Source organism: Pinus tabuliformis, chromosome 4_2, assembly GCF_031772625.1.
Source record: "Pinus tabuliformis cultivar Carrire ecotype Pingquan chromosome 4_2, CPIR1, whole genome shotgun sequence".
Classification (NCBI taxonomy): Eukaryota; Viridiplantae; Streptophyta; class Pinopsida; order Pinales; family Pinaceae; genus Pinus; species Pinus tabuliformis.
In genome coordinates, this window is record NC_142304.1 from 923,724,176 (window position 1) to 923,796,264 (window position 72,089).

At 36.2% G+C, this 72,089-nt stretch overlaps 1 protein-coding gene across 3 annotated transcripts; it reads left to right on the forward strand.

The window, feature by feature from the left end:
* The first annotated feature begins 33,179 nt into the window (after positions 1–33,179).
* Positions 33,180–50,197, forward strand: LOC149172710 (uncharacterized). Of its 3 annotated transcripts, XM_089424421.1 has the most exons (7): positions 33,180–33,541; positions 46,756–46,840; positions 47,262–47,333; positions 47,840–48,091; positions 48,209–48,407; positions 48,595–48,864; positions 48,967–50,197. In XM_089424421.1, exons 4-7 carry the CDS (start codon positions 47,890–47,892, stop codon positions 49,832–49,834), a joined length of 1,539 nt encoding a protein of 512 aa, XP_089280547.1. In that variant the 5' UTR covers positions 33,180–33,541; positions 46,756–46,840; positions 47,262–47,333; positions 47,840–47,889; the 3' UTR covers positions 49,835–50,197. The 3 variants fall into 3 exon arrangements, with proteins under 3 accessions (XP_089280547.1, XP_089280546.1, XP_089280545.1); XM_089424420.1 differs by lacking the exon at positions 46,756–46,840; XM_089424419.1 differs by lacking the exons at positions 46,756–46,840; positions 47,262–47,333 and having other exon boundaries at positions 33,181–33,541.
* The last annotated feature ends 21,892 nt before the right edge of the window (positions 50,198–72,089 follow it).

The window sequence follows — 72,089 nt, forward strand, 5'->3', positions numbered from 1 at the left end:
GAAAACTGCATAGATGTCACTGGGAGATAAATTTGCACATTTCGGGGCTGCAGTGACAACTGCAAGTTCGAACCCATCTGGGAGGCAGAATTGTGCAGTTCTAGGGAGGAAGACAAGGCAGGGTTTCTGGGGGAACTTCTCGACAGTTCTGTGCATTTTTCAAGGTGAGGATTGGGCAGGTCACTCAGGTTCCATCTGAGAATCTACACAGATTCTCTCAGAGAGATAGAGCTGAGTAGAAAGGGACACTGGTAGGAAATTTTGTGAGATTCTTCAGAGCAGGGCATTACGGGATGCGGGAAGCTGCTGGTGAGAACTACGCAATTCTTGGAGATAGTCCCAGATAGGCAGCAGGGGCTCCTGGACATAACTGGACAATATTTGGGTTGAGTTCAGAGTGAGGCAGCAAGGTAGTGCCAGTCAAAACTGTACAATTTTCTGAGGGAGAGCAGAGCAGGCCAGCAGGGTTTCCTACCTGTCAGAACTGCATAATTTCTCAGGACAATGCAATGACAGGAAACAAAGACTTGTCCCATAGTTCTGCATAGTTTCTACAGGCAATGCAAGGCAGGCAAATGGACAAGTTCTGCATAGTTTTTTGGATCAGTGCAACCCTGGGTCACAACTCAGTTCGGTTTTTTTGGCTTACTAGAGGGAGGCTTGATGGATGATATTGTGGGAAGCACATACTCGATTGGATTCTAGGACAACTTCTGCACTATTCTAGGAGACAGTTAGCTGGCTCATTTCTAGAATTTCGTAGTTCAAGCTGCCTGGAGGATAGCCTTATGCTCTGTGCAGTTTTGGGCAGCAGTGCAGGGTCACCATGGAAAATTTTCGGGGCTAATATTCGCAGGTGAGCTAACTTTCCATGATTTTTCCACAAAAAAAATATTTGCCAATTTCCATTTTTTATAAAAATAATTTGCCCAAATTTTACAATATAAAATTATTTTACATTAAAAATCACCAACTTTATATAGAGACTATATATAATTATTATAATTTTGAATAATTTTACAAATATATCAATAAACATTGTATAGTTTGCATATTAGGAACTAGTGAGATTTGCCAATGTTTTTAAACTTCAAGACAATTTTCCATCCTTAAAATTTTCTCTGAGGGGCACTGAGAGCTGAGACTACGCAGTGCAACTCAGTCAAGGTCCAGTTGAAGGAGCGTTGTATGGTCAACAGATTTTGAGGAAAAATTGCTAAGTGTGAGAGCAAGTGAACTCGGGCATACATGACATTGTGATCGCACACTTAGCATAACTTGACGACATACACCTCAAACCAACAAGACAAACATGGCAAAGAATGACCCTCTCTGGAACTGTCTAATGGTGAAAGCGACAAGTGCGAAACTTGGGATAGACCTTTGGACAACCGTGATGACTTTCTCGATGATGCTTACAACTTTGTGTGTGAGTGCGATGGGTGTTCACATAGCTAAGACAACCCAAACACACAAAGACAAACCTTCGAAAACACCAGAACCAGATCACAAGCATGACATAGAAATCAACATGCCAAAGACGACAGTTGGTTCAACAAGTGAAAATGAAGCAAGAAATGTAGGGGAAACACATGGAATGACTTTCAGTTTTTGAAAACATGCATTTTATTGAAGACATAATGATATGACAACGATAGGAAGTCCTTCAAACTATGCTAATAGATGTACTTCAAAATATATACTTTACTTACCATACTTACCCTCGAGATGATACGCATCTGGGGGAGTTTGCATGAGGTCCTGATATTTTATCATAACTTGGTTTCTTAGTCCTTCTCAAATCCTTGACAATGATGTAGCATGTCACTTTTTCTTGTAGTCACTGAGAGATAGATCAACACAGTTTTAGTGGACAGTGACTGCTGCTGAGATGATCTGTTGCTGGGATGAGAGCAGTGTTGGCTGGGCAACTGAGGGAAAACACTGTGAAGTTTATGAAGACAGTGGGTTCTGGTTGGGGAAGGACACTGGAGGAAACCACTGCGCAGTTTTGGATTCCAAGGTAGGCTGGTGTCTCTACACATTGCGTAGTTTCAACGGGAAATGGAAAAATCTTGAGGGTTGCAGAAGCAAAGTGTGCAGTTCCGGAAAGTTGGATGAGGCTAGGTTGCTCAGGAAACTAGCTAAGCGTGAGATTAGTGAAACTGATGTAAACAGTGATAGGACTTGACTATGATCACACACTTGAACACTTAGTGATACAACATAGACCATCCAGAGCATAAAGGACATACTCTACTTCATGCAACAACCTTTGTGACAAGAGTGCGTGAAGTGAGTGTGAAACATGTCTATGTAATGAGAACAACCCATATGCACAAGATTTACCCTTGAAGCAAAAAAAAATTCCCTTTGCATGAAAAACAATAGTCCCAATGCCCAAAGATGAAACATACTGCATAAAGGTGAGAGTGTGAACAAATCTTAAGATTAATGAGGGGGCTTGAGATCATCAACTTACCAATAAGTGACCAAGGAATGATCGATCACAGGATCCAAGGTAGGCTCTAATATTTGCATGTGAGCCAAATTTGTTGAGGGTGATTGTAGTTGCTACAACATTGGTGACACACTGGTAGAACTCCACGTCTCTTTATGGACCTTGTTTCGTGAAAATCGAGTCTAACCCTTCTAAAAGTATTCTTCGATTCTTTGATCATCATGGCTTCCTCACTAGCTTGAGTGAAAGATGTAGTCCCTACCATTCTCTTGATCGGTCAATGCACATACCAAGCCAAGTCAATTGAGTTGTTTTGATTGGGGTTGAGGGGTATATGGGTGCACAAGTAATATAACTTTCAGAGTTTTAGTTTCATCTTTGGTTTTGCTCCACTACCAGCAAACTTGGACAGTACCCTCTCAGAGTCATGTAGGAACACAAGCATCACTCCGCTGCCAACGAGCCTAGTCAATACCTCGACAAAGTTAATTGCATCACCTCTTTGCACAGGAAGCCTTTCTGTTCTTTCGCCTTATTTAGTTTTCATTTTTTAAAGAACTATGCATAGGCACTTATTTATTTCGATGGTGGAAGATGGATCGCGACTTATTGAGAGCATAAGAGGTTGTCCCTTTAAATAAGTATGTTATATATGCCTTTGACATACTTGTTAAGGTTTTCCCCCTCACCTTGCTCTACTTGACTTAGATGACAAGGGTTAACCCAAAAAAACCAATTAGAGTAGGTCGTACTAGTTAACAATGCAATAGTTGTGTTTTCTCCAAGACTCACTCTAAATAGAACGTATTTTCCATCAGGGTATCATCGAATGAAGACAAAAATATCTCCATAAGGAGAGAGGACAACAAATGACCAAGTGTTGATGGTTTTACAAGTCCTCTTATATTTTCCCGGATTGTCTCGAGAGCCAAACATGGTTTCACGTGAGACTAAAGCTATGAGTACAAACAAGAAAATAGACAAGCAAGCAAAGAGAAAAAGTAAAGATAAAGTAAAACAAGTAAGAAAAGAAAGTAAGAAAACAAACCAAACCAAGTAAGCAAGCAAACAAACATGCAAACAAAGAAAAATAAGAAAGAAAACACTACTCCTAAACTAAATAGTGCATGGGCCTACTCACGTAAAGTGATATTTCCAATGCAGTCATCAGCGCACTGGTTGTCCCATGTTGGTGAAGGCATGGTTCACAAGAAAGATAAGTGTGTAAACCAAAAAACAAGAAAGATAAATTAGTCAAGACCAACACACTTCGAGTTTTAAAGCGTCCATAGAAAAGAAAAGAGTAAATGCATAAGACAAACATTTTGCAGATGCACCATGGTATTGTGACACACTGTACACAGATGATAAGAACATACACTCTTTGGACTGAGACAAACAAGCAAACATGAGAAAGAAAGACAATTTGCGCTTCGCAAGAGTGGTTTTTGTGTAAGATTCATCCAATGCGTGATCACATGATTTCGGTGAAGGATGTGAAATCTGTGAGCTAGAGTGATCTTCAATGCACGCAGGAGAGTGATGAGGAGCCTTAGGTGTTTATCCATATTTCTGACCAGGAGTGGAATTGAACTCATAACAATGAGGGCTTGACATAACCATCATCGCAGGCTGAAGTGCCTCGAAAACTTGAGGGGTTTCCACTTCATCAACGGGTAGATAATCAAATACCAGTGGCTTAGAAAGATTATTAACAAGTGAATCATCATCGTGATCGAATGAAGGAGTGGAGAGATCACGACAGCCATGATTATAAAATTCAAGATGTTGATCGAAATCCTCATGATCTGATGAAGCATGTAGAGGGGTTAATGAGGGATAAGAATGTTCAACCTCTGCATTTCCAGAAATGACAGATGAAAGATTGAGTGGATTTTAAGAGAAATATGTGTCCTCACCACAATAAAATGACAGACTGACATCCGGTGTGTCCTATGAATGATTGGAAGTAGAACCATCCGGTGATAATTTTTCATAGGGAAAATCACAAATCGTAGAATCACAAGGGATGTCAGGATGGAGTGGATGAGGCGTGAATAAAATGAGGTCATCCTTCACCGCGGGTTCTTCTTCAAATTCCCACACACACTCATCATGAATGATAGTGTAGGCTAGCTGCACAACACCAACTCCATCAACAACTTGATCCTTGTGAACAAAAAGTGTGGAGTCCAGAATGGGAGAACACAACACAGTACAATCCAGAGGATCAATAGAATGTGGGGACAAAGACTGAGGAAACAGGTCCACGTGCCAACCAACATTTGTTTTAGCCAAATATCTACAGAAATCAAGTGCAGGTGGGGTGGGAGGATGTGACAATTCAACAAATGGGCACGCACCTTTTCCCACCTGGCACTGCAGAGCTAGAGCTATTTAATGAGAAGAGGATGGATAGTCACTTCTGAGAGCGACCTTGTCTATCTTGGATTTGGAAGCTCTAACACTGAGGTATGCTGAGAGGGGTTCACATGATTCTAAGATTTGTGGATTTTCAGATATGTGAAGAAGATACTGAAATCTTCGATCAAGAAATTCACAATCAATTTCATCTTCAAGAAATTGAAATGCAAGATTACAAAAACGTGTGTGAAATTTCTCAATGGATTCATCATGTCCTTTTCGTACTTCAGGAATTTTTTTTATTAAGTGATTTGCAGTCATAACAATAGAAAGCACGTGTTAACTCTCCAACCAAGTGATAGAGGGAGTGAATAGATGTTGCGGGCAATGTGACACACCATTGTAGTGCGTGCCCTCGAAGCGTGGATGCGAACAATGAGCAAGCAATGTAATCCTCTTGGATTTCATGCCTTTCACAGAAGCCTGTGAAGGAAACTACATGTCTAAGCAAGGTTGCTTTTCCTTCACCATCATATGTGTTACGTGACAAGTCATTCCAGAGATCCTCTGATACTTGAAAATCTTCTCCATAAGAAAGACATGTCGGAGGATAAATTGTAACATAAATCATGGAATATTGTGGAGATTCAAAACAAACTTTGAGGACTTAGCCATCTGTCTCTACTTCTAACACCAAAAATGTGGACAGTGCTGGAGCTGCCAACATGTCAGGGGATCTCCCTGGTAAGAAGTCCCAACCAGACCTCAGGCCGTTTGGAGTAGGAGTCCTAGCAATGGGTAGTAAATCTATGCTTTGACTACAATAGCGCACAGAGGTAAGCAAGATATCCTTGTGGGAATCAAGTGTGTGACCTTGCAACGAGTCAAGAGAGATGCATGGGGAGGTTAACACATGGAGGGGGAAAGAAGTGTGTCCCTTAGAAGCCTGTAATAGTACGTTGCCTGAAAAAAACACATGAGCTAAAAGACATCACAAATTGGAAAGCAGAATAGTCGACAATCCAAAGTGATGAATTAAACCAACACCATGCTTCAATAAGATTCATACAATCACATACGGAATAGTCCATACATAAATTCGTAAGTTAAAACTACATACATTTTTAAAGTAACCATAATAGTCAAACTACAATAATAGCACATGCCTGAAATGTGTTGGCTTTGTTATATTATATAAATTGAAAGCTCCATCCATACTTACAACCATGATAACCACTAGCCCCAATAGTGGAACGTTACTGTCAACACTACTTGCTCCTTGAAAGAGACATACTCGCTTTGCACTTTGGAGAAGCCAAGGGTCATCACAATACTCTCCAAGCCCTCTCTAAGTAATGCCTAGAAAAATATTGGCTCCCAAAAGCCTATTCTATGAGTTATGAGGTTCTATGTATTGCAAAGGGTGGGGTGACCCTTAACATTTCCCTTTGACTCTTGGACTGCCCTCATGACTCTTCAACTTCGTTACACATAAGTCTTTACATTACATATGACTGTTTTCATTCCGCTAATGACACTTGGAATTTCACTTTACATTACATTTGATTAGAACTGTTATAGCTCACAGTAGTGAGGTGACCGAGACAACGCATAACACAACTCAATATGACACTATTGACATGTACTGGCTAACTGTGGTGTCCACGTCAAGCTATTGTGCTGTTAAGTGATGGATGTGTCTTTGGACGTACTTTGTCTTCATCTCCACATAGCTTGGTATTACGAGGTCTTCAATGGTCTTGCTCTTCGCAAGATGGTTCCATGCATGTGTTTCTTTCACTTGTCGCTTGATGTGCTTCGTTCATTCGTTCAACTACAAGCAAGTCTTCTAGAATGTGCTCCTTCTTCATCCCGTTCATCATCGCGCCATGTTCCATCAATGTACCTATTCCTGAAATCACTCCTGACGAGACGGTATCAAATCCAAAACCTCCTAGTCTAGCCTAATACATTGTTCTCGCGTTTCGGGTTGAGGTGACCAAGAGGGAGGAAAAGACACTAAAACTACACAAAGCACAACTCAAGCCGGTATGCGAGGCTCCGTAACACTATTGGGGAAAATTGTGTATATTTCACTGGGATACAAATTTGTACAATTTGGGACAACAGTGATAGCTACGAGGTAAAACCCAACTGGGAGGCAGAATTGTGTATTTCTAGGGAGGAAGACAAGGCAGTGTGTTCGGGGGAACTGCTCGAAAGTTCTCCACATTTTTCAAGGTGACGACTAGGCAGGTCACTCAGGGTCTAGCTAAGAATCTGCACATATTATCTGAGAGAGATAAAGTTGAGAAGCAAGGGACATTGGCAGGAAATTTTGCACAATTCTCTAGAGCAGGGCATGTAGGGCTGTGGGGAGGAGCTAGTCAAAACTACGCAATTCTAGGAGACAGTTTGGGACAGGCAACAGGTGCTCCCGGGCATAACTGCGCAGTTTCTAGTCTGAGTGCAGAGTGAAGCACTAGGGTAGGTGTTAGTCAAAATTGTGTAATTTTATGAGGGAGAGCAGAGCAGGCCAATAGGGGACCTGCCTATCAGATCTGCGTAATTTCTCTGGACAATGCAATGACAAGAATTAAAGACCTGTTCCACAGTTCTACGCAGTTTCTATAGGCAGTGCAAGGCAAGCAGCTGGACAAGTTTTGCGATTTTGGGTATCAGTGCAACCCTGGGTCACAAATCAGTTCAATTTTTCTAGCTCACCAGAGGTAGGCTTGATGGAGGATCTTGTGGGAACCGCAGATTGGATTGGATTCTGGGACAACTTCTGCGCTGTTCTGGGAGACAATCGGTTGGATTATTTCTAGAATTGCGCAGTGCAGGCTACCCGGAGAAAAACCTTAATATCTGCACAGTTCTGGGCAGCAGTGGAGGGTTACTAAGAGTTGATACTGCACAGTGCAACTCAGTTGAGGTCCGACTGAAGGAGGGTTGTCAGTCGACAGATTTTGAGGAAAAATGGCTAAGTGTGAGAGCAGATGAAATCATGCATACATGAAATTTTTGTCACACACTTATAATAACTCGATGATAAGACACCTCAAAACAACAAGACAAACTGGCAAAGCATGACCCTTTGCGGGACTATCTAATGGTGAAAGCGATAAGTGCGACACTTGGGATAGACCGTCAGACGACTGTGACGACACTTGTGTGACTGTGTTTATAACTTTGTGTGTGAGTGCGATGGGTGTTCACATGGCTAAGACAAGCCAAAAACATGAAGACAAACCTTCAAAAGCACTAGAACCAGATCACAGAAATGACATAGAAATCAACATGCCAAAGACGACAATTGGTTCAACAAGTGAAAATTGAGCAACATACGTAGGGGAAACACATGGAATGACTTTCAGTGCTTGTAAACATGCATGTTATTAAAGACATAATGATATGACAATGGCAAGAACTCCTTCAAGCTACGCTAAGAGATGTACTTCAAAATATGTACTTTAATTACCATTTTTACCCTCGAGATGATATGCATCAGACGGAGTTTGCATGAGGTCCTGATATTTTATCATAAATTGGATTCTTGGTGCTTCTCCTCAACTCCTTGACAAAGATGTAGCATGTCACTTTTTCCTATATTCACTGAGAGATAGATCAACATAGTTTTACAGGACAATGATTGCTACTAGGATGATCTTAACAATTTTTCAAAGCAAGGTTGGGTTGCCTGCTCTCCACAATTTCTGGGAGCAAGGCTGCTAAATAGTTAGGAAAGCTCTGCACAGTTTTGAGATGCAAGACATTGTTGTGGGATGGGTCATGGGAGGACACCTCTGCGTAGTTTCTGATTGCAGCACGGCCTAAACACCTGAGGGACAATACTATGCATTTTTTGATGATCGTACTTTGTTGCGGGATGGGGTCCTGGGAGAACAACTCTACACAGTTTCTGAATGCAGGGCAGTCGGAATTCTCTGCACATTTTTGGAGAATAGTGTTGGTTTTCTAACTACTCTGTGAATTTTTGGAGAGAAATTTTGGCTACCTGACTGCTCTGCACATTTCTGAAGAGTAGTGCTGGTTGCTTGACTGCTTTGCACATTTCTGGAGAGAAGTGTTGGCTGGGTAGCTGAGGGACAACACTGTGAAGTTTATGAAGACAGTGGGTTCCGACTGGGAAGGACAATGGAGGAAGCAACTGCGCAGTTTTGGATTCCAAGGAAGGTTGGGGTCTCTGCACATTGCGTAGTTCCAACAGGCAAGCGAAAAATCTTGAGGGTTGCAGAAGCAAAGTTTGCAGTTTCAGAAAGTTAGATGAGGCTAGGTTGCTCGAGAAATTGGCTAAGCGTGAGATCAGTGAAACTGATGTAAACAGTGATAGGACTTGACTATGATCACACACTTGAACACTTAGTGATACAACATAGACCATCCAGAACATAAAGGACATACTCTGCTTGATGCAACAACCTTTGTGACAAGAGTGCGTGAAGTGAGTGTGAAACATGTCTATGTAATGAGAACAACCCATACGCACAAGATTTCCCCTTGAAGCAGAACAACATTCCCTTTGCATGAAAAACAATAATCTCGATGCCCAAAGATGACACATACTGCATGAAGATGAGAACTTAAACAAATCTTAAGATCAAGGAGGGGGCTTGAGATCATCAACTTACCAATAAGTGACCAAGGAACAATCGATCACAAGATCCAAGGTAGGCTCTGAAATTTGCATGCGAGCCAAAATTTTGGAGGGTGGTTGTAGCCGCTACAACAATATGTCAAAAGCTTGATCGAGGGTTTGTTAAACCCTCCATTGACCTATTTAAAATTTTATTTTATGTGCTCGATCGAGTTGTTGAGGGCCTAAAAAAGAGTTTTGGCTCCCCTCCTACAGATTTCTTTGCAACACCAACTTGTAACATGGTGAACTTTTGGAAATATTTGTCCTTAGGTGGCAGAGTTGATCACGTTGGATTCGTGAAGGAATCCTTTATCCAATGGCATATGAGTTTTACATTTTTGAATTCATATGATATTTTTCATCTAATTTCTTTTAAATGTTATGCTTGATATTTTTTTGGACCATTTCAAAGGGGCTAAATAAAAAAATCAATAACATAAAAATATACAAAACTAAAAAATTACGAAAAATACCACCATCTTAATTTAAGAGTCTTCTTCAAAAGGGTACTCTTGGTTTTCAAATTTATTTAAATAGTAGAAAAAATTCATACGTGAACATGTGTATGAAAAATGCAATTCCAATAATTTGCCAACTTTGAAAAATAATAAAAAAATATAATTTTGCATTAAAAAATAAAGTTTCAATATGCATAACTTATTTATCTTTGTGTGTGTGTGTGTGTGTGTGTGTGTGTGTGTATATATAGACACACACACACACTAAGTTATTGCACGTGAACACATGCATACTTGTTAAGATGTGCAAAAAATTGCAAGGACAAGCATTTAATTTAATGGAAAATTTATAGATTATATGACACTAATATTTTTTGCAAAAAGTATCATTAGGACAACAACATAATAATCCAAAAATGGTAATTTTCTCCAAATAAAAATTCACAGAGCTTATATGAATTTTGAGGGCTTCAATTCGATAAGAGTACAATTTTGAAATTTCGTTGCCACATTTGGCCCAAAAGTGTAACCCATCTTCACGCATTCACACGTGAGCGTTGTATATACTCAAGCAAGAAATATTCAAGGATAAAGATTTGATGGTCTAGATATATTGAAGTTGATAATGTGTCCTCTCATGATTTGCTTCTCTGATAGTGAATCATAAGAAGGAAAATATTTTTTTAGTTTGAAAAACTGAGATGTTAGTTTAGATTATGAATGTTAGCCAATAGAATCTCAGGTTGTTAGAGTTGAAACTCTATATAAATGCTTCGTTTGGAAGTGCATAGACAGTCTTAAATTTGATTTGAAGTTCTGAATTATTGTGATTTTGCAAACTCTCAGTATGCACTTTATTGATAAAATTCCAGTTATGGCATCCCATTAAACTCTGGTGGTCAATCGAGTTATGTGATCTGAAGTCTACATTATCTCGTGCATCTCAAGAGGTCCCCCCGCAAAAGTGGGAGTTAGTTTAACCTACTTTTCTCATCGCAATTTATCATACTCTATTTTGTTTAAGTTTTAGATTAATGCTTTGTTTTGTCTCGAGATTAGATGCTTTGTTTCCTATCTAGATTTGTTATGTTTTTCAATCATTTGTTTCTTTTACTTTCCATAGTTAAAGCACTTGAGTAAAACATAAAAATAATAAAAACATTTTCCTTGTTTCAGTATTTCATAAGGATGCATTAAATGTTAGACTACATGCATGAATTCTAGTTGATGTATACATGCACAAGAGTTACTTAGCTCGTCTTTTCAATCATTATTAGAATAAGAATTTTATTGCTTTTAGAATAGATTTTATTTCTTGTTCACTCGATTAGAAGATCAATGCTTCTCAGTAGAATATAACTTTACTACTTTCTTAGAAGTAGGAGTCTCATTGCTTTATTAGAACAAAGTTTTACTACTTTCTAGATTTAATGGATTTTCATAGATCAAATTTTCTTTCATGTTCAGTGGAATAGATTTACTTTTGTGATTAATATAATACACTTCAAAACTAATATAGAATAACATTGTCAATTTAGTAAGATTAAAGAATTCCTATACTCTCTAGTTTAGATTTTATTTCTTATCTTAGATTAATATTTTATTGAAGCCTTATCTTGCTTTATTAAGTGTTGTGTGTACTGATCTTAGATATCATTTTATAGATAGAATCTCATTTTGAAGTTTTTCAAATTCATTTCAATAGATTATATCATTTTCTATCAAAATTTAATTGCCTAACATATATAGTGCAAGTGTGCTTTATAAAAACACGAACCCTAGATTGATAATTTAGTGCATGTAATTTAAGAGACAATAAAATTACCCAACACTTGTTTAAACATTTAAGAATAACAATCAAATAATCTCACATATGGAACATAATAAATAAATGAAAAAACATTTATAGCATATTTTTGTATGCACTACCCTATTGATACAAACTTTGTAGCAACTAACATATTGTTAAAAATTTGTAGGCACCAACCTACAAGAGATACCAATCCCCCTACTGCAAGATGTGTAGCCACCAATCCCATCTACTACAAGATTTGTTGGAACCAACCTAGAGGGGACACTAGTACCATTTGCTGCAAGATTTTCAAGCACCAATGTATAAGAGAAACCAATCCTCTTTGTTGCAATATTAATAGGCATCAACCTACAAGAGACACTAATCCCCTCTATTGCAAGTATTCATAGGCACCAACCTACTGGAGACATCAATCCCCACCTCTACAAATATTTTTTGTTACCAACCTAATGGAGACATTAATCTCCACTACTAAAAACTATTCATAGGCACCAAATTACTGGAGACACCAATCCCTGCCATTGCAAATATTTGTAGGAACCAACCTACTAGGGAGTTTGATACTCACTGTTACAGATATTCATAGGAACCAACCTACTTCAAAGAGTTTGCTTGTTATTTATTCCTTCACCAAGTGGGTTAGTTGCTTCTTCCTTCACTAATTCTTCTTGTTTATTTTTCCTTCACTAGGTATGTTAACTTTCCTTTCCTTCACCGAGTTTGCTTGCTACTTCTACCTTCACCAAGCCTGTGTGCTTCTTTTTCCTTCACTATTTCCACTTCTCCCAAAAGTTTTAGTTTTTTGCCCCTTCTCAAGAACAAAATTGTACAACATGAAAAATATCGAACTTTGCAAATTTGATTTTGATATGTTCTCCTAAGGCACTTCTATATGTATCCTTGAATCTAAAAAAAATCACAAAGTGAAAAATCCTAGAAAATAAGTTATAGCAAAAATGTCAAACTGACCTGTTTGAAGCCAATCTCAAGACTATGCGGTAACTTTAAATTCCAGAGAGAATAAATCTAAAATTATAGTGAACAAAAGTCCGAAAATTCTATAATGGGTATCTAGAGATCTCATTTCTGTCTCCCAAAAATCTCACAATCTGAAACATCACACAGGAAAAATTACATTGAAATTTCCAAGCTGACATGTTTGAAGAAGCTTTCAATATAATTCAAGAACCTATCTTCTTCATAGCATATGTCTGGAAAAATATATATATATATATATATATATATATATATATATATATATATATATATATATATATATATATATATATATATATATATATATATATATATCTAATAATAATAATAATAAATACAAATAAATAAGTAAAATAAAATCTCAAATTTCTACCAAATGAACATGAAGGTCTCCCCTTATCTTCTTCAAATTTAACATCATGAAACATCCTAGAGGAAAATTTATAGGAACAATTCCAAGAGAACATGTTTCAAGAAGATTTCAAGAGCATTCAAAAACCAAATCTTCCTCATATAATATTGTAGAGATGCAGCCCCAAGGGTTAGCTCAGTTGGTCAAAAACTGTGCCTCGCCATCGGGAGGTCACAGGGTCGAATCCACCCGAAGCCCTTGGGGTCAGGTCTTGTAGTAGGCCAAGGGGCGATTTAGCCCAGCTATTGCCTAGATTTTTCCGTGGACGTAGCGATCACTCACTGACCAGGGTGCTCGTGAACCACATGCAAATATATATATATATATATATATATCTATATATATATAGATATATATATATATATATATATATATATATATATATATATATATATCTATATATATATAGATATATATATATATATATATATATATATATATATATATATATATATATATATATATATATTGTAGAGATGAAGATTTCAAGAGCATTCAAGAACCAAAACTTCCTCATATAATATTGTAGAGATTAAAGTGAACCACAGTTTGAAATTTCTAAAAGGTATAGGAATATTTCCTCTTTATATCCTCCAAGTTTCATATTCAAAAATATCTCAAAAGAAAAGTTATAGTGAAAAATCCAAGCTAGACTATTTGAAGTAGATATCATGAGCAGTAAGAACCCCAACTTCCTCATGGCACATATCTAAAATTATAGAAAACCTAAGTAATTTTGTAGCACATTTACATTAATATATGCCATCTATTTCCTTCAAGATTCATAGTCCAAAACATCCTAGAAGAATAGTTATACAAAAAATGCCAAGATGACTTGTTCACTCCATAAATCACATCTTTGTGGCACCTTTAAGACCCCAAGAGTATTCCCTAGAATTTTTTGCACACTTCATATCTCTTCTTTCTTCGAAGGTCTTTAAATGCATTCATCTATCCTTTTATTTATATTGTTTCTATGTTCACTTATGGTGCTTGTAACAACCCTGGTGAAAAATTCATGTAATAAAAGTTAATAAAGGAGAAATAAGACAACGGTTAAGGGACACTTATTCCAAGCTGAATGTTGGGCAAAGATATCCTAGTGGCCATCACTGGATGTGTTTTTGGATAAGGAAATTGGCAAAGGAAAAGGCATTAAAAGGCAAAAGGGCATTTTTGGCACATTTATTTATGAAAATAAAGGAAATTAGGAGAAAAGTAAGGTCAAAGGTCAAAGGTTGCATGTGAGGAGGAAATTGAAGGAAAATAATGGAAAATGAAGAAAATAGATGCCTCATTAATAAAAAGGCTTTTGAGGATCACTTGGTAACCTTTTGTCAGTTCATGTTTGGAGCTCTCTCGTTATTCTCTCTCTCTCTCTCTCTCTCCCCCACTCTTGGTCACTTAGAGTTTTCTTGGAAGCACTCTAGCAAGGATCAAGGAAGGAAAGCAAGGATCAAGGAAGGAAAAGTAGGATCAAGAAACTTCAACAAGAATACTTGCAGGCAACCTTTTACATGTGTGATTTCCTAGCTGGTTTGGACATGCGTGGATTTGCATGTTGGTGTATGGTTCTCAAGCTGTTGATGGCATGGTTTTGCCGGGTTGTGACAGTGGTTTTCATCCTAGCCTTCTTTTTTCTGGATGTTATGTTGTTGGGGTGTTTACTTTGGTTTTTCACCTTTGGTTTGTCGGATGGATTTCAAAATCCAAGGCAAAGGTGGTCTCAAGGTTCATTCCCAAAGGCCTAGGAATCCCTTGACCGATTTTGGCGGGATACACAGTAAATCCTTATGGAGAAGTCTCGATTTAGGGCCTACTGATCTAGGTTTGGATTGCAGTAAATCCTGAGAGTCTAGTCTTGGTCTAGGGCCTAGCGATCTAGGATTGGATTGCGGTAAAGCCTGAGAGACAAGGAGAAGGAAAATTACTAAAGGATAGTGATTGATTTCAGATGGCATTCCAAGTTCAGTTCGGTTGTGATTAGAGCACCAGTTTTGGTGTGATCATGGTTTGATGAGGGTGGAGGTGGTTTAACCTCTGGGTTCCCTTGGTTATTTTTGGATTGATTGTTCTATGAGATCCCACATTCATTCTTGGAATATGGCACGGGGGTGACTGGCTAAAAGAGAGATTTGGTTCAGCCATGTCCACAATCGGGTGGTTCGTGGAAAACCCAAACCTGGTGAGATTTTCCTATGATTAATAAAAGCTAAGTTCTCTTACTTTTGCATTGGTTTATATGTAGATTTAATGGCTACCATATCTATTATATTTATATGGTTTTATGTTGGTTATAAGCATGGTTAAATGATTGGTTCATGTCATGGTTATTTCATGTATTTACTTGTAATTTTTAAATGGATGGATGCAAGACCTAATTGATGATATAATAGTTCAATGGAGAAGGGGATGATCCTTTTGGTTATGTTTCATAAGTTCTTTCAGTTATTTATGCTTTGTCTTGTATCCTAGACTTATAGGTTGCATTGATGCTAAGTGTTTGACAAAATGTCAGTTCTAGTTGAGGATGCTCAGACCTAGTCCTCAGGTTAACTTTTTATTTTCTTATAATGGCATCATGTATTTGATGCATTCTGAAGGTTATAACAAGATCTGGGTAGAGGCTGGGATTCTGGGCTAAAAAAGGGGCTCAAATCTCGTGGATGCTGGCACATGTCTACTAGAGAAAGTCTTGGGACGCTAGCACACATGCCTCTGAGAGCGACTTTGGCTTTCAGTCATTGTCTTGCCTATAACATGAGAGTGACTAGGGGTTAAAAGGCTTAAATCATCAGTGGGACTCACGGACAACATGTCTCAGTGGTTGACATGTCTCCTGAGGCTGTTGTTACTAATGTGGATGGGTTTGTTTAATATGTTTCGTCGATTACATTTCCTTAAGGTCACCAAGGAAGTCGAATCCCTTATAGTAGCATCCCTCATCACATGTTTACCCTGGCTAATCGGTTTCTTGGGTGGACCTTGGAGGAGGGGGTGTTACAAATTGGTATCAGAACATGGTTGCGATATCCTTGAGTGAAAGTGTTGGTCATGCATGCATGTCAGTTGCATGTGTGTCTCTTAAACTTCCATTTTATGTGCTTGTTTCATTGCATCATGTTGATCATGATGGTAGTAAGGTTGTCATGAGGAACTTGATGCGATTTTGTGGGATGCATTTTCGGAAGGATATGACTGTTTGTATATGGTTATATGTCTCTTACATGTTGATTATATGTCACTTGACTACATCCTTGTATGTCAGGTGCATTCTTGAATGTTTTGATTACATGTATCAGTCTTGTAGGTTGATTACAAGAATTGATCACTTATGCTCGACTACATGCATTCATACATATGTGTAGTTTATTAGGAATTTCTTATGCATGTTGATAGTTGCATGTGGAAATGTGTGCAATGGAGTAATGGTTGTTGTCATGCATGAGGTCATAACATGCATTGTTGATATGGCCTTGCATTGATGATTGGACCCTAGCTAGAATGATGTTTATGTGTTGATACACTTATTTGATATATGTCTATATGTTGTTATGATTATGTTATACATGTATCACGCTAATTTGATGATACTGCAGATGAGGTATCCTCCCCAAATTATGCTAAGGTACATTGGTTTATTATGATTTGGTTTAGTTGAGATAGTATCCCTTACAGGAAAGAGATCAGATGGCTAGCAAGGTGGTATACTACATAGAATCTCCCTATACATCAAATGGGAAGTGTGGTGTAGGGCACTCTTCTGATTTGGTAGACACATTGAAAATCCTAAAGGAAGAAATAAGGAGTTGCAAAGCAGACAATGAAAAAATCATACATGCACAAGAGAAACAAGTAGAGGTGAATGTGATACTACTTCAGAGTTTGTCAGATTTGTAGCGACAAGGACCACTTCGGATCAGACATGGACATGAGGATAGAACTAATGGGACATATGGCAATAGTTCTCCTAGTAGACACGGGTCAGATAGATCTGACATGATCAGAGATGGATGGTTATTGGACACTCCAGATAGGAGAGGTAATTGACACAGGTACTATTCTAGTTATGGTTCTACCGGGCATCATGATCGTCATTATTATCATCCTTATAGGAGGAGTGATAGGGGATACTTTCCATATGAGTTTAAGAAGGCAAAGCCACCTACCTTTGATGGAGAGATGAAAAAATCATAGAGTGCAGAAGCATGGTTTCTTGGTATGAAGAAATTCTTCCGATTGCATGATTATTGAGAAAACATGAAAGTAAAGATAGCCACTTTTAGTCTCAAAGGTAAAGCGGATATTTGGTGGGAATACGTGAAGAATTTCAAAGGTATACACAAGGAATATTTGACTTGGCATGTATTTGAGAGGCTCTTCAAGAAGAAGTACTTATCAAAGAGGTAATATGATGACAGGGTGAAGGAGTTTTATGAGTTGCGGATGGGTTCTATGACAGATGATGAGTATACTAGCAGGTTTTGGGACTTGTTGAGATATGTGCCTTACCTCATGGAGGAGGAGGCCAAGGTTCAGAGATTCATCAATGGACTTCTAGTTGCATACAGAGACCGAATTGAGTTCGATGATCCTAGATCATTGGAAGAGGCCATCTCAAAGTTGAAATATTGTTATGCACAGTCAAAGCGCAAAGTTGAGGCTAAGCATGAATTGTAAATAAATCAGAAAGCTAAAGGAAAAAATCCACCAAAGAGAGGAAGACCTGAAGATGCAAGTGAGAAATAAAATGTATTTCCTTACAAGAGATTCAATACAGCTGAGAAGGGACATGGAGAGAAGCAAGCTAAAGGTGATGGTAGGGAACCATTGTAGTGTTGTATATGTGGGAAGGATCATTGCAAGAGGGATTGTTCACAGTATCATAGTGGTGGTAGACCCCAGATCTATAGTGCTCAGGAGGTGCATACAGTTGGTGATGTTGGTCATAACATTCCTCAGATCTATGCAGCTGTGGACAACAGGCAAGCAGATCATCAGGCATCGATCATTGAGATGGATGGTAAGCTTTGTGATCAAGTTGTTTCTATTTTGATTGATCCTGGATCTAACTATAGTTATATTAATCCTGACCTGGTGGATAAGTGTGGTTTGAGAAAAGAAGTGCATGAAGAATCTTGGTTGGTACAGTTGGCTATAGGTACGAAGAAGATAGTTCACCATTGGGTGAGAGATTATGCATTTGAGTTAAATGGTATGCCTACAACAACACATTTGAATGTATTTCCATTGGGATCATATAGTATTCTTTTGGGTATAAATTGGTTATACCTTCACAGAACCATGGTGGCTTGATTTGACAAGGCCATTGAGTGTGTGGATGATAGTGGGGAAAAGAGGACTTCGCAGGGGAAGAAGAATCCTACATCAGTGAGGATGGTTATCACTGTGCAGGCTAAGTGTAGTTGCAGAAAAGGTTGTGTGATGTTTGTAGTACACATTTCGAGTGACAAGAGTAAGGCAGCTGAGGATGTCGATGTGTTAAGAAGGTACCAAATTTTGCAGCAGTTTCAGGATGTGTTTCCTGAGGACATTACAGAGTTTCCACCTCATAGGGAGGTATACTTTTCTATTGATTTAGTGCATGGGGAAACACCAACATCAAAGGCAACTTACAGGATGAGCGCACCTGAGTTGGTTGAGTTAAATTTGCAATTGAAGGAAATGTTGGACAAGGGATACATTAGGCCAAGTGTATTTCCTTGGGGTGCACCAATGTTGTTTGTGAAGAAGAAAGATGGTACTCTCAGATTGTGCATTGACTACAAGCAACTAAATAAAGTAACGATTAAGAATAGGTAGCCATTGCCACGGATTGATGATTTGTTTGGTCAATTGAAGGGAGAAACAATGTTCTTTAAAATTGACTTGAGATTGGGATACCATCAGGTACGCATCAAGGAAGAGGATATCTTCAAGGCTGCGTTCAAGACCAGGTATGGGCATTATGAGTTTGTTTTTGTTCCATTTGGTTTGAATAATTCTCCAGCTACATTTATGTGTTTTATGAATAGTGTGTTGCATACTTATCTGGACAATTTTTTTACTGTATTCATTGATGACATACTGGTATATTCTAAGAATGAGGAAGAACATTCCGAGAAGTTAGCAGCATTGTTGATATTTCTAAGAGAGCATCAATTGAATGCTAAACTTAGCAAGTGCATCTTACTTCAGACTGAAGTACATTACTTGGGGCATGTTGTCTCCAAGGATGGCATAGCAGTGGATCTAGAAAAGATAAGGGCTATCATGGAGTGAGCATATCCTAAGAATGTGGATGAGGTGAGATCATTTATGGGATTGCCTAGTTACCATAGGACATTCATCAAGAACTTCTCATGCATTGCATATCCTATCACATCATTGCAGTAGAAAGGTAAGAAGTTCGAATGGAGAGAATAATGTGAGGCTATTTTTGAGTAGCTTAAGCAGTTGTTGACACATGCACTAGTGCTAAAGATTGCAGATTCGGAAAACGAGTTTGTAGTGTGTACAGATGCTTTCATGAGAGGACTCGGTGGATTTCTCATTCAAGAAGGATAGGTAGTGTGCTATGAGTCACAGAAATTGAATGAGCATGGGAAGAACTATCTGACGCATGATCTTGAGCTAACAGTGATTATACATGCATTGAATATGTGAAGGAACTATCTTCTTGGAAGGAGGTTTACATTGATGAGTGATCATAGTGGGTTGAGGTATTTGTTTGGCCAGCTGAATCTAAATGCCAAGAAAGCTAAATGGTTGGCTACCCTCAGTGACTTTGACTTCGAGATGAAATACATCAAAAGGAAGGAGGACCAGGTTGTAGATTCTCTTAGTAAGAAGGTACAAGTAAATCATATAATAGCTATGAGCTTTTATGGGACAGAGTTACAGGATAAGATCTTGCAAGAAGTACAACGGGATGAAAAATGCATGGAGATTATGCATAGGTTACAGTAGAGCATAGTTATAGGTACAGGTGCAGGATATTGGCATATAGACTATGGTCTCATGACAGATGGTTTGGTGAGATTTAGAGATAAGATCTATGTGCGAAATTATAGTGAGCTGAAGAAGCTTATCTTGAGGGAGTTTCATGCCAAGCCATACACGGGTTATCCAGGATATTAGATGACATTGATGTTGGTGAAGAAGTTCTACTATTATCCAAATCTGAAGAAGGAAGTGGCAGAGTTCATGGCTAGGTGTTTAGATTATTAACATGTAAAGTTGGAATGTAAGCATCCAGGTGGTTTACTACAACCTATAACGATTTCGAAATGGAAATGGGAGGTCATTTCCATGGATTTAATTACAAGTCTTCTGAGGACAGTGAAGCAACATGATTCTATTATGGTTATGGTTGACAGGTTGAGCAAGGTAGCTCACTTCATTCCAGTGAAGACTACATATTCAGCCAATGAGGTAGCACATGTGTTCATCAGAGAGATAGTGAGACTGCATGGTGTTCCAAAGAAGATTGTGTCAGACAAGGATGCAAATTTCACTTCCAAATTTTGGAAGGAGCTATGTGTAGGCTTGTGCAAAGAGTTGGCCTTCAGTACAACTTATCATCCACAAACAAATGGACAGACAAAGAGGTTCAACATGATCTTAGAGGATATGTTGAGGATGTACGTGATGCACCAGAAAAATAAATGGGAGGAGTATCTTTCATTGGTTGAGTTCGCATACAAAAATGGTTATTAGTAGTCATTGAGGATGAGTCCTTTCAAGGCATTGTATGGGTAGAGTTGTAACACTCCCATCAGCTGGAGTGATCCAGTAAATAGGGTACTTATTGGACCAGACATGTTGGTAGATATGGAGTAGAAAATGCATGTTATAAAGAAGAATCTAAAGGTAGCATAGGATAGACAAAACATTTAGGCAGATTAGCACATATTGTTCAAGGAGTTTCAGGTTGGGGAGCCTGTGTATTTGCGCATCAAGCCCAAGAAAATCTCTTTGAGGATTGGTTCATGTGCTAGGTTGGAACCATGGTATTGCAAGCCCTTTGAGATCCTTGAGAGGATTGGACCAATGGCATATCGACTTGCACTGCCTCCAATAGTGAAAGTCCATGATGTTTTCCATATTTCATTGCTTGAGAAGTATATAAAGGATGTGGGTCATGTTATTGATTGGTCTATATTGCAGGTGGAGCAAGAAGGAGAGTTCCCACCAGAGCCTCAATGCATATTACAGTGGAAACATCTCATGCTCGGGAACAGAGCCATAACACAAGTTAAAGTGCATTGGAAGCACTTTGGGCCTGAAAAAGCTACATGGGAGATGGCAGATCAGATGCGGGCCCTGTATTCTTCATTATTTACTAGTTGACACAAAAAAAAATTGGTTTGATGTTGGTATATCTTTGGCATATGTTTTTATGATGTTTTGGTATATGTATGTATATGTACATGGATGTAAATATATCCATGAGCTAAGTTATAAATATCCAATAAGTGGTATGGGTGTCATGTTATTATGGTTGTTATATTGTCATGTTGTCATGATGTCTTTCTTTTGAGCAGGTGTTTCAATGTAAATATTGCAACAAGCTAAGTTATAAAGCTCCATGAGCAATATGTTTTCTTTTCAACGGTTTTGTTGAGGTCATGGTGTGGTTTAACATTGAGGACGGTGTTCCCTAAGGGGTGGGGTAGTTCTTAACAATCTTGGTGAAATTTTCATGTAATAAAATTGATTAAAGGCAAAATAAGACCATAGTTAAGGGACACTTATTCCAAGCTGAATGCTAGGCAAAGATATCCTAGTGGGCATCACTGGATGTGTTTATGGCTAAGGAAATTGGCAAGGGCAAAGGAATTAAATGGAAAAAGACATTTTTTACACATTTATTTATGAAAATAAAGGAAATTAGGAGAAAAGTAAGGTGAAAGGTCACAGGTTGCATGTGAGGAGGAAATTGAATGAAAAATAATGGAAAATGAAAAATTTAGAGGCCTCATTAATAAAAAGGCTTCTAAGGATCAGTTGGTAACCTTTTGTCAATTCAAGTTTGGAGCTATCTCATTATTCTCTCTCTCTCTCTCACTCTTGGTCACTTAGAGTTTTATTGGAAGCACTCTAGCAAGGATCAAGGAAGGAAAAGCAAGCAGAGGGAAAGGAAGGAAAGGAAGGATCAAGGAAAGGAAAGAAATATCAAGAAGCTTCAATAGGAATACTTGCAAGTAACCTTTTTCATGTGTGATTTCCTAGCTGGTTTGGACATGAATGGCTTTGCATGTTGGTGTATGGTTCTCTTGCTATCAGTGGCATGGTTTTGTCTGGTTATGACAGTGGTTTTCAGCCTAGTCGTGCCTTTTTTCGGATGCCATGTTGTTGGGATGTTTATTTTGGGTTTTTAGATTTGGTTTATCGAATGGATTTCGAAATCCGGGGCGGAGGTGGTCTCAAAGTTCATTCCTAAAGGCCTAGGAATATCTTGATCAATTTTGGTGGGATACATGGTAAAGCCTGAGGGCGAACTCTTGGTTTAGGGCCTAGTGATCCAGGTTTGGATTGCGGTAAATCCTGAGAGACTGCTCTTGGTTTGGAGCCTAGTGATCCAAGATTGGATTGCGGTAAAGCTTGAGAGACAAGGAGACAGAAAATTCATCAAGGGTAGCGATGGATTCTGGATGGCATTCCAAGTTTAGTTCGGTTGTGATCGGAGCACCAGTTTTGGTGTGATCACAGTTTGATGAGGGTGGAGGTGGTTTAACCTTTGGATTCACTTGGTTGATCTTGGATTGGTTTTTCTATGAGATCCCACATTCATGTTTGGAATATGGCACGGGGGTGACTGGCTGAAAGATATATTCGGTTCAACGATGTCTACGGTCGGGTGGTACGTGGAAGTCCCGAACTTGGTCAGATTTGTGTACGATTAATAAAAGATAAGTTCTCTTACTTTTGAACTGATTTATATGTGGATTTAATGGCTGTCATATCTCTGATATTTATATGGTTTTATGCTAGTTATAAGCATGGTTAAACGATTGGTTCATGTCATGGTTATTTAATGTATTTACTTGTAATTTCTAAATGGATGGATGCAAGACCTAATTGATGATATAATAGTTCAATGGAGAAGGAGGTAATCCTTTTGGTTATGTTTCATAAGTTCTTTCAGTCATTTATGCTTTGTCTTGTATTCTAGACCTATAGGTTGCATTGATGCCAAGTGTTTGACAAAATGTCAGTCCCGATTGGGGATTCTTAGGCCTAGTCCTGAGGTTGATTTTTGATTTTTTTATAATTTCATGTCTTTGATGGATTCTGAAGGTTATAACAAGTTCTGGGTAGAGGTCGGGATTCTGGGCTAGAAAAGTGGCTCAAATCTTGGGGATACTAGCACAGTTGTGCTAGAAAAAGTCTAGAGACACTGGCACACAGACTTGTGAGAGCGAATTTGGCTTCCGGTCATTGTCTTGATTATAGCATGAGAGTGACCATGGGTTAAAAGGCTTAAATCATCAGTGGGACTAGGGACAACATGTCTGAGTGGCTAACATGTCTCCTGAGGGTGTTGTTGCTGATGTGGATGGGTTTGTTTGATATGTTTCATCGGTTCTATTTCCTTAAGGTCACCAAGGAAGTTGAATCCCTTATAGTATCCTCTCTCATCGCATGTTTACCCCGGCTGACAGTTTCTTGGTTGGACCTAGGAGGATGAGGTGTTACATGGCGAACTTGTATAACCAGTTGGGATGACCTAACCAAATCTTTCATATCTCCTCACTCCTATATAGTGAGATGAAGTACCATATATCCATGGGAAGGTATCAACATAGTATTTTCAGCCATTTATTCTATGTTTCCACATGAGCCATTGAAATTTGGTAGCTCCAGGAGAAATTCCCACCTTTGGGAAGCCTTCCTCATCGAGAGAAGACCTTACTAGCCCTTGGAAGAATTTATTTTTCACAAGGAAAAATATTATTTTTGATGTGAAACCCACATGTGCAAAAAAGTACAAGTCGGCCTAGGAAAGGAAATTTGATTCCCTTGGACACATATAAATAGACTTTAGGTCACATCACTTGGAAGGTATTATCACACATCACATCATCTTCTCTCTCTTGATTTTATTTGTTCGTAGATGTCTGAAATAGGAGTTTTGAGCTCACATGTGCGAAGGGAGGGGGAATATTCTTGTTTGGTTTATTGATCTTTCCGTTGGGACAACTTTGAACAACCTTTAACTTGGTTTGATTTGTTTAATTTTGACTTGGACATTCATAATTTATCTCTATTTTGGAAGGCGAATTGATGGGAAAGAGACCAAACGTTTTTGTGCAAGTTGACCTACTTTGACTACAAACTTTAGCTGATTTTGACAATAGATCTATTGAAGGTTGAATGAGTTTTTGAAGGTTGCTTTAACAAGGTTTTACTAAGAAAAAAGGTTGAGTTCTTTGACTATTTGACTAAGCCTTTTGGAGGTTGATTTTACCATTGACCGGGACTGGTTAGGGTTGTTGTTGCTGCCATTGAATTTGACCAAAATTTGTAGATTTAAATTTTAACCAAATTTGACATTTTGGGCTCATCTTTGATTGGATATTGGATTGGCATTTGGGATAGTGAAAACTTTGACCTTTGACGCTTTGTTGATGAACTTGAACATTGTATCTCTTTGTTGAATATTTGATGACAATCTAATAGAAGAAGAATTTGAAAATGCTTTTCTCCCTTGTGGGGTTTTTCCTTGGTATTTGACCAAACTACTATTTCTCTATTGTTCTTGGCTATCTTCTATTGTGAATTTGATTTAATGTTCTATCTACAATTGCTTATTGTTATTGGAAGATTGAGTTTTATTGGATATTGATTGTTAATTGAAGAAGAATTGGAATACGTGATTGTGTTAAGCATAGAACAATGGAAAATTAACATGATATAGGTACTTAGAGTAAACATTCCTTCAATGATGGGCTATTTAAATTGGGCAGCAAGAAAAAAATAGTATCCATATAATATTTCCAACAATATCCCCCAGATTTGACATTCTTTGTCTCCTAACCTTGACATCAATGACAACGTAATATTCGACATACTTCAATTGAAGATCCATTAACAAAATGGTTTTGGATGTTATTGGCTCTATAAATCCAAATTCTAATAGTGTACTCATATATAGTGAAAACCATTGACTATTTTAGAAAATGGCCTGAAGTTGTAGCATTCAAGACTATTGATTCATAACAACTCATTCAATTCTTAAAGGACAATAAATTTTCCATATTTTGCATCCCACAAATATTTATAATAGAAAATGATTATATTTTCATATGATCAAAATTCATAAAGATTTACGAAGAATATAGTACATTGAAGGGAAATTCATTTAATTATTATCCACAAGATAATGCTTTAGTTGAATCAACAAACAAATCATTGATTCAAAATATTGAAAAGATAATCCTAACAAATCAAAGGTACTTGCATAAGAAGTTTATGAATGCTTTGTGGGAAGGTGAAATCACTCCCAAAAGAAGCATAGATCATTCACCTTATACCCTATTGTATGGAAAAGAAGTAAGGCTACCAATATATTTGGATCTTGATGTTTTGGTTATTACCATTCGAATTGAAGATGAAGGGTTAAAACCTATCTAGACATGTTATTATCAATTGATTCAATTGAAGAAAACGAAAAATCCAACTATAACAATTATATGTAAAAAGAAATAAGCAATTAAAAAACATTCTGATCAAAGCATCACATTGAAATATTTTGGAAAAAACTAGTATCATTATACTACCTACACTAAACAAGTTTATGCCACTTATATCACTTATGTGTTTATGCTACTTATATCACTTTTGCAAGACATATTAGGTGTTTTTGCACTACTTAGGCCACAAAACATGCAATAATGTTAAACATTATATCAGTTAAAATACCACTACAACATAAAATGTTATTCATGTATGAGTAATCATTAGCCCCAAGTTTATGCCACTTATATGGCTTTTGCTGGACATATTAGGTGTTTTTCCACTACTTAAGTCACAAAACATGCAATAATGTTAAACATTATATCAATTAAAATACACTACAACATAAAATGTTATTCATGTATGAGTAATCATTAGCCCTATCCATAAAAGACTTGATCAACATTAGTAAGAAGTGATGTGTCTTCTTACTTGAACCTTGAACAATTTGAACCCAACCCAAATTGTCTCTTTTGCCATCCAACCATCACAACCTTTGTATCCCAACTTTCAAGCATTGCATCTATGTGACGAAATGATTTCTTAAAATAGGACCCCCAAACATAGTTAACACTAGGTTTTTTAGATAAATGTTCATGTTCAAGCTACTATAAAGGTCTCTTTACAAATCTTGAAGAAATATGACGACCCTAAGTAATCATTACAACCTTAATACATATGAAGTTCAAATTTTTGGTGTTAGTTTCAGTAAAAGGAGATGTAGATAAGCATCGTTATGAAATTTGAGATTCTATCTTTCAAGCTTGAAAATAAAAATAAAAAGTAGTTTTGCAAATTATGTTATTAGTTTTCTTTATATTTTAAAGGTGATAACTCATAGTTTCGTTTTGGATCTCGTTCAGCTAACAAAATTCTGATGTCTTTATGACTAATTATTTTTTTAGTAGGTAAGGTTTCAAGGAATTTATATTATTACATAGTGTTATAATAAAAGTGAATTAAAATTAAAATTAAAGTTTAAATCAATTGTGTATTTATTTTTGAATAATATTTAATATTTTTTAATTTAAAAAATAAAAGTAATATATATATATATATATATATATATATATATATATATATATATATGAATATTTCACTGTATATTTATTTTTAATAATATTTAATATTTTTAATTTAAAAAATAAAAGTAAAATATTATAATTTATATATATAATAATTATGAATACTTTACTATATGAGTATCACTATTAATATTATTAATTTGAAATATATGATAATGTAAAAAGATTACATACTATATTTTTTTATATAAAAATAACAATATAAAAGAAGTGCATTTCTATTTATAACATTGAAAAATAAATTAATGGAGGGTGGAAAGATTATTATGAATTGAAAGTAATTGTAAATCAAAAGATTTTTAGATATAGAATTAAGTTATATATATATATATATATATATATTAATATTTTCATTATTCTTATTATTTTATATGGATATGAGGTTTTAGGCTCCAGTTCTTTTAAAGAGCCATGCAAGAAGATCAAATAGATCCAAAGGCCATTTATAACCTACAATGTAAAAATTGAAGGAAATACACTCTATTTTATCCTCCTCATCAAGGCTTGCTTCTCCTGCACTGAGAACATGGTCATGATCATGTGTTTAATGTATAAGAAGAGATTAAACAAGAGGCTTTCAAAAATTGCTTCAAGGTCTAGCTGAAATCACATTCATCTGAAGCAAAGGATGACATAAGGATTTCTAATCTTCACTAGATTGTTTGGGGATAAACGAAGAGATTATTTGGAGAATAAGAATAAGACTAAATATTATTACCTCAAATTTAAAAGGGAAATTGTCGTGTGAAAAGGAGTATGAGCAAAAAAGGAAATGAAGATATTATAAGGAGGTGATCAACCACCATCTTGAAAATCAAAATTATCCTTCTATCTTGAGTAGTGTAAAGAAGAGAATAATCATTTTTAAAATAAGAACAAATTCTTATGAGTTCCATACTTAAACTAAGCATTGGCAAATTCCAAAAATCCTCAAATTATACTCAAATTATGTTCAAATTATATCCAAATTTCAAATGCTTGTCACAATACTAGCATTATTGACCTTTTAAATCAATAAAACTATGGTGATCTTGGAACTTTTTTTAATGTGTTTTGAGCATAAAAACAAGCTTGTAAAGAATTTCAAGTAATATCCTACCTTTCATAAGGTAGGATAAACCATTTTTAATTTTAGTAAATATTTTTTTGTGAAGTAAATAATTTATGTTGCCTTCAAACCAAAGAGTGCATTTTAAGTTTTTGAATTCTGACTTAGTTTGTCACCAAGAAAATTGGGCCTTAACCATGATTTAAATCTTTTTGAAAGGGAAAAAAAAATTAGTTTGCCTAGAGAATTAAAACCAAAAAACCCAAAATACATATCTTGAACATAAGACTTCCTAGGCCCTGAAGAGATTGAGAAGTAAAAGAATGAAACATAAAACTAAGAATAAGAGACAAAGAGTCAAATTAAAATGAATTATCTGAATCTGTGGCGTTAGCGGGTATAGGATCCTTGATTCTAAGCAGAGAACAACTAGAATCAGGAGGAATGCCCAAATGTTTCTCAATACAACACAACTGACTATCCAACACTCTCATTTGTCGATGCCTGTGATCAAAAGCAAGGAGAACATCCTCTCCACTTTTTCTTATGGCCATCAATACCCCGCCAAAAGCAAGGAGAACACCCTCTCCCCTTTCGCTTATGTCCATCAATACCCCGCCAAGAAGAAACTTAAGATGTCAGTAAATGTCCAATATGTAAATGTATTGATTATATAGTCTCCATGTGTGCTCAACATTACCAACCCAATCTGCAACTTCTATGTGAAATTTCATGTCTAGGAGGGTACATCTCTTATTATCCAATTCTCGTTCCTCCTGAGGAAGGTCCCCTTGGATAGGTTGAGGAGTGAGCTCTCAAAACAGTACAATTTAACTTTTTGCCCTTACTTGTGTCCAATTGCATCCATGTTCCCCTTGGCCTTGGTAGTAAGAAGCCCCATGATGAACCTAATCTCGTTGATGTATCATGTTATCTGTGTTGAGTGAGGAAAGGCCCAAAGTAAGTCAAAGGTTACCCCATGCTCAAGATAGAATCGAGAGAAAAAGGTGAGATTGTGGGGGATATGATCCTTGTCGAGAGCCTTGTTAGATAAAATAAGCTAGGGCATATTCTTTGAATAACATAGACTAGTAGTTTTGAAATGGGAAAGAGATTTGTCACTAACAAATCCCTCACAAGTTCTTATAGAACCAGCTAACACCAAACACAAGATCAGGAGAAAATTAAGATAATGCATAAAGAGATCAGATTCAAAACTAAGTTTTTGGATGTTGGGAATATTTGTTGGTTGAATGCTAGACCTATCCTTGTAAGTCTACCTACATGGAATCCAACTAGAAAATACTCTTTCAAGGTGTGACTAGGGCAGGGAGGCTACCCACATTCATTGGCTAAAAATGATATAGGCCAAGGGAATGGAGGAAATGGTTGGTTCTTGTTGGCTTCTCCAGTGAGACCCCTCGTGATTAATTCTTGAACAAATGGAGATCCAAAATAACACTATTTCAACCTGCTTCAAGAGTATCAACATCACCTCCATGAGGAAGATAAATAATGTGCTTCTGCCATGAGCAGATTACTAAAGTATCGACTCAATACACCTGGTTTGAATCACGTAACTAAATGGAGATCCACCAAACTGGTGGTGTTCCATAAGGTTTTTGAGCTGTGAATTATCATGATTATCCTCAACTCGGAATATATTAAATTATCCCATTATGACCTGTACTAGGGAACCAATCAAACTGGGTTGGCAAATCCCCTTAGATCGTGTGAAAATATATTTGTATGTGGTGGATTCCACTGAATAACTTGAGTTGTGAGTGAATTGATATTTGTACTGGACATGGGAGAGTTTAGTGGAGATGTTCCTCATGCCTTTCACATGAAAACAATCTAAACCATTGTTGGGGTACGTTGACATGTCCCCAGGGCTTATTGCCGGGTGGAACCACGGTAAATGGGAGTTGGCCCTAACCCTTTCTCGATTCAAGCAACCCATCCTTGATAATTTGAATAAATATTAACCATCATTATTTTAAAAAAATAATTAAAATTAAATTTTATATAATTAATCAATAAATAAATATATTTTTATATCTTTAATTTTATTTATTTTTTAATATTATTACATAAAAAACTTCCCATTACTACTAATATGATTAAAGATAAATGTGCCTTCCCAAAATCCATCTTTAATTTTTATTTTTATCTTTTATACAACACAATAATGTGAAGACTCTTACATTTTAAGCTAATATAATAATAATAATGTCTTTTATTTTAATTTTTACAACATTATTTTAAAAAAGTTGGTGTAATTACTTTTATTCGAATGAATAATGAATATTATTTTCTTAACAATAATTAAATAAACAATATGAAATTTTATTATAACTTTATTATGAAATTAATAATAAGATAATCATTTTAAGTCTTTAGGGTTGGCTTAATTGGTCGAGTCCCCATCGTTAAAGCATCTTTGTTATTGAGAGTTCATGGGTTCAATTCTCTCAACACTCTCGAGGTTAGGTTCTATGGTTGATTCGACGGAAAGTGATCCCTTCGAGTGGATCTGCTTGGTACAAATATTTCTTAGACATAGTGACTCACTGATCTCTCGCATTTGTGAACCACATAAAAAATTAAGATAATCATTTAAATATGCATAGTCTTATTGTTTGAAATTATATATATATATATATATATATATATATATATATATATATAAAGAGAGAGGGGGCATGCACTTTATATTATCACATCAATGGGTTATATTGTCCAAAAAAAATTCTCTTTGGTCTACATAATGGGAAGTCAAACCAAAAGCTAAGATTCAAAGTCTTGAGGTTATAGAAACCCCTTCTAACTAGAGCATCCAATAGAAAAAAAAGGTTATACATAAGTTGAAGGTAGCAAGAACTAGCATGCCATAGTCTATATGAGAAGAGAGCATTATAAAATATACTGTCCGAAAACCAATGATGCATAAAGATTATTGATTTCAATTAACTAATTACAGAGTTTGTTTAGAGTCATTCCACTCGAAAGAGTGAGGGCAGTTGATTGTCCCGTTGATAAGGATGTCTAGCTTATGATCAATCCCTTCAAGTTGCTCCTCCAATTCTGAAAATCTTATGTTGTTTTCCTGTTGTGTGTTGTTGTTGTTAGTGAGGACACAACTAAGAAGTACTTTGGTACACCAATAAGAATTGACAACTTTCATATAGCTTGAGAAGCGTGAGCGGATGGAAGTGCCAGTGTTGGGAATCCAATCCTGAGTATCCGCATTGACATGATGCTTATTAGTACGACACCTCTCATGGTGGACCTCACCTTCAATTATCTTGATCTCTCAATGAAGTAGTTCAAGAATCATTTCCTCACATCAAGCCAGAGATTTTAGTGTTTGTGCTTGGGCATGTCGTTACAATGTGAAAACAATGTTGTTATCAGTGGGCCCATAGGGAAAGGAGCATCCCATGCCTTGCTTGTGACGAACGGAAACAAAATGGCCACGTGACATAGTTAACTAGCTGAGAAGATCCATAAGAGCTGACAAATGTTGAGACAAGTGTGGGACTCAGGAGCGAGGCACAAAGCAAAGTGAATAACAAAGGATTGGGAGGGGCAGAGAATGGATGGAACATAGCGAGGCCGGAACGAATTAGATATGTGGGATGAAAAAGTAGAGCCAAATTCAAATGACTAAACAAAGATGGAAAGAGAGTCACCAAGGATATACTAGGCATGGGAGATCTATTCTGATTATGATACCCACAAAAGAAAGGTGAGTCCAAAATCAAAAAATGAAGTTATTTAACCTGCTAATATGCATAAAAACTGGGAAAATACAGAGCTTCATGACGAAATGACTTAGTCTAAGTGAGGTGAAGCATATAAATAGGTCAACTCCATGGAAACTGAGAAAAGTCGACAAGAATTCGTTGGCAAAGAAGCAAATAGAACTGGTGAAGCACAACATAACCAAAATTTCCTGCCTTGATATGCTCAAAGTTTCCAAATTCGAGGAGATTCATATCGACCAAAATTAGGAGGAGCTTGCTGATATAAGAGATACAAGAGTCCCATCCCAAATCAGTTTGATAATTACACTCATTATTTCCTTGTGGCTATTTCCCAGGAAGTGTGCGTAGGGAGAACCAAGGAGTTCACAAGAACTATCATGTTGCAAAGAGCTTTACCAACCACAACCCTTCGTAATAAACGCCACTTGTGTGGCATGATGCTCTGTGCTTTCATCCACCAACGTTTATGCTTAGACTATAAACTTGTGTGATGCAACGAGATGATTTGCGAACATGCAAGGTGTCATGTCATCTACATGTCATAATAAATTTTCATTGAAGATAACATTCAATCAAGGCAAGGGAATCCCACTCCACACTCCATAGAAAATCATTTAAAATATATTATTTATCGTAATATTTCATAAACCCAAATGAGGCATCCCGATCGACCATGCTTGTGTGAGTGAGGACTTTGACCCCAAAATTATGGATTCAAGTCCTCCCTAAATGAACAAGGTAATCATATGTAAATATTATATCAATCTACAATTTTTTTTGTAAATTTCATTAAAAACAAATTCTACTCCTTCCAAATACTTATAAATCTTACACTATTATAACTATAACATAACATATCTAATTCTACTCTTTCGAAATACATATAAATCTTACACTTTTATAACTATAGCATTACATGTAAAAGAGACACCACATCCACCCAAACCTATTATTGTAATATAGACACCACATCCACCCAAACCTATAGCTGTAGCAAAAAAACATTTATTCCTCACAAATATATTCTCTTAATAATCACCTTTAAAAAGAAAGTCACGTACATCATATTCCACTTCCGTACGAATGCCATCGCTCTCGCTTTAGCGAAACGCGTCTCTTCGATTTAGCAAAAGGCGAGCAGAGGTATCGTTTATGAATTTCGTTGATCGGCCAGGCTGGTCATCTTAAAGTGGGTCTGCTTATTCAAAAGCATTACAAACTTCGTTTTCGTATACAATTCTATTCCCGAGATGTAGATTGATTAATTTTTTATTTTTCTAAGTTTAAAGTGTATGGGAGTTTGTATAAGAGAAGTTGAAGTTGGAAGTTATTTTGGAAGAATTAAAATAATAGACCAATCATCTAGAAAAACATTTAAATTCTCCTTTTCTTCCTCTGCCAGCCAAAGTTACCACTACTGCCAGCAGTGGCAGCTTTCCTTCCAAAAGTGAACTAATTAATTATTCTTTCATCCAATAAATTCTCCTTTTCTTCCTCTGCAAGCCAAAGTTACAACTACGGGCAGCAGTGGAAGCTTTCCTTCCAAAATAAATTAATGTTTGATTGCATCTATGTAGTTCAGTTTTCTGCAGGCTGGGTATCTCTCACAGTTGTTGAATTAATTCACAGTTTTGATTGCTGCTGCTGTCATCGGGAATTTGGAATCATCACAACATTGGGTTTCAAAATCCATTGCAGAGAGTGCAAAATGAAGAAGCTTGCAAACAGTCAAGGTGAGCAGCTTTACATTTTTTATTTCCTCGTTTCTTTTGGTGTCTGCAGTGACCGTTATAATTAGAGAAACAGAGTGGGGTTTGATCTGATAGTGTGTTTTTCCAAGACAAAAGGCCTGAGCACTGCAACAGAAACTGTCCGTGCCAGCCTTTTACCTTGGATAATACACCCAGATCTGTTTTTTCAGAACACTTACAGCTTAAAGATATAATTAGTATGGCTTGATTTCACTTCTGGATTTAGGGGAATGAATTTCCTTTTAAGGAGCAAGTTTTAAAAGTAATTTTTTATTTATGTGTTAGTAAGGTAGGAAGATCTAGTGTAATATAATTATTTTGAAAATTAAAATTAATCTTTATGTATTTTTCACAATACTGGTTAATTGGGTTTAGATTTTGAAAATTAAAACAATGTTTATATTGTTTTAACATTTTTTTATTATTATTAAATTTGGTTTTTAAAAGCTAAAATTAATGTTTACTTAGTTTTAGTGTTTGTAAATCCCCAAGGGTGAGTTTACGTGGTTTAGAGTTAGATATGAAGTTTTTTGATATTGTTGGTAGTTGTTGATGATATTGTTGGTACTTGTTGATGATCATGGGTTTGACTCTCTTCTTTGATATTGCTGCTAGTTGTTGGTGATCATGGGTTGGACTCTCTTAGATTCCCTTTGGGGTTTACTGGTTTATCATCCAAGAAATGTGAGGAAGTACTCTGAGATTTCCCATGCTTTCATTCCTAAGTGTAAAAAAAATAAAAATAGTCCTTGTTAATTGGGTTTAGTCTTAATGGTGGTGGGATAGAGTGCCCACCAAGGTTATATTCCCATATGTTAAACTCAAAACAAATATATTGTTCAAGCAGTTATGATCTCTATTGTTGAGTAGCTTTATGTTCTCAAGTATCTAGGACTTACCTTAGGCATCATCCTAGAAATTAGGGGAAGTGTTTAAGGGCTTCCCCAAAAATATGTTGCCTAGAAGAAAAAAAAATGAACACTCCCCCCCAAAAAAAAAATGGAGAAATGATTTTCCTTCTCTACTTGATTAGTCTTACATAGATTTTAAAAATTCCTACTTATCAATATGTTTTATGTTTTCCTTAAAGCCTGTTTTTTCTTTAATCTATCAACAATATAAAGATATAACTTGGGGTTAATGATTTCTTTGTACTAAATGATTACCAATACAAGTTTTCTCTTTAGCTTTAGTTAAGATAGCAATGATACTTTCGTAAGAAACCTCCTACACTATGCCCCAATGGTGAAGTCAAAGAAATCACATCTCTAGTCTAACACATTTTGATCCTCAAGTAACTTTTCTCATAGGTTTAGTAACATAACACTTTTTAAAAATCCTCCACTATCCCCCAATGACGAAGCCAAGACATCACATGCCTAGTGAAACACCTTTTGATCCTTGAGTAACTTTCCTAATAGATTTAATTATGATAGCACTTTTAATGATATTAATATTTCCAAACACAACCTCCTTTACTAACCCCCAATGGTGAAGCCAACAAATTACATCTGAAAATTTAGGTTTCTTTTCAAAGGCCATAAGTGTTCCTTGATAAAAGGATATCATCTACATATAGAAGGGAGGTGATGATTAATCCTCTTAGATTCATGCCTACATAATCTCCCTTCCTTTGGCAATCCTTTAACTTGCCAATAAATCTTAGACAAAACTCCTTTAAAAACACTTTGTTTACAAAATTTTATCCTTTTATTAAGGGATTGTAAAAAAATCTTCCAAGAGTTCAAAACTTCACCTCAAATAATAGGTTAAAGTGTGTTTCTTTACCTTGTACATTTTGTAACTTACAATCCGACGGTCACGATATGTAGTGATCCGACGGGTCATTCTCTCCTCGGTATTACCGACACTTGATCCATGGCTTAACACCCGATTGGTCCATGATTTCTATTTAAAGCGCATGGAGGGTCATTTGTAGGGTAATTCGTCTATGAGAGAAGCATATGCAAATTTTCATTCTTTTATTAATAAATTGCCTGAAGTGGCCGCGTTGGCTCAGGCCGTGGACTGTTTCCCTCTTTGAAGGTTTTAACCATGTCAAAAATACTAGTGCATTGATCTGCGATCTGGTTGTGAGCGGTGTCCTTTGGTGCTCTGATACCATGTAGGAATTTACAGGGTAAGTTCCTCAGACAGAACAAATTTTCTTAGGGAATAAATCTTCTTCTACCCTTGGATAAATCTACTAATTCATCTGGATATGTTCTAGATCTGGATAAATCCAAAAATCCAATAGAATCCATTAGAGTCTGGATTGGTGCTCTTTACCAGATGCAAGTTGTTTCAAAGTTGGATAATTATTCTATCTTCCTTCTAGCTGAAAAAAGAATGGCGGGTATTGTGTATGATTGGTGGATGGGTAGGACAGAAGAAGAAAGGAGAAATGTTGCAGCGTTGGGTTTAGCCACATTAGAAGTTTTATTGCTGACACAATTTGTTCCTGAACCTGTAGATGAGAAAAAGCAACTTATCACAGATTTAACAAGAATGGAATTAAAAGATTTAAAGGATTTGGATCATTTCGGTAATGACTATATGTCAAAGGTTTATAAAGCAAATCTTACCAATGATTCTACTCAAAATATTTCCTTCTTGTCTAAGTTGCCAGGAAATTTAGGTGACATGATAATGAAAGATCTCGAAATCCAAGGTAAAATGATAGAACAAACTTATTGGATAGATCTTTTATTCAGATGTCAGGAAAAGGTCAAATATTTATGTTGGCAAAAACAAATCCATGATGTTTCTCCAAATCTGAATGTATGTCGTTCTGTACTTCCATGGACCCCTTTTAAGAAGAGAAGATCTAAAAAGTATGGAAAATACAGACCAAAGCGTGTTGCAAATCCAAGGCGACCATTCAGAAACTCAAATATCTGAAAAAGAGAAGGTAGCCCAAGAGAGACAACGCTTGCTTTATTTGTAAGCAAGAAGGTCATTTTGCTCGTAAATGTCCAAAGAGTTCTTCCAATAAGTTAAAAGCTTGTATAGAAATTGAAGATTTTGTAGATAATTGGTCAGTCGTTGATTCTCAAGATGAAGTGTCCGATGTATATATTTTGACAGATGCTTCTTTGTCTGATAATGAATCTATTCCTGATGTCAGTCAAAAAATGAATCTTTGCTATTCTGCATGGGAAAGTGAACCTAGTGATCAAGAACTTCATTATAGTGATGAATATGATTCAGAAGATTATACAAAAGAATACTCAGATGACTCCTCTGTCGACAGTGTGACCACAACTAACTCTAAGAATTAAATTCCCGTTTTAGATTCCTTGCCTTCACAACCTCTGTTGAATTCTTTTTTTCCATATCCAAAAACAGTCGCGTCATCCTCCTCATCACTGCCTGTAAATACTACTGCTCTTGCTGAAGAAAATGCTTTTCTTAAAAAGATTGTCAAGTCTAACAATCTCCTGTATATCCCAGAAGAGGAGAATGCATATCTGTTGATGCTTTCATAGACACGGGTGGGTCTAACAATCTTGCTCGTCCATCTTTGTTTAAAGGTTTATGGAAACTTTTACAACATATTTTGGTATCTGAAACTATTGGTGGTTCAGTCAATCTCACCCATTATGTTGATAATGTTTCTTTAAAAATTGGGGGGAGTATTGTCAAAATGTCTGCAATACAACATTATGATGTCTCTGCAAGTCTATTCTTAGGAATGCCATTTATCAATTCAGTATTGCCTATGACTATCAACGAAGATAAAATTATCGGTAACATTAAGAAAAGGGCAATAGCAGTCCCAAGGCTAGTTATGGCAAATTCTGAAGCAAGAAAAGAACAGAGCCAAAAGAAAATAGGTATCAGAAAAATCAAAGAATGCATCTCATGACTGGAAAGAAGTTTTGCAGATATATGAGAAGAACTAACCTACACAAAAAGCTAATAGAAATCCTAATTGGTCCCCAGAACAATTAAGTTTGTATGAAGAATTATTAAAATGTTGTTCTGAAAATCCTAAAGCATTCTGGAGTATTGAAAGTCCGCAACAAGAGATTATTACTCTACATGACAATGGGGTAACTGGAAAGCTAATACCCTGTACTCTAGCTGAAGAAAAAGAAATCAGAAAGTAGATTGATGAATTGCTAGATCTTCAACTCATTGAATGTAGTGGATCTCACTACTCTTGTTCTGCATTCCTAGTTTGAAATCATTCCGAAATCGTCAGAGGAAAAGATAGGATGGTTATTAATTATAAACCATTGAATGGGATCACTAAAAGTTTTAATTATCCTCTGCCTCGTCAAGAAACAATAATGCAGAAGATCCAGAACAATTAAGATCTTTAGTAAGTTTGATATGAAATCTGGTTATTATCAGATTCAGATCAAGGAAGAAGATCGCCATAAAACTGCTTTCACTTGTCCTGCTGGTTTCTTTCAATGGAGAGTTGTTCCATTTGGATTGAAGAATGCTCCTGCGTTCTTTCACAGAAGGATGGATCATATCTTCGGAAAATATGATTTTATTGTTGTATATATTGATGATATTCTTGTACATAGCCCGGATCTTGAAACACTTCAAAAACATCTACAAGTGTTTCTGGAAGAAGCAAGAACTCATGGTCTTGTTCTGTCAGAAAAGAAAATGTGTCTTTTTCAAGATAGCATAGATTTTCTTGGAATTCATATTAGTTGTGGAAAAATTCAGATGCAGCCACATGTGTTAACTAAACTCTCTGAATTTCCTGATCAATTGAAAGATGTGAAGATGATTCAACGCTTTTTAGGAATTTTGAATGATGTACATAAGTATATTCCTAGGCTTTCTGAAAAAACTGCTCCTATTCGTCAACATCTTCATTCTAGTTGGTCATCTGAAGCTACCAAAGCAGTTCAGCTTCTTAAAGCAGAATGTCAGCATCTCCCAGAACTAAAACCCCCAGGAAATGGTTTTCTTATTTTACAGACTGATGCCTCTGATAATTTTTGGGCAGCAGTACTTTTTGAAAGAAAGGGAGAAGGAGAAAACATTGAAGAAATCCTATGTGCTTATGCTTCTGGTGAATTCTTGAAACACCAGAAAAACTATTTTCCTGCAGAAAAAGAAACCCTTGCCATTTTTAATGGTATTCAAAAATTTGAAATCTATTTAGCTCCCGCCAAGTTTTTAATCAGAACTGATTCTATGAACTTCAAGTATTTTTTGACAGCAAAAATCTCAAAATAGCTTGCGCGTGGAAGACTTTTGGCATGGCAAATGTGGTTTTATATGTATGAGTTTGAAGTTGAATGGGTTCCTGGTAATTCTAATGTTTTAGCTGATTCTCTTACTAGAGAAATGAACAAGGTTCATGTCCACAGAAATGATATTTTTCATCTTCCTGGTAAGACCCCTGCCGATGACAGTTACGAAACATTTGTTCAAAGATTTCGCCTTCTTAATTTTATTCTAGGCGATGTGGTTCAAGAAATTAAGAAGATTGTTGGTTTAAGGTTAAGAAGAAACCAATGGATCCAAAGATGCCAAGCATGGAAACATAAAAATGTTGGTGTTTTTCTAAATATGGATGAAGAGTTGGTAAAGGTTTATCCTCTACCAAACATGAAGGTAAAACTATATTTCAAAACCCTAGATGATTCTTGGACCAGGCATTACACAGATGAGATGATCAGAGTTTTGCAAATCTTGAATTATTATCAAATCATTGGTAGAGTTGATTTTTTCTATTGCTGTTTATGTTAGTGAAAAAATGCTAGATCTGGAAGAGATAAATATGCATGAACAAGTTGAACGATTCTTAAAATCTTTAAGAATCCCTGATTTATTTGAAGAATTAGAAGCTGCTTTTCTGCAATGAAATGATGAGAATTTTGCAGCTACTGATTCCTTCCCACAATACGAATTGTTTGCATCCTTCGCCGATTGGGGATTTAAAGAAGGACGATGTCAGAAGAAGATTCAGGTTCGAGCCTCTCAATGTGTTGAGAGAACACTTCAATATTTGAGAACCTTTTCATCACCATGGGATTATCAAAGCATGGAATTTAGAAATCCCATAATTCCTAATCCTTTTTCACAAGTCTATGGATCTGACAGTATGGGCGAAAATACTCTTGCTACTAATTCTGAAGAAATTAAGAAAGTGTCAAGTTGGCTTAAAGAGTTTCATACTTTGAAACTATCAGAAAAAGTCTCATTAATCAAAACATTAGAATCATTGCAAGGCAGACATGGAGTAATGAGGCTGATAATCAATCAAAAGGCACTAATCACAATTAGTGTTTCTTCAGGTAATTGGTCCGATGATGTAGTATGCCTGATCAATCTGTTGTTATCTAATAGAGTATGTTCATCCATGATGTTTGAAGTAAATTGGCAAGAATGAGGGAATTTCAGTCATCATTGTAAAGTATGGGTACAAGTAGCCATCGAGAAATCAGTCAGCATGTTCTAGATCTTCAAATGGGAATTATTGGATGGAGTGGAGTTGTCAGTTCAGTCTTTGCCCGACTTTCGGAAAAGTAAAAAAGATTCTTTTCTTAATATTGAGATTAATCCATTTGCTTATGTTAATAGATGGAATAAAGATGATTATCTCTTTCCTCAAAATAATCTAAGAGTCACGACAGATACGGTAAAGTTTGACATAGGACAATCATCACGGGCACCACTCAAAGAGGAATCTTCAATAGCCATAACCAGCTCAAAAGGTAAAGAGAAACTATCCGAGGAAAAAGAAACCGTGTTCGTAGACATGTACCAAGATGCTCAAGAACAAAATGACCCCACTTGGGAAAAATATTATTTATCGTGGCTTACTTGGGAAAGACAAAGGACCCCACCAGATTCTGAGTTTGCTTCAGATTATGATAGTGACAGAAGTCCGATAGGACCTTGGTAGTGTGTTTTCTTTTTATGAGTGCGTTTGCTTTATTTGTACTCGAGAATATTGGGTAGACACCGTCATGACTAAGTAATGTCAGACAAGGACCCTCAATTATTCTTATATGTCTTATAAATAAGTGTGTTGTAGATAGTTTAGGCATCGAGTGTTTGAGTGTGAGTGTGTGTTGTAATCTGAGCTCTCAAAGACCAGAGACTAGCAAGCTCTAATCTTGAGGCTTAACTTGGTATGTAATATTTTGCTTGAATTAATTTTGAAGCCTGGTGGGCCGCCTGTCTGAGGACAGTTTTGTTCCAAGATCATTTCAAGGGGTTGAGATTGTAAAGCGCGTTGAAGAAGCGAAAGGTGTCGCGTTAGTCCACATATATCTCAGATTGATGTGAGGAAGCTTTCGCCTTTGCATCCACTTCAAAGGTTCAAGTAAGTTACTGAGTCCATCTATTCCATTAGCCTGAATGATGCACATTTAAAAGATTACTGGAAACTGTTGACTGGAGTCCAAGGTCTTGATATGGCTGAAGATAGTGAATACCTTTCTGCAATTGTCCAAGATAATTATTCTATCTTCCTTCTAGCTGAAAAAAGAATGGCCGGTATTGTGTATGATTGGTGGATGGGTGGGACAGAAGAAGAAAGGAGAAATGTTGCAGCTTCGGGTTTAGCCACATTAGAAGTTTTATTGCTGACAAAATTTGTTCCTGAACCTGTAGATGAGAAAAAGAAACTTATCACAGATTGAACAAGAATGGAATTAAAAGATTTAAAGGATTTGGATCATTTTGGTAATGACTATATGTCAAAGGTTTATAAAGCAAATCTTACCAATGATTCTACTCACTATCTTCAACCATATCAAGACCTTGGACTCCAGTCAACAGTTTCCATCAATCTTTTAAATGTGCATCATTCAGGCTAATGGAATAGTCAGGAAATATGGTTCCATATTGGCATCCAGTGGACAGATTTCCCATAATGGTTCCTATTATTGCACTATCATAAGTTTGATGACGGGTGTCAAACAACTCAACAATAGTTCTAGATAGGTTTTTTGCAGATTGAAGTCTATGGGTGCCATGGTAAACTAGAGAGTTGAATCAGTTTATGGAGGAGTTTGAAGATGGAGATGACCTTGCAGGGGTTTTCCAGCCTCCATGTGCTTTCTGCAACAACTATTATATCATTTTTGTAGCTTTTATTCCTCTTTTCTCTGTGTTTTGGAGAAGAGACTTGTTTATGTACTTCAAGTGGATTGTGGTACTATTGATGCTCTTTGAAGTTGGAGTATGGGGTCTTGGTGCAATATGCCTTTGTTTGCTGAAAGTTTACATGTTTGATTGTAGGTTAACATGTATATGGAGTGATAACTCTTGCAGAAATTTGTTTCTTTGAAGGAGAAACTAACCATTCCATTTCTTAGCACTTTATGTACTCTTCTTTTCTAAACATTGAGCATAAAGAGAAGGGGTCATGCCATTAGAGCTGATCCAAGGAGATGTAGTCCAGAAGGGGTGAACTCTTTTAACAATGGTTGGTGTATTACTGATTGATGCATGCTTCGATTCAATGTTTTAATTTCATGTTTTAAGTTTTTCATGAAATTAACATAAGAAAACACATAAAAACTCATGTTTTTACTTGCTATTTTTTAGTACAAATATCAAGCACATTTTTGTATTCCGATGAGGATCTTAGCATAAAAAACTAATCCACATTTAGATAAATAGGACAAGTTTGGGGTTTGTGTATCCACATTGCAAAATTCACACCATAATCCTCTCGCTTACGCCAACAGATTAGCTACACCAGTCACCATGTAATCTGTCATCATTATATATTTGAATAACAACTTTCCTAACAATAATTTAAACCATTGATCATAATCCCAAATGGATTTGTCCCATCTTTGATTAATCTCCTTCATCTCCGTTGTGCACTAAGATGCAGACTTAGGCCTGTGAAACTCCTTCAATATCCCTTGCTTGATGTTCCATAATGATCTTGGTTGTCTTGGTGGAGAAATATTCTTGTATTTCATGACTACCAAGTTAAGGCATGATCTCTAAAATTAGTCTCCAACTTTATAATCTTGGCATTGTCATCACGAGCATTATTGGCAGCCCATACTACCTCACATACAAATAAGCATTGTTTGAGATCTTCATTCCTAGAACCAAGAAAAACCAACATCTTCAAGGTGTCTTCTATTTTTTTCTATCTATTAACTCTTGATTATATTCCACTAGATACAACTATTATCTCTTGCAATCCACTTCCTCCCAATTGACTACATCGACTCCAACTACTAATTTGAATTCCTTTACTCTCTTTACTATCTAAAGTATGTAAAACATTACGTGGGGAATTTACCTCTAAATGAATAGGTGTGTGCAGGGTCACAGGTTCGACACAAGGCATACTCTTAACAAGATCATCGAGATGCATGTTTTATGTTATTCTTGGACTAAATTGTGAAGGTTTCCCACCCTCTCTTGCATGTGGTATGCTAAGGTGTACTATGTTCAAACTTCTCTGGTCTCCACTCCTCCTCCTCCTATGACCTCTCTCTATATCCTTCATTACGCTTCAATCAACTACTGGAACAATTGAAAACCTCTCTCCTTATCACTACCACCTCAAAACCTTCTTCCATTGTGAAAAATACCGCTCTCAAAATATGTCATACTTTTCCTCCCATGTATTATCTTAACTCTTATGGAATACCTTCTTCTAATCTCATTCAAGGCTCTTTCACAGCTCCTTCATCCTCTTCTTTCTTCTACTACTAAATCTCTATCCTGTTCCCTCATATTATCCCCTAGATATCCCCCAACTCGGGCTCAACACATAAGGGGTTTAGTTGCTCATGGTATTGAATTCCACCCTCAAAACGCCTTTATCACACAACAACAATTTGAAAAAAGTAGGTAATGATCGAATAAACCTTCCTTGTAGGCCCTTCAAAAACCGTCTCTCAACAACACTATAAGAAATGATTGATTCGATCGCGAACCCAGTGGTATATTCTCCAATCACACTTTCAAACCAAAAGTTGGTTGCTATAGGGTTATTTTGTTCACAAACTATAGCATTTGAAATCACTTAGGAGTCCACCCTTGAAGTTCAATTTGATGCCAATTTCTATTAAGGTCATTAAGTTTCTGGATTCACTTCACTAGTAACCCTAGGAATTTGGTAAATAAATTTCGTAGAGATTATCGATGAATGCATACTACTACAGCCATTAGTCAATATTGATTGGTCGATTCCTGATCTCACCGATAGAAACTTCCTGTAGCTTTGCTTGAAACCACTGCCCAATTTCTTCCTTTGTAGGAAGCCACATCCCCTTCAATCATAAGATCTGATCCCAACAGCGGAACCATTTGCTGGGGCTTTTCATTTATGACTGGGATTCATGCATGAGATGCAACCAACAAAAACCCCACTAGATACCAGCCCTTTTCGGCAACGCCTGTAGAACATACTAAGTCTAACCTAAGACACTGATAAGCGCTGCAAGAACTAGGCTTTTGTAGCAGCGAGGGGAATGGGAATCCAATATGGGCTATCATTCTACCATGCTTAAGACCAAGTTTAAATACTAACCCCGCTTGCAGATACTCATAACAAATGTGTGTCATTATCAACAACAAGAATTTTCAGGGAAAGGGGTGCATTGATTACTCTTGACAAGGAAATTCATCCAAATAAATATTAACATTGCAAATAAACATGTAACATAATAAAATCATCAATGTATGAACACAGGAAAACAAATATGGAGAATTCCAACCATTATCATTATTACCAAAAAAGAGTGTCAGATGCAATACATACAACCTCACCACAGTATTCCCCTCGGCTCACCAGCCTAATTTCAGCATTATAGACTTACGAAGATCAACCAAATAGGCAACCAACTAACTTACCAACCCCAATCCTGTCATCTCTTGTTGATTTATACCGAATTACACAGATGAAAATACCATGGGAAAAACCTAGGCATGCCATTACCATGGGCATATAAGCTACAACTTTTAAACTAGACCGAATAAAAAACACATACACTGATACTTTCAAACTTAATCATTCTTGCCTAGCCACTTCACGCACTGTGCCTTCTGTGTGGTTCTCCACTCTATGCCGGTTTTTCACATTCTAACAGGACTACACAATGCTCTAGTGTGTTGTTCCTACTCCCACCCTTCTGCGCCCAGTATCATGATTGCTTCAAAATGTTTTCAATTCCACCAAATCAAAACTTTCCCCAACAGGTGAATTATTTATTTGTTGCAATATGTGAATGATATCTTTGTTTTTTTTTTTTCATATATTTCTATATGTTAAAATACCAAATATTTTATTTTTTGGTAATTCGGAATTTATTTTTGTTAAATAAATAAATTGTTGGGAATACAAAATTATGGTGAGAAAATAAATCTGGTTGGTATTTGAAAATTTAATAGTCAGCACTAGGCTAGATATATATTTTATAGTGAACATCCTAAGTTGGTTCATATTGGAGCCAAAGCAAAAGCATTGGGTAGTTGCTAAGCATGTGACCAGGGATTTGAGTGGCAGAATGGTATGAAATACCTTAGAGATGGTGAATTGAAGTGAAGTTGCAAGTTTATTCAAACTCATAGTAGGTAAGAAATGTAATAACAAGAAGAGAATTTTAGGATGCTACATTAGCTTGTGACTAGCAATATAGAATGGTTCAGTAGGAAGCAAAGCCATAATACATGTCATCTAGCACTGCGATTTGTGAGGCCATTTGGCTTCACAAGTTACTCGTTGGTTTGTTTGGTTAAAAATTCAAACCTATAGTCGTGTATTGTGATAATCAAAGTTGTATCAAAAGATTCTATGAAAATCTAGTCTTTCATGACAAGTCTAAGCATATAAAGATCATATATCACTTCCTATGAAAGAAGGTTCAAATGCAAGTAATGAGGCTCTAGTATATTTCCATTTATAAATAGGGAGTTGATATTCTAAATGAGCCCTTGGCAAGTGGTAAGTTTGAGGGTTTTGAAAACAAACTTGGATTGGTGTAGAATTCTTTTCTCACTAAAGAATGTTGAAAATTATATATCAAATATAAACTTCTACATAGGTTTAGGGTGAACATCCAGGAAGTAAATCAAGCTATTTGTGAAAAGTAATTATATTTTGTAGTTCACTTAGTAAAAAAGTGAAAGTTTTACATTTCCGCCATTAAATCTAAAAAAGTGTATCTCATCCATGCTCGACTAAGTTGAACCATTGAACAAGTAAAAAGGTTAAACAAGTGAGTAAGAATTAGGAAAGAGGTGTTTTCACGTCATGTAATTCCATATAGGTGCCATACAATTTTGTATAACCATATAGAGTAGTTTCATATAGTCAAACAATTGTATGGACATAACTGTATGGATCAATAAGGACAGACTATACAAACACACGTACAATCATATGTAATTCCACACAAGTGCCATACAATTTTGTATAACCATATAGAATAGTTTCATATAGTGATACAATTATATGAACATCGATATGTGTATCAATAAGGACAGACTCAGTTGTCTAGGTCGCATATCTATACATCAAGCCATTCTCACTTAGCAGGTTATTCCACTCAATTCAGGGGGTTGATTTCATTAACTGTGCAATGCAATTTTTTTTCTAGCAATTTGTAGGTTTCCTAGTAGATTTTTGTGAAAAAATGAAAAACAAATTATAAAACAGTAATTAATTGTGCACGTGTAAAATTGATTTCATGTTTGTATTATTTAATTCCACTTATTCCGTAATTAACATTATTTCTTGAAATTTATTAACTATTTTGCGACTAACATTATGGTTTAAAATTTATTTCTGCATTAATTAAATTCTATAATTATTTTTCAAATAAAATGCTATAAATCTTAATCACTTAAACTTGAAAATTTTAACAAATAAGAATTATTTGGTTTATTTACCGGATAGACTGATAACAAAGTTCGTAGATAAACAAATAACATTAATGATAATTTTATTTCTCGACTGTAATGGAAGAGAAGGGTCAGAACAGAGGAAAACATCATTGTTTGGATCTTTTGTTTGCCATAGTTTTGAACATAATAACTTTGTCTGTTAATTAGTAAAAACCAGAAAATGAAAAGCAGTTGTGTTAAAACCTAACGATAGAGAAGTGTAAACGATAGTAATGATCATTTCCTTTGTTTGAGATGGCTTTGAATAAAAAATGTATGTACTGAAAGTTAGATCAATCCCAGAGGAGCAAATCAATTATGATAGTATTGACTATTTATTTACTTTGCAGTCGAAGTGGAGCAATTGTTGTTGGAGTTGTTTTTAGTGGGATTTTTTGGAGATTTCGGTGACGGAATCCGACGGAAAAAATTGAGGTTAAATCTTGATTTGTATTATTTAAAATGGTTTTTTAACTGCATATTTGGCTTCAGTACCCTGGAAAAACCCCAGGATGCTTTGATTGTGCAGAAATTACCTATCAAACTTGCGATTGCAATAAATTGCTGCAGGATTTTAGAGAAATTTCACTGGAAAAACCCACCGGAAAAGCCTCCAAAAAGTCGCACTAAAGACTACTACATTGTTTCTATATATATAATAAAATAAAGTTAAGTTATCTTGTTGTTTTTTTTTTTTTTTTTTTTTTTTTTACTTATTTATTTATTGATAAATCACAATAAATAGTTCTACCGACAAAACTCTAAAATTAAAAATTTTCCTAACATTTTAATTAGGAAATTATTCCTGTGGACTTAAACAAATACTAATGACCACCTTTACATTTCTGACTTACAGTGGAACAACAGAGCTGAAGCAGGGGGCATCATTCCTCATATCCTTTGTTTGACACAGTGTTGAACAAATAAAGTATGCTTATTCATTGTTAAAGCTCTATAATGGTTTGGATATTGTAATATGTTTATTCATTGTTAAAGTTTCAGAAAGGGTTGCATATTAAGTTTGAAACTGCGTTTCTCTAAGGTTTTATTGCTCTGTTCCGTGTTTGAACGTAGCGGATTTCAAAATTTTCATGGATGGCAAGAAGTATAGTAAATTGAATGACAAATGCTAAGGAATTTGGTCATATGACTGCATTTTACTATTTAAGAACATATAATTTAGACTTTGGCTGTATGACTGCATTTTGCCAATTAAAAACATATAAATTTAGCACATGTGAAGTACTGGAGTAATATTATAATACAGAGGATCCAGGGTTAAGTACTTATTCGTCAGGACTGTATATTGTGTTTTGATGGAACCTGAATTGAGTTTTCAAAAGTAGGAATGATACCAAGTTGAGAGCTCTAATGCTTTAATGGCTTACAATTATCTATTCCTGACGTTATCCTATAATTGACTTGTGATGGCAGGGACTTAATTTCTATTATTTTTTGTGGATTCTCTAATCTTGTATTCAAATATGGAGTCAGCAGTGCAAATTCCAGATATCAAAATGTCCATCCATTTATTGCGAGGTCTACGTTTGGAGAGGAGTATCAAACACTATTCAAACTTCCATCAGATTTTATTAGTTGGGGAAGGGGACTTCTCATTTTCGTTAGCTTTGGCCAATGCATTTGGATCTGCAGAAAACATAGTTACCACCTCTCTTGACAGTAAAGGTCTCAAACAGTTTCTCCCACAAATTTCTGTTTGGCTTTGGTTGTTCTTGTCCTGTGTATTTGCTATTGCTTTCCTTGTGTTCTGATTCTGTCTTTATATTTATGCCCTTGATACAGATACGGTACTACAGTTGTATAAATCAGCCCATGAAACGCTCTCAAATTTGGAGAAGCTGGGAGCCAATGTAATTTTTGGTGTTGATGCAACAACAATGGAGAAGCACCATATCATAAGAAAAATGAGGTTCCATAGAATTGTCTACAATTTTCCCCACGCAGGTTTCTATGGACAGGAATCTGCTGAGACAGTTATCAAGTAAGTTTATTGGCCCTTGTATTTTCCTGTCCTGTCAAAATTTATCATACCGAAATAACTATTTCTTTTCTGTTTTTCTAATCAAAGGTACTTTTTTTAAACTGTGTGAACTGGAGCATCTCGCACAATCGAAATCAGAATTGTTATACACTATAGTAGCTGAAATCTGTTCTGCTATACTTGGCAGAAAGCACCGTTACCTGTTGAAGATGTTTTTCATGAACGCAAGGACTATTCTTGGCGTAAATGGAGAAATTCATGTTACTCACAAAGAAAGTGAGCCATGTAAAAAATGGGAGTTAGTGAAACAAGCAGAAGAATGTGGATTGCTTATGAAAGAATCAGTTCCCTTTACAGTATCTGAATATCCTGGCTACACTAATAGAAAAGGATCTGGCAGAAACGCTGGTCGCACTTTCCCACTGGGAGAATGTCGAACCTATAAGTTTGTCCTCGGGTAAAAGTATCCTTACAACATGCTCCCTGTGTTTGATATTTTCCTTTTAAAAGCTTGTATTGTTGCATAGTTTCCTTATACTCTGAAACTTTCGTTTTGCAGTCCAGAAGACTTTATGAAACCTGAATCTGAAAGGAAACAGAGAACTGCAGGTGAAATGGAAAGGGCGTATTCAGAGACCATATTTAACTTCTTGAACATACTTGCAAATGAAGAAATCTATAAAAGCGATGAATTTGCAAGACAAATGGCCGACAAAGATCGTCAGAGGGAAAAAATAGAGACAAGGCTTAAGGAGGTTAATTTAGAGCTTAAATCTGAAAGACGGGCAAGGGAGGCTGCCAAAATAGCACAAGCTGATTCAGAGATGTCACTAAAGGATTTGAAGGTGAAATTAAATAAGGAACTCAATAAAAGCGTTGTATTTGCAAGACAAATGGCTGACAAAGATCATCAGAGGGAAAAAATAGAGACAAGCCTTAAGGAGGTTAATTTAGAGCTTAAATCTGAAAGACGGGCGAGGGAGGCTGCCGAAATAGCTCAAGCTGATTCAGAGATGTCACTAAAGGATTTGAAGGTGAAATTAAATGAGGAACTCAATAAAAGCGATAAATTTGCAAGACAAATGGCTGACAAAGATCATCAGAGGGAAAAAATAGAGAAAAGCCTTAAGGAGGTTAATTTAGAGCTTAAATCTGAAAGACGGACAAGGGAGGCTGCCGAAATAGCTCAAGCTGATTCAGAGATGTCACTAAAGGATTTGAAGGTGAAATTAAATAGGGAACTCAATAGAAATTTTGAATTAATGAAGCAAAGAGATGAGCTACTTGTCCAAACTGAAGAAGCTTTAAGATTACAAGTGGATGCAGTTAAGCAGAGAGACAGGACTGTATGGAAGTCGAAAGTTGTATCTTTTGTCTTGGCTATTATACTTTTTTTCAATATTTTTTCACCCCCTCAGCCCCGCTGAACCTCAGCAGCCTAAATACTTCTGGATTTGAAGGGCAACTCATCAAATTTCGAAGGGACAGGCACAGCCACAATTTAAAAAGGTAAAAATTATTTTTTAAATCTATGGAACCGCCCTGAAATCTCGATAAATATAGATGAACAAACAGAGTCCGACATCCCACTCTCTGTTTTGATATTTGTTTGTAATTTGGGAAGCTGTAGCAAAACTCTCTGTTTTGAATTTTGTTTGTAATTTGGACAGCTGTAGCTGGGTTTTGCTGCGTCCCCTGACTTTCAATTATAGAGTTAACAAAGGACAAATGTGCATTCGAACAAATCGTTATTTTGGATTTAATGCATTTTTAAAATGATTTTTGTTTTTCGATAATGGCACACATGCTCATAATTTATAAACTATTCAAATTACATTGGCCCATAGGCGTTCACATGTCTTCCATCACACGTTATCCATGTCATTATCTATGCATTTTTTTGCCGGTAAAATCATAAAGGAAGAAAGATTTCTTAATTGGATAATTACTTGTGATTTTCTTAGTTTGTTATGGTTTTTTAAAATTTCTTCATTTCTTTTATCATCCTAACTGCTAAAACAAAACATGAAGATTAATGATATAAGATGTAAGCTCTTAGTCACGGCAAAACCCTTTTTTCTCTTTTTCCAGAACCAAAGCCAATGAGACAACCAAGATCTTTTGACCAAGACCAAGACCTTCCACCATTCACCAAGTCAGCCTCTTATGATGACAAACCAAACTTTAGTCAAATCTTCAAAAGTCAACTTAGATCAGTTCTCCAAAAAGGGCGAACTAGGGTCTCGGCCCTCTCTACAATCTTGAGATTTTCAGCCTGCACCTTTAGCCCTACAACATGCCTCAATCTACTTCACACCTGTGGCAGAATGACGGAATTTCGACTAATTTCTTATTCGACAAGAGTCTCCTCTTCTTCATTGTTATCTTTCTTCTCTTTTAGGCTCTTTGAATTCTCTCTTTCACCTTCGAAAATCTCAAATTGAATCACCACTTCCTTGTCTCCAAACTAGGTCAAATCCTCTACAATATATAGTGGTTTGAAGCTAAGTTACCAGAAACTTCCCTCCCAAACCCCAGAAACATTGTTTGACGTTTCAGAAATGGGTACAATACGGCACGGAAACATTTTAGTTTTTTGGAAACGTAGAATCTTAATTCTGAAGCGTTTCCATTTTTTTGGAAACACAAGATCCTATATTTGAAATGTTTCGGGCATTTTTAAGGGTTTTGGATCCGTTTCTAGAGTTTCCTGATTTGGATATGATGTTGAATGCCATGTCTTATATGATTTTGTTTGATGAGGAGGCACCAATCATTGCATCTTCGAGTGGACATGGTAGCAATACTCCCACTCATGGAGAGGATCCAAATGATAATGTGAATCTTAATTGCATGGATGAAAACATATTTGATGATATGTAAATGTAATTTATGATGATGTTTTTACTTTTGAGCAATGGACATTGAATACCATAATATGTCATATGACAGTAGACCATAGTTCAATTTTGTAATTTGTACTATGTAGTGTGTATTTACAATTATTAATTTTGGTGATGATGTTGATCATTGAAATTGGAAACGGAAATTTGATGATATGTTGAATGCTATAATAATCTCTAATGATGATGACAATGTTTACGTTGAATTGGTGATGATGATTTATTTATGTGGAATTCATGATGATGATTATGTATTTTTAAATAGAGAATCTAGATTCTAAAAGATGAATGGTAATATGAAAGTTTTATTTTGTCATATATATATATTTTCCCCAGATTTTGTCATATATATATATATATATATATATATATATATATATATATAGATGTCGTTTCCTGGTCGTATCGTATCCAGATTTTTTGAAAGTTCGCCGTATCCATTTCAAACCCTGTTTCCATATCCATTTCAATACAACTTAGGTTTGAAGTTGTTCTTTGAGGCTGACTTGATGGTGGTGGAGTAGATGGCCAAATTACATCAGTATATTTTTATTTATTTGATGCAAAAATGCCCAATAAGGGTCTAAACCATAATGGCAAGGACATAGGCTCGTAACTCAACCCAAAAAGCACACAATGGGTGTTTTGACCTAGAAACAAAATAAATAAATAATGCATGAAACGCATGGCAGTGAATATGTTTTCTTTTACAAATAATTTCCTTTTTCTTTCTTTTGACAAATACATTACATTATGACTCAAATACAATTATGAAGACCGATACTAATTACATTTCTCAACATATTATAAATTTGATACCTTGTTATTTGATCTTGCCTAAATTTATATCTTGTTATCTAATCTTGCCTTGTAGATTCCCGTAATAGTAAAAAGTCTAGTTTCAAAAAGGTCAAATGCTATGCAACCAACTCACAAAATAGAAGAAAAGATAGATCAACGACTTTGAAATTAGCCTCTTCAAAGGGGAAACCTCCTTTACATTACACAAATGAATAATTCTTGAATGATACAAATGACATAACCATTAGAGACGAGATAACAATAATAACGTAAGGGCACAACAATAAGAATAATGGGCTTCTATGGGACACAATAATAACGATATGGGGACTACATGGGCACACTAATACAATAAGGGGGTTGCACTAATAACAATAAGGGACTACACTAGCAATATAGGGACCTAACATGCCCCTCTCATTCAAAAGTGTTGTCCTCAATGCTTGAGTAGTTTTGGACGCTTCTATATAAAATTATCATCCTCCCATGCATAATCTTCAGCGGTTAAGTTCTTCCACTTGATGAGATACTCTAAAATTGGTAGATTTCATAACTGTTGTGTTCTTATTTCAATGAATACTTCAGGTTCCAATAAGATGTTTCCTTTCTCGTCAAGTTCCAACAATATTGTTTGAACTAGGAGCTTTTCACCTATAACCTTCTTTAAGCATGAAACATGGAAAGCTGGGTGCACTCGGGAAGATGCAGGAAGCTCAATTTTTATGCCATAGTACCAATCTTTTGCAACACCTTGTAAGGACCATAGTACTTTGGTGATAATTTATTATCCTTCTTATCTTGCTTGAGGGACATTTATTTGTTTGGTTGTATCCATAAAAATACCCAGTCGCCTACATCAACGCTTCTTTCGTTGCGATGTTGATCTGCTTGTTGTTTCATTTGATTTTGTGCCAAAGTAAGGTTATCCTTTAAGGGTTGGAGAACATTTTTGTTTATGCTTGATATGATCTTCCATTGCTTGAACCTTATAATTTTCTCTTAAAGATGATGTGATGGATGGTGTATGATATCCATAAAGTGCCATAAATGGGGTCATTTTTTCTGCAGTATGGAAGGAAGTGTTATACCACCATTCAGCTAGGGGCAACCACTTGACGCCATTTTGTTTTTTAATTAGATACAAAGCAACGAAGATATCCTTCCAAACCTTTGTTCACTATCTCCGTTTGTCCATCTATCTTGTGAGTTTGAGGAGTGGTAATTTCTACCAATGCACTATAAGATATGGTCAGATTCATTTATTCTTTCTCTGGGGTTGGTTCCTAGTGTATATCCTTTTCTTTTGACGTTTCTTGATCCCTTTCTTCCTTCTCTTCACAATCTATGTAAAATAATTTATTCTCAGCACACTTATGAACTTTAGTGTATTTTCTATCACAACTGTAACAAAGTCCTTTTTCTATTTTTTCTTCCAATTGTTGTAGTGTCAACCTTGCAGGTTTTGGAAGGCTAGGAGAAATAACACTTCCATATTTATAGTTGTGAGTGGTAGGATTCCTTGTTTCCATAATTTTTCTTTCAATTTTTCTTTCCAACTCGAATGCCTTCTCCAATGAATCACGTTCCCAAAGACTAACTTCATGATGAATGTTATCCTTTAAAGTCCTTATAAAGACATCAATCCTCTGCTTCTCTAGAATATCATTTACCCTTATATTCAATTTTTGGAAGTCCTTAATGTGCTCTTCCATTGAACCCTTTTGTTTGAGATTTATCAATTGGCTAAAGCAAGTGTTTCTCTTTGTATCCCCATAATGTGCTATCATTTCCTCCATGAAAATTGACCAAGTGACACGTGGTTTACGAGAACAAAGCCCTCTATACCATCCAAAATAATTTTGTTCTAAATATAAAGATGTAATGTGTACCTTTTGTAACAGTTGCACATCATGTAGATCAAAATACTAGTCCATATGTAGTATCCAAGCTACTGGATCCTTGCCATCAAACTTCCTCATGTCTCTTTTTCTTGCTTTCAGGATCTCAATATTGAAACGCATGTAACTCTATAATTTTAGATCTTTAATTTCTAAAAATACGCCCTGTGGTAGTCCTCTGCGTTCTCTTTCTAACCCCACAAGTTTGATCAAGATTGGATTTTCCAAGAAGGAGTTATACCCAATCTTCAACAATGACCTGATTATAGACTTGTTCAGTAGAGCGAACTTGTACGAAGTGCCCCATATCACTGTCTTGACCTTAGGCCCTGCCCTGAAAATGTTATCCAACAAACTACATCCCGTCCTATTTTTGTCAATTTTTATGAAATTTGAATCTGATGCTCAGAGAGAAAGTTATGACAATTTTCCCAAGGTCACATGTTCGAGATGGAATTCGGGAACCTGCAAAAACCCTAACTTCCTCAGTCCATATCTCAGAAAATATAGTGCAAAATGGTCTGACATTCGGACACAACGTTAATCACGTTTTTGTTTCAAATGGGTTTTGTTTTCAACTTTTGAAGCTTCGTAGAAAATTTTTATAGCGAAAATTCCACAATGACCTGTTTGAAGCAACGAAACCCTAGAATCCAAAGCTCTGATACCAAATGTTATGCAACCAACTCACAAAATAGAAGAAAATATATATCAACGAATTCAAAATCAATCTCTTCGAGGGGGAAACCTCCTTTACATTACACAAATGAATAATTCTTGGATGGTACATGTTATGAAACCAGCTCAAGAAAAGATAGAAAAGATAGATCAACGCCTTAGAATTCAGCCTCTTCGAGGGGGCAACCTCCTTTACATTACATAAATGAACAATTCTTGGATGATTCAAATGACAAAACCTCCTTTCTATATATAGGAGTCTAAGGAGTCACAATATAATCCAGCCGACCTAACAATAATAATATAAAGCCACAAAAATAACAATAGAGGGATTCTATGGGGCACAGTAATAACAATATGGGGCAATAGGGGCACAACAATATTAATAAGGGGTATAACTACAATAGTAATGGGGTAATCACTAGTATTATAGGGACCCAACATGCCCCTCTCCTTCAAAAAAGTGTTGTCCTCAACGCTTGAGTAGTTCTGGATACTTCTGCATAAAATTCTCATCCTCCCATGTGGAATCTTCAGCGGATAAGTTCTTCCACTTGATAAGATACTCTGAAATTGATCGATTTCGTAGCTGTCGAGTTCTTGTTTCTGTGACTGCTTCCGGTTCCAATATAATTTTTCCTTCCTCGTCAAGTTCTGGCAATATTGTTTGAACTGGGAGCTTGTCACCTATAACCTTCTTTAAACATGAAACATGGAAAACTGGGTGCAATCGAGAAGCTGCAGGAAGCTCCAATTTGTATGCCATAGTACCAATCTTTTGCAACACCTTGTACGGACCATAATACTTTGGTGATAATTTATTATCCTTCTTAGCTTGCTTGAGGGACATTTGCTTATATGGTTGTAGCCGTAGGAATACCCAATCACCTACATCAAAACTTCTTTCACTGCGATGTTGATCTGCCTGTTGTTTCATTCTATTTTGTGCCAACACGAGGTTATCCTTTAAGAGTTGGAGGACTTGTTGTTGATGTTCGATGTGATGTTCCACTGCCTGAACCTTAGAATTTTCTCTTAAATATGATGTGATGGATGGTGGTTGATACCCATAAAGTGCCATAAATGGGGTCATTTTTGTTGCTGTATGGAAGGAAGTGTTATACCACCATTCAGCCAGAGGCAACCATTTGACCCATTGTGTCTGTTTATCAGATACAAAGCAACGAAGATATCCTTCCAAACATTTGTTTACTATCTCAGTTTGCCCATCAGATTGAGGATGATAAGATGAGCTATGAGCTAACTGAGTACCAAGACAAGAAAATAATTCTGTCCAAAAATTTCCAGTGAAAATGGGATCTCTGTCACTTACAATAATCTTTGGGTTTCCATGTAGCTTTTGAATTGTTTCCATAAATGCAGTAGAAACTGTACTGGCTTTAAATGGATGTGATAATGCACAAAAGTGTGCATACTTGGTAAGTCTGTCAACTACCACCATGATGACACTCTTTCCCTCAGACTTGGGTAAACCTGTGATAAAATCCATTGAAACCTCCTCCCAACGTTGGCTTGGAATGGATAAAGGTTGTAATAGACCCGGTGTCTTAATTGTTTCAACTTTATTTTGTTGGCAAACCAAACATTCCGCCACAAACTTTTGAATATCTGATTTAAGGCCATCCCAAAAAAATTCCTTCTTAACCCTGTGGTAAGTTTTTAAAAATCCTGAGTGCCCTCCTAAGGGAGAAGTGTGCAATTCCATAAGAATCTTTTGTTTTAGCTGGGAATTCTTACAGAGGTATAAGCGATCTTTGTACCATAACGAATCATTTTTCCAGCTAAATGTATCAAACGTACTGGAATCTTGTTGTAGCTTTCGAATAAGTGCCCACACTTCTTCGTCATTCTTCCATTCCTCCCTTGCTTCGTTTATCCAATCTGGTTGGATAATAGAAATGGCGCACAACAATGCTTCCACATCCTCATCCTTTCTTGAGAGTGCATCTGCCACCACATTTTGCTTCCCTTTTTTGTAGATGATTTCAAAGTCATAACCCAACATCTTTGTGACCCACTTTTGTTGCTCTTCAGAGGATAATCTTTGTTCTAAAAAGTATTTAAGGCTATCATGATCCGTTTTTACCTTGAAGTGTCTTCCCATTAGGTAGGGTCGCCATTTCTTAAGTGCATGGAGTATTGCCAACATTTCCTTCTCATAAATAGCTTTGCTTAAAAACTTTCCCTTGATTGGACGACTTTCAAAAGCAATGGGTCTTTCATCTTGCATTAGAACAACACCAATTCCATTTCCTGAAGCATCACATTCCACAATAAAGGTTTTTGTGAAGTCCGGTGTAGCTAAGACCGGTGCTTGGCACATTGCCTCTTTAAGATGTTCAAAGGCCTTTGTTGCTTCCGGAGTCCATGAAAATGCATCTTTCTTCAATAATGTTGTTAGAGGTGCTGCTATTCTCCCATAATTCTTAACAAACTTGCGATAATACCCTGTCAACCCAAGAAATCCTCGCAGATGCTTTATGGATGTGGGGATTTTCCATTCCTTAATGGCTTTAATTTTGCTAGGGTCTACCTTAACTCCTTCATGAGATACAATATGACCCAAATATTCCACCTCCTGGACTCCAAAGAAACATTTGGATCTTTTTGCATATAATTGTTTCTCCTCCAATAGTTGTAGCACCCTGTCAACATGTTCAACATGATCCTTCCAAGACTTGTTGTAGATTAGTATATCATCAAAAAATACTAACACAAATTTTCTAAGGAATGGTTTGAAAATTGAATTCATCAAACCTTGAAATGTTGAAGGTGCATTGGTAAGGCCAAAAGGCATGACCAAAAATTCATAATGACCCTCATGAGTTCTAAATGCTGTTTTCGGAATGTCTTCAATCTTCATTCTGATTTGATGATATCCTGAACGAAGATCCAACTTGGTGAAGTAAATTGATCCATGCAATTCATCCAGTAATTCATCAATGACAGGAATGGGGAACTTATCTTTAATAGTGAGCTTGTTGAGCTCCCTATAATCTGGACACATGCGCCATGATCCATCCTTCTTGTGCACCAATACTACTGGAGCAGAGAAAGAACTTTGACTCGGTTGAATTATACCAGCCTCTAGCATTTCTGCAACCATACGTTCAATTTCACTCTTTTGGACATAGGGATATCTGTACGGCCTGATGTTTGGAGGAACACTTCCTGGAATCAGATGAATAGCATGATCATGATCACGCATAGGTGGGAGACCTTTGGGAGTCTCAAATACCTTGGAATGATTGTCCAGGACTTTTTGGAGATCTGGAGAAATAGATGATTCCAATGTGGAAACATCTAGCGAACATAATTGTGCAATTACACCTCTTTGCTCCTTTTTTAGAAGCTTTGTCATACCATTAGAGCTGATTATCTTTCCTGGTTTCCCTGCAATACCCCTTAATTCAACTTCCTTTCCTTCCGTAGAAAATTTGATGAAAAGTTCTTGAAAATTAAAAGCTATTGTACCCAAGGATTGTAGCCATTGGACTCCTAGTACAACATCAGCACCTCCCATTGGAATGGAAAGCATTGGGCTAGTCAATACATATTCTCCCATGGATAGCTTGATATTATGGCACTTTCCAGAGCAATTTATTGTTCCTCCATTTGCAATCATCACTTGACACTCTGGTGCTGGATATAGGAAGCAATTCAATTCTTTTGCTACCTTACAATGAATAAAATTGTGGGTGCTTCCTGAATCAATCAACACTATTACCTTTTTCTTCTTGATTTGTCCTTCTATCTTGATGGTTTGAGGAGTGGTAATTCCCGCCAATGCATTACAAGATATGGTCGGATTTATTTGTTCTTCATCTAGGCTTTGTTCCTGGAGTATATCCTCTTCTTTTGACCTTTCTTGCTCCTTTTCTTCTTCCTCTTCACAATCTATGTAGAATAATTTCTTCTCAGCACACTTATGACCTTTAGTGTATTTGCTATCACAACTGTAACAAAGCCCTTTTGCTCTTTTTTCTTCCAATTGTTGTGGTGTCAACCTTATAGGTTGTGGAAGACTAGGGGCAACAACACTTCCGTCTTTATAGTTGTGAGTGGTATGCTTCCTGGTTGCCATAATTTTGCTTTCCATTTTTCTTGCTAACCTGAATGCCTTCTCTAATGAATCAGGTTCCCAAAGGCGAACATCATGTTGGATATTATCCTTTAAAGACCCTATGAACACATCAATCCTATGCTCCTCTGGAATATCTTTTACCCTTATGTTCAATTTTTGGAACTCCTCAATGTGCTCCATTATTGAACCCTTTTGTTTGAGACTTATCAATTGGCTAAAAAAAGTGTTGCTTTTTGTATCCTCATAATGTGCTATCAATTCTTCCGTAAAAATTGCCCAAGTGATAAATTGTTTACGAGAGCAAAGCCATTGATACCATACAAACTGATTTGGTTCCAAATATAAAGTTGCCATACGTACCTTTTGTGTGTTTTGCACATTATTGAGATCGAAGAATTGCTCCATCTGTAATATCCATGTGGCGGGATCCTTGCCATCAAACTTCCTCATATCGATTTTTGGAATATGGTGAGTCTTCGATCCAACATTAGAGTCTATGGAATCATGATTAACATTTCTTTTTTCTCATCATGAGTTTCCTTTAGTACCCTTTCACCCTTAGTGACCATTTCTTGTAGCAACTTATTCATATTTATCTTCAATTCTTCCATCTTATCATCCATGCCATCAATTTTAGCGTCCATGCCATTCACCTTAGCTTCCATGCCATCCATCTTAGCTTCTACACCTTTCTTTAAACCATCCATCTTAGCTTCTACACCTTTCCTTAAACCATCCATTTTAGATTCTGTTGCTTTTTGTGCAAGTGACATTTGTTGCACTTGTTCTTGTAATTTTGATATATCATGTAGCATTTCTTCTTCTTCTTCATGAGTCATGCTAGAGCTTTCAGGTTCCTTACTAGGTGTTTGCATTTTCTTTCCTCGGGGCATCAGTTACCGATAATAATGCTCTACTATGCCCTTTGAATTCCTTCAAAATAAATTTTCAAACCAAGCTTAAGCAAAAATTTAAGAAAATCTACACACCTTTTTTCACTTTGTAGGAGCTCGATATTGCCTCTGATGTATCTCTGTACTTTTCGATCATCTAGTTCTGAATTTGAGACCTGTAGTAGCCCTCTGTGTCCTCTTTCCAATGCCACAAGTCTGACCCAAATTGGATTCTCCAAGGAAGAGTTATGTGAAATCTCCCACAGTGACTTGATTATAGACTAGTTCAGTAGAGCGAACTTGTACGACATGCCACGAGTCACTGTTTCGACCTTTGGATCTGAAAAATGCATACAAGAAACTAAAGTCCGTCCTCTTTCTGTACCTTCTTACGAAATTTCAATCCGATCCCCAGAGAGAAAGTTATGACGATTTTCCCCAGGTCACCTGTTTTGAATGTAATTCAGGAGTCTGCAAAAAGACCAACTTCCTCAGATCATATCTCCGCAAATATCGCGCGAAAAGCTCTGAAATTCGGACCCAAGGTTCAGCACGATTTCTTCTCAAATGGGTTTTTTTGCGACTTCTGAAACGTCACAGAAAAAATGTTATAGCGAAAATGCCACGATGACCTGTTTGGAGCAGCGAAACCCTAGAATCCAAAGCTCTGATACCAAATGTTATGAAACCAGCTCAAGAAAAGATAGAAAAGATAGATCAACGCCTTAGAATTCAGCCTCTTCGAGGGGGCAACCTCCTTTACATTACATAAATGAACAATTCTTGGATGATTCAAATGACAAAACCTCCTTTCTATATATAGGAGTCTAAGGAGTCACAATATAATCCAGCCGACCTAACAATAATAATATAAAGCCACAAAAATAACAATAGAGGGATTCTATGGGGCACAGTAATAACAATATGGGGGCAATAGGGGCACAACAATATTAATAAGGGGTAAAACTACAATAGTAATAGGGTAATCACAAGTATTATAGGGACCCAACAGTACAAATGACACAACCTCATTTCTATATATAGGAGTCTAAGGAGTCATAATATAATTAGAGACCACAAAACAATAATAATGTAAGGGCACAACACTAGGAATAATGGGCTTCTATGGGGCACAATAATAACAATATGGGGACTACATTGGCACAACAATACAATAAGGGGGTTGCACTAATAACAATAAGGGACTACACTAGTAGTATTTTATAGTTTAGTGATCATTGCAATGGACGTCAAATTTTAGTGCCAATGTGTATTAACGACACCAAATCATTTACAAGCAAGCTTGATACCAAAATGACCTTTACCAGTGGGAATCTTAAGAACATCAACCTTACAAACTTAGCTTCCAATGCCTATGTAACAATGAAGAAAGCAAATGAAATAATTCAAGAACTAGTCAACCAACATGGCTATTGGAATTATTATAAAGTGTGGAAATAATGTCAATGAGCATATTGAAATTGGAGCTAACGGATTGGCTATCTAAATGATTCCAATTAAATGTCACATTTAGAGGCTTAGAGTAGATGTTAGGAATTTGTGGGCTTGTCATTGCAAAAGATAATGTTGTTTAAAAGATGGTATTAGGAATTCAAAAAAGCTTAGAGAGGAAACAAAGAAACGCATATATATTTGAAACATAACAAAATTCAATTGTCTATATTTTGAGATGGAAAAATACAAAGCAATTATATTATCTGTTGATTTACATCCCTAAAGCTAAAATATTCACAACATATTTCAGTGGTTTGAATGTTGACCATATAATGAGAGACATTTGTATTGCAAAATTTGGTAACTGATAAGAATATGGGGTTTTAAGTTCACTGGTTCAACATTCCACCAAGAACAGAAGAGAAAGAAAAAGGAAAGAAATAAATCGTATTACTGGTTTAAATATCGTTGAACTCTGTCAATGAAGTAATGAAAGATTTTTTTAGAGTATGTTGGCGAACAAAGTGGTAGAAATGCCATAGTTTTCTATATTAACCAAATGTAACAGTGAAAAGCAAGCAGATTCAGCTTAAATAAAATGCTCTATTGGCTGTAGAGTTGACCTACAACCCACATGATGTTCAATAGGAATTTGGGGTGTAGCATGGTACTCTTGTGGGAAATTATGCCACCGATGATGTAAAACATACAGGGAAAAAGGTTTATGGTCTCATATGGACAGTTTATTTTATGAAATTTGCCCTAATATGTGTTTTGAAATACTTTGTTGAGTTCTCCCAAATGTTTGAATTAATACTACCTGAGATCCGATCTTGAGCCAACATTATTATTCTAATCCTTCATTCCTCAATTCTTTAGAGAATATTATTAAGAAGTAATGGTTGTAAATCATTGATCCATTGCAATGATCGAAGTAAATCCCTTCAAAGATATGAAGGTTTATAGTTTAAATAACACTCTGGTAGTTTGGTTGTATCCGTGGAGTTTAATCTTGAAAAAAAGACAAACCCATCAGTAATCAAAGCTTGAAGTACAAGAAAATGCTTGAAGTGTAGGCATTTCATAGATTCAACATAGGATAAGATATATTATGCATGCCATTGTGAAACATGCTAAACTTATTTCTATTTTATGTCACACTGGAATGAAATTAACCCACTGAGGGCACTTCAGAACTTCTAGTCTTACACTGAAATAACTTTAATGAAAGGTTCAACGAAATGTTCAAAACACTGCATTTTTTAAAATATTTGAAACTTGTGGTATAGGGTTTTATCATAATGAATTATATTATTTCCAAATCTTTAAAACTTGTCGCATAGGCTTATCTATCAATAATTGTGTTAAATATCAGGGTTTGAAGGATAGTGTCAGTGAAACTAGTAGACGCCTACATCAATCAATCTGTAATGCACTTGTAATTTGTTCCCAGCTCATTGCCTAAACCTCAATCAGTGCGAAAATACCTAAATATTGAATGTGGGACTTGGTGAAAAAGTGTATGAAGCAAGTGAAACTTGGCTACGGTGATATCCCCAACATTTCATATTGCCTGCAAAGGTTTTCCTAACTTAGTATGATAAGCCTGACAATGTTTTTTCTCTTTTTCTTTTATTAATGGTACTAGGCGCCTCATTTCACAACAATGTCATTCCCTCTTTTGCATAGCAATGTCATCCTCTATTTTGTAGATTGACTACATTACAGGGATGATTACTTGTATTCCACCTATATAAAACACAACCAGGTTTGGATTTTGGAAAAGAAGTTGAAGAAATAATTTGAAATTGTGAATGGATCTAGTATTATAGGTCTCCATTACCTATATTCTGCTATTCACAAATACATACACTATATACACACACACACACACACACACACACACACACTATGAAATAAAGGCCCTATGGTTTTAAGCTGTTTGTTTGCAATAGAACCTCCTCAGGCATGGTGATTAAGAAGATGTCTAATAATATTTGTTTAATAATTTACCTCGCCCAAATCTCAATAGAACAAGAAAAAAAATAAAAATAAAAATCAATGAATGCTTCATCTTCTTTAATTCAAGAAACTTCTTAAGATTGCGTCCATATGCAATAAATTCCTAAGGCAACCCTAAACTAGTTTGACTCTAATCTCTAGTTAGAATACTGGAAACTTAACTAGGGATGTCAACATTATATAATTCTCCCTATTGCCTCTATTCTCACAATTCTGTCAATGATTTGGAATGATTTGGATTCTATTGTTGGGTAGTCTACAGTTCCCAATACCATTATGAATTTTGATTATTATATTAAAACAAATATTCTCCATAGGTAAGCCTCCAAATATGAGTTAAAATTCACACTTGTAAAAGCATGCAAATTTTGTTTTGCATTCTTGGAAGGAATATCTCTGAATGCATTGATACTGTGCGATTCCATCACAGATCTTGTATTAATGTAAGAGTTTCCATTTTCCATCACCGCAAATCAAATCCATCGGTCACCATTGATCACAAGGTATCTGTTATCCGAAAATAGTGTAAGCATTATCACAGCCAGAACTAACAATTAGGGTATTTGGAATAACTCATATAGGACTTGCATTATGATGACAAGGATGTTTTAATAAAATTAATCATTTAACTATGATTAGGTTTAATTTAGATTAAGGTTAGTTTTGATGTTAGATGGAAAAATTAATGAAGTTTATTATTTATATTTTTTTTATTAGGAATGGTATTAAGTATTAGATTTTTTTGTTCTATCTTATATTAGTTTGTTTTAGACTAAATTTGTTTCTATAATTTAAAAATATAAATTGAATTTTATTATTTTTTATTAATATTTAAAATTATTTATCTGCAATATGATTGGTTCAAGTCTTGTTATTTTGGGTATTGCTGTCACTACTACATGTGTTATTGGTCACTCATCATATCACTACCACAAAATACTAGAAGCTTCTGACATATATCTTAGCCACCCATTACCAGACCATGACATGCTTACCCATGTCTTCGTTCTTGACCTCTCTGCATTCATTTGTTCTACTAACCCATTCCAAATCTGGGGCTTTGGTTTGTGAATATATTTTAGATTGAACAAAGTTTGGTTTGCATAATTTGGCCATGGACATTGAGAGAAAAGAAAAATAATAAGATGAAGATAAGCATGGAAATTGAGATATGGAGGACCAAAACGATATTGAGGAAGTGTGCAGAAGTGGAGAATGTGGGGAATGGATGGAAAAGGGAACTGTGACTCGCTCTGTTGTTGCAGGATGTTGCTGCTGGTCACATGTGCCACATTCAATAGGCTGAAAAACCTTCCAAAAAATCTAATAAATAGTCTACACTTATCCAATGCCTTTGCTTACCAAAACGTTGGCAAACTTATTGTCTTCCACTTACTCACCTCCAACCATTTTGCAATGACTTTGTTCTCACGTGTCTAGTCTTATTATATTATTGGCGTTATTTGTTTTTATTTCTTTTAAAAATGAAATAAATTTTAACAAATAAATTAAATTATAGTAAAAATTATATAATTTATCAATTCAAACAACAAATAACCAAGTAAATAAAGCAACTCTATTTTTAATATTCATATATTTTTTAAGGAACATATTCAACCTATAAAATATATTTATCTATACTCACAAAGAAAATCTAAAACATTCTAGACAATCTTATCAATAAAAAAAACATTATCACTACAATATGATATTATTATTGACATTGGGTAGGATTATATTCTCCACCACATCATTGCAGAATTACAATTAACAAAATACCTCAATATACCAATCAATAAAACCTAAAATTACTAGATTCTAAAATTTAACACGAACTTAACTATATTTAAACGAAGTGACACACACTAACTACTATATAATATGTTAGCACTCCGTAAATTCTCAGGCTATAAAGGAATTGCAGAGGTAACCACAAAACCACTTTTAAGTTAAAAGCGAGCCCTTCTAAACTCAGAGAGAGATTTCTCTGCCAGATTTAACTTTGTTGCTTTAGGATTTTAGGCTAGATGTAAGGTTTAAAATTTGGTCTTTTGAATTGTTTGGTTGAAATTGTAGAGAAAGGCCATTGTGTAAATGGAGTCAAAGGACTTAGGGTGATCATATTCAAAAATATCAGAATAGATGTAAGAGGCAAGGTAGGAAGGCTATTGGATCTTCGTATCTTGATGGAGTGATAGAGAGGAAAAGTTTAAGCTTCAATTAAACACAAAGTGGTTAAGAATTCTTTATTTAATTGAATGTTAAACTTTTCCTCTCTATCACTCGATCGAGCTACGAAGATCCAATAGCCTGCCGACCTTTCCCTGTTACATATGTTTTGATATTTCTGCATCTAATCAACCTAAGGCATTTGACTCGATTTGCACAATGGCCTTTCTCTGCAATTTCAACCAAACAATTCAAAAGACCAAATTTTAAACCTTACATCTACCATAAAATCCTAAAGCAACAAAGCTAAATATGACAGAGGGATCCCTCTCTGAGTTTAGAAGGGCTTGCTTCTAAACTTAAAAGTGGTTTTTTGGTTACCTCTGTAGTTCCTTTACAACTTGAGAAATTACGGAGTGCTAACATTCTGGCGACCATACTAGGGAAGAACATATTTCACAAAAAATTATTTTTCCTTGGTAAAGATTTCATTAGACCTTAAAGCTACTTCAGGTTTGTGGCTTTGAAATCGATTTGTTTCTGGTTGTTTTCCACTTTAAAAGTTGTATATTTTTTATCTGTGAATACTTAATAATAGATCTAGCTCCTAAAAGAATATACACTAGAGCTAATCCAGATCCAAATCCACCGAAAATTGTAGATAATCTAGAAAAAATAATTAGAAAGAAAAGTGTATCTGAGAGTGAATCAAGTGAAGGTCCTCTGCCTAAGTTTAATTCTCTTCCTGAGAATTTTGTCACTTTAGAAGATATAGAATTTGATTTATCTTTTTAACATAGCCTTTTTAGAAGTAAATATGACAGATTTGTGCCTAAAACTGTGATTGATGAAACCCTGCTAAAACCCTATAAATCGAATTATGTTGATGATGAACTCAAACAATTTGACAAGCTTGAAGCTCTAGTAATCTAGTTAGATCAGGTTGTGCATAAATCCCTGATCCATCAATCACCTAAAAACTCAACTTCTTCCTCTACCGCTTCATCCCCAACCCCACCAAAAATTACACCTAGTATTTCTATCCCACTAGAATTTCGTCCCATTTCTACTTCTCCTTTAATAACTTCCCTCATTACTACAATATGTACTTCCACTACTACTACACCAACTCAACAGAGTTCTAATGCACCTCCTTTAATCCCTCCCACATACACACCTATTATAATTTCATCATCTTCTCATTCTCATTTACCAATCATGGGAGCTCACTATGCCCCCTTGGTCCTAGCCGCGCAACTCAATGCAATGCCTCAAGATTACCAGAGTAGGATTCCTCAATTTGATAGCACTGGGCCCTTAACTTCTCAACAACGTATTGATAAAATGAATGACTACTTATACCTCCAACAGATAGATGATGATGATGTAAAAATGATCTCAAAGTCTCAGTGGTGAGGTTAAAAAATGGTTTAAAGGATTACCAACTCATTCTATCCCAGACCTTACTCAATTTCATGAAACCTTCCTTAGAATATGGGAAGGGAAGAATAACCCTTTACAAATCCTAGCAGAGTATGAAAGTATCAAAAGAGCCCCTGATGAGACAATCCAGGACTATTGTATCAAATTTAACAATATCTATAACTCCATCCCTACATCAATACAACCCCCTCCAAGACTAGCTCTGATTAAATTCCTTGATGGTTTTAACCCAGATATGTCTTACCAATGAAGAGAAAGAAACCCTTCAACCCTTGAGGAAATGTAGAGAAATGCAGTTAGTGTTGAAGCTAATCTGTTAGCAAAAAGGGCTAGACTAAAGGCCAAAAGGAGAATTACAATAAAAGAGGAACATGCTTCTTCTTCCTCTGATGTTAAGTTGGATAATTTAGTAAGAAAAATGGATAAAATGATGGAGATAATTAATATAGCTGACAGAGCCCCTCCAAGGAAAAAATAAGGTTGTCCCCAAATTATAAATCCAAATTTCAGTAAAAACCAACCTCAGATTAAACAAAGAGAGCAGAGAGGGAAAAATGACCAACAACATATTAGATCTACAATCCAAGAAAACTATGTAGATGAGGAAGATGACATACTTGAATATCCTAAAGAAAACCAAATAAATTTGTTTGAGGAAACTGAAGTTGACCATATTTTCCTCACTACAGAAGAGCCAAACATTTCCCTACTCTCACAACTAGAAGCCATTCCATTAGAGTCTGAAGACTACAAGAAAGGATATCAAAACATAATTATGGAAGTACATAGACAATATAACTTGAGGAGTAAAAAGACTATTAACACTCCTCCCAAGAAGACCTAAATTGATACTCCTTCTACTAGTCAGCCTAAATATGATTCTTAGAAGGAAACTTCTAAGAAACAAGATGCAACTACTAAAGAAATAGAAAAACCTCCTACATCTTTTAACATTGAAAATGAATTGGCTAAAGTAAAAATTTATATTCCCCTCACTGAATTAATCAATAAAAATGCATATAGATCACAAGTCATAAAATCCTTGAAGATAGGGGAAGGGACTGACACAGTCAATTTGACTGATGACCAACCTGAGTTATTGTTTGGACCCAAGGTCGAAGGAAAATCTTGTGATGGCAATGTGACCCCTTTCTACATTAGCTTGAATATTCATGATAACATTCTACACAATGCTATGCTTGATTCTCGAGCCTCACACAATCTAATGCCTAGGGCTATTATGGAGAAGCTAGGGTTAGACATAACTAGACCATACAAATATTTATATTCATTTGATTCAAGTAAGGTAAGATGTTGTTGGACCCGCTAACATCAAGGGATCTCCTCGGTATGAAGTCCCAACTAGACCTCACATCGTTTGGTGTAGGAGTACCATCTGGTACGATGGCCCGATTTCCATTATCTTAAAGATATGCCTTAGCTCTTTCTTGTCAACACGTGAGAGTGGTCTGCTTTGTCTTCCAACAAGGAGGTTCACGTGCCTGGTGAGTTCTAGTGTTACTTGTGTCTATGTTCTTTCGTTGCAGAGAGAGAGGGTGGGAGTGAGTCTCAAGTCAAATGGGAGGAAGCCCCAACTCTATAAGAAACACACAAAACAACAGGATGTGCGCAGATTCCAAAGGAGCAATCCACATGGATGCAGTAGTCACAACACACAAGGGAAGATAGCACATACAACACTCAATGGGTCAATCCACACGAGTGCGATGGTCATTATGGCAAGTTTACGTGAAAGGTTCTGTCTGATGTCCGAGGAGGTAACCAACATGGGAAGGACAACATCGACAACTTATACAACAAATTTTCTTTAATATATTTATTAGAACAACTGAATGAGTTCAAGTGTTTAAAATAGGTTAAAGAAACATGTATTACAAGTGTTCAAGATTAATCTTACAAATAGTTACAACACATGTGTGAAAATGTGTTGGCTTGTTAACAGGCTTCTGAATTAAGCGAAAGTTCCAAGACACATCGATACACCATACATCACTAACCCCGTAGGTGGGGCGTTGGAGCCACTACTCACTCCTCAAAGAAAATATTACAGACTCTCAAGGCTATGTGGGAGGAGCCAAGGTGAAAAGTCCTTTGCATGTAAAAATGGGGGCTATTTATAGCCAAGGGTAAAACTGACCCTTGTGACTATTTGACTTCCCTCATGACTGTTTGAATTTCATGACTTTTCAACTTTACATGACTCTTCCTATTACAAGTGGGTCCGTTGGAATTCCATGTTACATTATAATTATTGAAAAAGCATGTCCCATAGTAGTGATGTGGCCGACATGACTCATGACACGACTCGACATGACAGTGCTAGTACCTTTGTGTTGCTGCTAGTGTGCATGTCAAGCTACAGTGCTGCTGAGTGATGGATGTCCTCATGGTGTATCACAACTTCACCTTCACCTGGAAAGGTGTGCAAAGTCTTCGATGGTCATTGGGTTCGCTTGATGTTGCGTTCACACATTGCTCCTTTCTTGTACTTTCGCATGATTGACATGTTTGTCCATTCACGAAAATTGGATGTTTGTCTGTTCATCCATCCACGAACATATCTTCGCATGTTCATCAGTCCGTCCATTCGCAAACACATCTTCGCATGTCCATCTGTCCGTGAACACATCTTCCCATTTTCGTCCATTAGCGAACACATCTCTTTGCATGGATCGTTTGTTTGTCTATTCACAAAAATGCATGTTCGTCTATTTTTCTGTCCGCAAACTCTGTCCGTGAACTCATCCTTGCATTTTTGTCCATTTGCTCGTCCATGAACACATCTTCATGTGTTCATATGTGTTGAAAAATGTGCAACAAGAAATGTTAAATTTAGAGTGTGCTAAAAATAGACCTTCTAAAAATAGCATGTCTAAAAGTAGCAGTTTGGCCAGTGAGGTCATTGGCCACATTAGGTGAGAGGTGAAACAGCTAAAAATAGAAAGTTCTAAAAATAGCATTTCTGGGTCCCTTCCTATTTATAGCAGTCCCTAGTCTATCTATAGGAAGTAAAATTAATTTTGGTCTTAACAGCAGTTGGAAATATTAATTAATTAATTCAGTTGAGTTAATTAATTAAGGAAATTCGAATTTGAAGTCTTTGCGAGCATGCACATGAGTTTCCTCCACTGATTGAGGGAATAAGCATGAGTTCTATAATGAGAGAATCAATTGACTTAGTTATAACTAGTCAAGTCCTGTTAGATTATTTTAGCAAGCTGTTAAAATAATAAAATATAGTGCTTGCATGCATGTGACAACTATTATTTTAGATAACTGAGAATTCACTCATGGATAACTGTTGCATGTCAGTTCTGTCAGAGACCCAGTTGAGATAAGATGTGGGACAATGTACTATTAGATGCTTAGATGTTTCTAGTGAGTATTCCTTGCATGGAGAAGGATCTATTATAGGAGACTGGAGGACATGTGGCCTATATATTGAGGCCTAGGTAGTCCATGATTTTCATCTTATGATTGAAGATCATCAGGATCTTCTGATTACAGAGAGAGCAGGATAGCTATTAGGCTGATTCTTTTTGTATGTTGTTGAGGATATACACTTGATTGATAATACATGGTTGGGGTTTTATGCTAGTGCTTTCCCTTGGATATATCTTGTGTTATGTGTGATTATTTCTCTTGATCAGTTATGCATGTTTCTACTTGATGTTGTTTATGAATTCAATTATGATTCTACTTAATGTTTTGTAGAAGTAGAACAAATATTATGCTTTAGGACATTGCATATATCAGTTTGTTCTATAGGTGAAATTTCTACATGGTATGAGAGCACAGGTGATCAAGCAAGAACAATATACTAGCAGGAGAAATTCGAAGTTTATTATTCTTGATATAGATCTCAAGTTCTTATCACATCTATTTCATTGATGGCGTTCAATGGTTTGAGGCTTGAGTATGCCCTTGATGGCAACTCAAACTATATAGCTTGGAAGGATTGCATAGAGGCAGTTTTGGAAGATAATGGTCTTAAGGATTTCATTGATCAAGAAGTCCCTAAGCCTACTGACAAGACTGAGCTGGTGAAATGGGGTAAGTTTGTGGCTAGAGCTAGGAGAATTCTCTTGGAGGGTGTTCGAGATCACATAGTCTCAAGCCTCCATGGGAAGGAGTCTCAGTTTGTAATGTGGAAAACATTAAAAGATTTATATCAGAATAGCAGTGATCAAAGGAAGTTTGCATTGAAGGACAAGCTTCGAAAGATCAAGTGTGAGAAGGGTGACTCTATTTCTACATTCTTGAACAAGCTCACCACCTGCATGGATGAGCTTGCAAGTGTAGGCGTTGTGACAACGGATGAGGATATGGTTAGTCTAGCACTCCTTGGCCTTCCTAAGAGCTGGAATAGCTACCAGGACTCGGTGAATGGAAGGGAGAAACTATGAGATTGGGAACGGCTATGGTCGGATTTGATGCAAGAGGATATCAGACGAAGCACTAGAGATAGTTCTTCATCCATGCATGATGCGGAGAACTATGCCTTAGAGAGTAAGGTGAAGAAGGGGAAGGAGAAGGTTTATCTTTCTAAATCCAATTCTTCCAATGATGGGAAGAAGCTTGACAAATCGAAAGTGTGATGCTTCGTTGTCATGAGGTGGGCCATTATGCTACAAATTGTCCATGGAGGAAATCCAAGAAGGGATCTGGGGAAGGATCTAAAGGTGAGGCACTTGCATCACATTTTGAGTTGGATTTCACACTCTTCGCATGCATGGTTTCATCCATGGTGGGAAGTGGTTGGTTTCTTGACAGTGGAGCTTCTTTCCACATGATTGGCGACAAGAGTTTGTTCTGTACATTGGAGGAGAAAGATCTCTAGATACTCATAGTGATGGGTAATGATGAGAAGTATAATGTCTCAGGTGTAGGCACGTTTATTTTTCAGAGGGAGCATGGAGCTCACCTTACCTTGACCGATGTCAAGTATGTACCAGGACTGAAGTGAAACTTGGTGTCGATCGTAATGATGGAAGACAGAGGCTATGATGTAGTCTTCAGTAAGGGAAAGGTTTTCCTTAGGCACATCATCACTAGAAAGTAGAAATACATTGGTGTGCTAGCCAAGAACCTGTATGCACTTGAGGTACAAGATGCATGCAAAGCCTTGAGGAGCAAGGCAAAGGTTAGATACTTGGTGGTTGAGAGGGAGAGTAAATTATCTCTCAACATGCAGTGCCAGAAGAAGTCTCAGAAGATTATGGGGGAGCCACGATTGGTGCAGCAACTTCAGGAGGTTGTGGAGCAGCCACAACTAGAGAAGTTGAGAGGAGATT

Coding starts and splice junctions, on each gene's coding strand:
- LOC149172710 (XM_089424421.1), top strand. CDS start 47,890: ATGGAGTCAGCAGTGCAAATTCCAGATATCAAAATGTCCATCCATTTA. Junction 48,092..48,208: donor CACCTCTCTTGACAGTAAAG/GTCTCAAACAGT, acceptor CCCTTGATACAG/ATACGGTACTACAGTTGTAT. Junction 48,865..48,966: donor ACCTATAAGTTTGTCCTCGG/GTAAAAGTATCC, acceptor TTCGTTTTGCAG/TCCAGAAGACTTTATGAAAC.